Source organism: Myodes glareolus, chromosome 7 (genome assembly GCF_982192425.1).
Source record: "Myodes glareolus chromosome 7, mMyoGla1.1, whole genome shotgun sequence".
Lineage (NCBI taxonomy): Eukaryota > Metazoa > Chordata > Mammalia > Rodentia > Cricetidae > Myodes > Myodes glareolus.
Genome location: NC_142032.1, coordinates 28,197,620 through 28,260,267, shown reverse-complemented (window position 1 = coordinate 28,260,267; position 62,648 = coordinate 28,197,620). Strand labels below are relative to the sequence as shown.

Below are 62,648 nucleotides of genomic sequence, written 5' to 3'. Positions count from 1 at the left end.
CAGATAGGATTGCATTTAATAATGCTAGAGGTGATTTATTCTATCCTGAGATTTGAAAGTCAGGAAGTTCAAGTGTGAAGTTATGGTCATACCATCTTAATTATTCTGTATTTCCATCCAGTTTGTGTGGCTTTGTTAGCTATCATTCTTACAAAGAGGAATCATTACAAACAGTTAATTTCCTTCTCTAGGTCTTACTCAATGCAATGAAGAGGTTCCTAGTTCACTATATTAGGATGTTAGTCAAGAAAGCCTAGGATTTTTTTTTAAAGATTTACTTTACATGTGTGGATGTTGTGTCTGCATGTACATCTTTCTGCACGGTAGAAGAGGTCATCTGACTCCATGAGACTACAGTTGTAGGTGCATTCACCTTGTGGGTGCTGGGAATTGAACTCAGGACCTCTGAAAGAGCAGCCAGTGCTCTTAACCATTGAACCATCTTTGCTGTCCAAGAAAGTTGAAGATTTAAGAAAAGAATATGGCAAAGGTATGCTATGAATCAGCAGGAAGCCAAGTATTTGATTGAACAGCAAAACAACCAGGTTTTGCACTTCCATGGTCATGAGGCCACCAACACAATAGGGCTGACAGGAATTGGGTTGTACAAGTTCACAGCTAAAACCTGACTAGTCACTGAATTACCCTGGGCAAGGCCCGCCCTCCCAGGGAAAAAAAGAAACTTAGAGGACTGATACTACGGAAAGCTTCCACACACAGTCAAGCCAGCATCAGTGTCTCATGCCATGAATAAGAGTAACACCTTAAACTACCATTCCTCAACATATAATCCAACTACTCAGATCCATTGGTTGACTTGTCAACTTGAGGACTACGGTCCCAGGGTCTTTACTCGGTGTGGAAGCTGCTATAAAAATATCCATTGCTCCCGCTATCCCCAGTTTACTACAACCAGAAAGTCGGGCTGCCTCGTTGTTCTTTTTGCCTGGATGAAAAATTCTCAAGGTGCAGGATTGTGCACGTTAGAGGGAGCTCTCTCTCTCTCTCTCTCTCTCTCTCTCTCTCTCTCTGTGTGTGTGTGTGTGTGTGTGTGTGTGTGTGTGTAGCTGGGTTTCAGGGGACATCAGACTTAACGTTTCTTTCCCACCACCTGGGTCCTGTGGCTTCACTCAGATTGTCAGGCTTGTGACTTTAGCTGCTGAGCCTCCTTGCCACTCCCCTATCACCAATTTTAAATATGGAACAATTTTAGCTTTGCTTCCAAGTATTACTCTTTGCACTGTGAATGTTAAGCAAAACTTTGTCAACTTACAGTAAGTTACAGAATCAAGGCGGATTTCTAAACACGGGAAGGTCCTCTATTAGCGAGGAAATTTAAGCCAAGAGTGGCGCTCAGGTCCCAGAAGTATAGGAAGAAGAATCAGGTTTAAAATGGTGGAAATTAATTTCGTGATTCCGAGTTCCTCTACCCACCAGCTCTCTCCAACTTTCTGACTACATAGGTCAGAAAGAGTCTCAAGTGATACCAGGATATTGACATGTTAAATGCCAGATGGCCTTGTAACACAGATGAAATTCTGAATTTAAGTTTTAAGTATTAAAAGCATCAGTGGGCCATATGGAAACATTAAAGATACCCCATTTCAGTAATTTTATTGACAGTTGTTGCTTTAATATACTAAGAACTTCAGAAGTCCTTGTGGCCCAAATTCTCTCAACTTAAAAAAAAAATCTTGTTCATGTGTTCAGTTATTTTTGCTTGTCTAAATGCCAAAGTAATAAAAGAGGGAGAGAGAGAGAGAGAGGGAGAGAGGGAGAGAGGGAGAGAGAGAGAGAGAGAGAGAGAGAGAGAGAGAGAGAAAGGAAGAGAGAAATTGAGATTTACTTCATCTTGAGATGTAATCAGAGGCAACAACAGATTCTCATGGGAATGAAAACCCTGACACAATGATTCTTTTCACTTCTTGCTCGGGTTTTGAATGTGTCTCCCAAGATCATGCATTGGAAAAAAAATTAAACTACAAATTTAAATGCTAGTAGCAGTGTTGGTAACTATAGGTAACCTAGAAAGGGCTAGGTCCTGAGAAAGCCATTTGTTAAATGATAACTAAACGGCAGAACGTAAGAAAAATTCTCTTGCAAGTCAGTTTTATTAGTAGGATTCTATTTACTGAGTGAGAAAATCTGAGAGTCAAATTCTGCTTAGCTGGTGAAGTGACTGAACTGGAGCATGCATGAGTCCCTGGCATCCACTTCACAATAAGTTGCTCAAGTGGGGAGTTTCCCAAGAAAGGAAACACTTCCCTGAGCAGGGACACTCAGTCTAACAAACCAGACCTTCTAGATTCTTTTTTCCTGCTGGCAGTGTATCAGCCAGGAGTTTAACTCTCTCTATAAATGCCGAAAGCTCTTGTTTCCAGAAAATCATCCGTGCACCTAACGCTGTTTAACTCAAGCACCCTAGACTCTAAATGGGGCCTTGGCTCTCTTCTCCTCTCTCTCCTGACTTCAACTTCATGATTCTTCTCTCACTGTGGTCTTCCTGTCTTCCTATATACATCCTCTCCCTCTAGCTGCTCCGCAGGAAAGGGCCTGGCAAGCAGAGGTTCTGATCCAATTCCGCTAGAATTAGATAGGCCTTCAGAGAGAAACCCCTTCGCCCCCCCCACCCCGCACCCCACTGATCCAGCATTTTCTTTCCCATCACCTCTCTGCCAGGACCGAAGGTCAGGTTTGAGAGTCTTAGTTTGTCTTTTGGGGGGCAGGTCTCAGGACAAGGCTATCCTGCCGGATCCCAACCCTTCCAGAGCTATAAGGTTCTAACTGGTAATGACTTGGAAAACAATTTTAGTGGCATGCAGGCAAATATTTTACTTGATACTTATTTTTATAGATATTTTCTATTTCTGGCAAGGAATGTTGATTTTCCATTTTTGACTATCATGTAATGTCTTGTTTTAAAAATAAAATGATTGAAGAAACAAAGTTGATTTTTTTTGTAAGTTGATTTTTAAAAATACATTTTGCTTATACATATATGTATGTATGTATGTATGTATGTGTATATGTATATAAAATACATACTGTATGCAGTCATGTGGTGCGTATACATGCAGGAGGGAGAGCTGGAGAGATGGCTGAGTGGTTAAGAACACCCACTGCCTACTCTTTTTAATCCTGAGTTCAGTTCCTGGCAATCACATGCTGACTCGTGTATGCACGCAGGCAAAATACTCTTTCACATAAAATAAACAAATCTAAAAAGAAAGAAGAAAGAAATGACTAATATACACTGTGATAATAATCAGTTAAGTGATGTTGGATTTTTGATTTTGTTATCATTTGGGCAGATTGTTAAGTTTAAATTCTTGGTTAAAGGGAGTCCTTCACCGCTAATGCAATAAGCCAATCAAACTGAATCAACAAATTCAGGTTTATTCTGAGTACAGAATTCCTGGGTGGCCCCAAGGGAAGTTGAGAAGACCACCTGGGGAAACCACGAGGTGGGGGCTTTTAATACCCTGCGGGGGGGTGGGGAGTGGGCGGTGGAGTCGCTAATTGTGAGCTTCCTCAGGGGCGGAGTCCCGACTGATGCAACTCCAGGGGAGGGGGCTAGGGATGGAACCTCCACCCGATCATTCCAGACACTTTGGACATTTAGATGTCAGGGGCTGGGGTGATGCTTCCACCCAAACACAGATGTCTGTTTTAGCGAGATGTCCTGTTGATTATAGAAAAATGACACACTTATCAGGTGGGCACATACTTACCCAGAAGTAGGATGTGATATGCTGAGTAATTTACAGCCCCTCACCCTATCTTTCCCAGTCTAGAGGCGGCGCAAGATCATCATGTCTAATACTGTCTTAAGTGGAGCCTACTTGAGAGTAAACCCCATCAACACCAGGTCAGCACTTCCGACACTTCCGAAGATGCGTTCCCTCTGTGTGTCAGTTCTGAGAACCTGGTGATCCTTGGAGTCCTGGACCAGCTCTGTTTGGTGCAGCCCTACATGCAGAAATGGCAGCTGAAGGACGCTCACTTGGGTGTTGATGTCTGGGTCTGTTGGTCAGCTATTTTCTCCACCTACCTGCTGCCAGTCCTCCCACCCCAATCCCCGCTCCTGTATGTGCATCTCAGAGTTTGGTTGGAAGTGTCATCTCAGGCCCTAACATCCTTAACCAAAAAAGTCTGGAATGTTTGGTTAGGGCTTCACCCCAGCTCCTGGCATCCATTTTGGAATGTTGGGTGGAAAGCTCCATTTCAAGTCCCCTCCCCTGGGAGTTGCCTCAATTCAAACTTCACCTCCAAGAAAGCCGGCCAAATGGTGACCCCTCCCCAGAGAGGGTCAAGATCACTTCCACAGGCTATTTAAACTTCCCCTCCCCAAAGAACAAACATGTGTTCTTCCGGTTCTGGTTCCCTGCTCCCCTCTCCTTGGTTTCCCTATCTACCTGGGGGTGGGGGTGGGGGTGGGGGGCTGAAGGGCCACCCGGGAGCGCTGGCACCCATTAAACCTGGCCTTTTTCTAATTTGGGTTGATTTGGTCTGATTTGGATTATTGCATTGACGGAGAGGCTTATCAGGCCAAAAAAAACCTACCAGTTTCTGGATATTCTTCAATACAGCGTCATCTCCTCGTGACTGGTCAAGAGGGACTTTGGTGGTGTACCAGTTTTCACGGTGGGAGACTTTGGAAGATTAAATAGTTTCTTCCACATCTCAGGGGCCAGGCATTCAACCTCATCAGTTAGGAACTGGGGCTCTTTTCTTGGTGCTGTTCCTTCAGGAATGTGAACATGCTTGTACAGGAGGTAGTTCAGTAAACAATAGAAACCAGATAATTGATCTTCCTTCTCATCTTGTCCGTGACTCCAGTCTGTGTGTGTGTGTGTGTGTGTGTGTGTGTGTGCGCGCGCGTGTGTGTGTGTGACAATACCTGTGTGACCAGCACTGCATGTTTACTTGTGAACTTAAAGTTCTTCCTTTTCCCTGTCTAGGAACCGAAATACGTTTTTATTAGTTGATAGAAAATTTGATCAGTTATTTGGTAAGTGTAAGCTCTGATGCCCTCTAGTGACAGGAAGTAGAGGAAGCGTCTCCCTGGATGTCAAGCAGTCTCTAAGGGAGTGTGGAGGTAATTTTTCGCATTAAAGTTTGAAAACAGAATAGCTAATGTTGAGCAATTATTATTGGTAAGAAAGAATTTCTTATATTGACTTTAAGCTTTAATGGTAGCTGAAGAACCTGAGAGTTGCAAGAATTTGGCTTACACTTAAATTGAGAATTGACAGGGTAGGCAGTTGTGGGGAAACCAAGTTCCAATCCTAAGGATAAGTCCTCCAGGAGTCAGGGAACCCCAGACCCCATTTTTCCACAGGGCTTCCTTTCAGTGTGAGCTTTTAGTTCTGCCAAACTATGAACTTTTTTTCCCCACAACTAACCATACCAATAGCACAACTCACAGATATATTCATTTTCATTTCAAAGCCAGTGAGAAAGAGGTTGTGGCTCAGTTTTTCCAGCCAATGACCCCAAGGTTTACTCCAACTGAATATGATATAATTTTTTTTTTTGGCCAAGTGGAGTTCCTAAAACACATATGTACCCTGATTCCAGAGCTGGTGACAGCCATTCTTTGATGGTTGATATTTTTTTTCCTGCTGACTAGACTGTGGTACCCATATATTTAGTCAAATACTATTTATGTTTTGGGACACTCTATTTTGGATAAAATTCAATTCAAAATCCATAAGTTTTTTTTATAAAATTATAGCCCTTCATAATATAACTAGGCCTTAGCCAAGAAGCTCAAGATTTTGTGAAAAAGATTGATCATGTTTGAAAAAGTGGGAAGCCCACCAACCGGCTGCCTTTGGATTTGAACTACAACTCTTTCATGGCTCTCAATCTGGCTGACATACACTATAGACTCTAGACATACCAGATCCTGTAATCATGTGAACCAATTCCTGAAGATCTATCATATGTTTATCACCTGTCTATTCACCTGTCCATGCATCCATCCATCCATGCATTGATCCATCCATCCATCCTTGCATCCATCCATGCATCCATGCATCTATCCATCCATCCATCCATCCATCCTCTATTCTGTTAATACTGTTTCTTCTCTCTCCCTGAAAAGCACTGACTGAAACAACCACTCATATCAGATAGTCATGGAGAGAGGAGATGGGCGGCTTTTCCAGAACCACCTTGGAAATCCTGTTACTAGGAATGAGGAGAAGAGATATAGGGTGAAAAAAAGAAAGAAAATAGGCAAGGATGTTCACTATGGTTGGAAACTATTAAATCAGCTTATTGCTATTTAGTCAAAGCAGTTTGGCTAACAATAAGATTTTAAAACTCTCCCCATTGAGGAGAGAACAAAAATATTTCCAACAGTAAAGGCTGATGGGTTTTTAATCTATTAAGTTTTTTATGAAGGCAGACGTATATGTGAGTGATATGTAAAATATTTAGAAGCAGTTATCTTTACAGTAAAAATGTACTTTAGCTTGCATGGTATGGCTTGAGTAAGATAGTATGACTGTACAAAATGCTCCCCACATCCACTGGAGTGCCTGAAACCATATTACAGAATGCATTTGTTAGAGGTGTGAACAAAGTTCAGTAGGTAAGATTACTTGCTATGCAAGCATGAATCCCTGAGTTTAGATAGCCAGCATCCAACAGAAAAGTCAGGTATGGCCATCTTCTTTTAACTCCAGGTGAAGTGGGGACAGAAACAAGATTTTTTGGGCTTTCTGAGCCTCCAGCCAGGCTAGGTAACAGAACATCAAGCTCCTGGTTCAAAGAGACAACCTGTCTCGGGGAATAAGGCAGAGAGTAAAAGAGAACACTGTGGCACGCATGGGCACACATGGGCACCCATTTCATTCACACAAATCATTTATTTATTCCCTTTTTTTCACTTGAAGGCATGGTGACTCTTCAAAATGTACTGGCAGAAAAGAAATAGCCTTTATAAAGACTGTCTTAGCTTGCTTTCGGTTGCTGAAATAAAATGTTGATCAACAGCAATTTAGGGAGAAGGTTTACTTCATCTTACATATTGCAACTCCCAGATCACAATCTATCACTGAGGAAAGTCGATGTGAGAACCTGGAGCAGAGGCCAGGAAAGAGCACTACTTACTTGCCTTCTTAGTTTGCCTTCTTATATAACTCAGAGCCTTCTGCCTAGGGGTGGCACTACCCACAGTGGGCGGGGCCCTCCATGTCAATCAGCAATGAGGAAAATGCTTCCACAGACGTGCCCACAGGATATCTAATGGAAACAGTTCCTCAATGGAGAGTCTCTCTTCCCAGGTTGCTCTATTTGTGTCAAGTTGATAAAAATTAACGAGTGCAAATATCCAAAGTACTCCACTCAGAACATCAACGTTCAAGAGTTACTCATTCAATATATACTCCTCAAAAGTTCTGTAAGAAAAACTTGGGGCACAGCGGGAATGATCACTCCTTAGACAATAACAATACCTATTAACATATTAAAGACTATGAGAAGTCACAGATTAAGAAATTCTAAACACTTTTTTACCTTACTATTATTGTGTGTGTATGCTTGATGTGCTTACCATGGTTCACACATGTGGAGGTCAGATGACACCCTTTGAGAGTTAGTTTTCACCTTCAGGTGTGGGTTCTGAGGATAGACTTCAGGTTGTCTGCCCTTCCTGGCCAGCACCTTTAAAGTAAGTTTATAATCGCTCACCCTGCCGAGTTGTAAAGTATTAAGAAAGACTGAATCGAAAGTGAAAGTTGCTGACTGATACTCAAGGGCTGTTGGCTTCATCAAGTGCCATTTTACCAAGCGTGCTGTGCTCCCCACAACCCGTCCCTTTCCCTTCTTTCCTCTTTTCTTTCTGTTTTTGCCGGGAATGCTTTATTTCAAATGCTCTCTCCTTCCTTCCATTTTCAGAATAGTGGTAGGCCGGCACAGCCTAAGGCACCTTCAGGACACTGGTAACCTCCAGGAAGATGATGCAAGATGGGGGTGGGAGAGGGAGGGAGGGAGGAGGGGTAGGGTGTGGGTATCAATGCTGAGACACCTGCTAAACAGAGTAAAGGAACACAAACAGGAAGGAGGGTGACAGCCCAGAGTCAGAGCACTAAAGACAAATTAAGAAGAAAATGCAGCAGGATGTTTTCCCCCACCTCCTCTCAATGTAGGCATGTGCGCATGCATGTGTGTGTGTTTGTGCATGCGTATGTACATGCATGTGTGTCTGCGTGTGCATGCAAACGTGTGTGCATGTGCGTGCGTGTGTGTGTGTGTGTATTTGCATGTGCGTGTTTGCGTGTGAGTGTTCTAAATTAAATGAATCCTCCAGAGAAGAGAAGAGGTGGAAATATGAGGTGAGCACTCAGGGAGTTTTCAAACATTCTGACCAGTAGAAGTGGAGTCCAGGAACCACTTCCTGACCGGGACCTTTGCGTGCTGCCCTTGAACAAACTCACTTTATAGAACTGTGGGTCGAGACCCCGTGGGGTCACATAGCAGATATCCTGCAGATCAGGTATTGACATTACAATATGTAACAGTAGCAAAATTACAGTTATGAAGTAGCAGGGAAATAATTTGATGATTGGGAGGTCACCACAAGGCGAGGAACAGTATTAAAGGGTGGAGCAGCATTAGGAAGGTTGAGAACTACTGTCCTAGAACACTCACACAACACTAAAGTGCTATCTATGTTTCCAAAATAATAGGGACGTTGAGCTGTGTTAATTAACTAGAGCAATAAAGAATGACAAGAATTGATTTTTTTTTCCAAAGAAAATTGGTCAGGAAATAATCAATGACAAAATGAGGAAGTAGTAGCAATGTGTACTACAGCTAGCTGTGTGAGGTTTTTCCCTCTTAATCCTGATTACCGCCCATCCCCCCCAGTCCTTGTCTCCTCCTCCCTCAGTTGCTCCCCAACTGCCCTTCCATTCAGGCACTCCTTTTTTATCATTAGAAAACAAACAGACTTCTAAAGGATAATAAGAAAATGAAATACAAGATAAAAAAAACCCTAACACTCTGAAATTGAACAAAACAATCAAACAGAAGGATTAAAAGGCCAAAGAGAAGCCCTAAGAAGAGGCCCAAGTCATTTGCACACTCAGGAAACCCATACAAACACTAAACTGGAAACCATAATATATATGCAGAGGACCTGGTGCAGACCGGAGCAGGCCCTGAGCATGCGGCCTCCGTCTCTGAGCTCATATGAGCTTTGCTCATGTTGGCTTAGAGAATCTTCTTTTCTTTGTGTCCTCCATCTCTTGTGGCTCTTCTTCCTCCCCTTCCACTGGGTTCCCTGAGCTCTGGGGGGAGGGACTTGATGGAGACATCTCATGTAAAGCAGTGTTCCTGGGTCTCTGTATTTGCTCCCATCTGCTACAGGAGGAAGCTTCTCTGACGATGACTGAGTAAGGCCCTGATCTATGAGTGTAGCCGAATAGCCTTAGGAGTCATTTTATTGAAATGTTTCTCTTTTTAGAGCAGTGTATTTGGTTTTACCCTAGGGCCTTGGGCTGTCTAGTCTCTGACTCTTGGTCACCCAAGCAGTGTCAGATATGTGTTTCATCTTGTGGAAAGGCCGAGAGTCAAACCAGGTAGTGGTTAGTTAATCTCACAAACTTTGTGCCACTAGTACACCCTGCAGGCAGAACGCCATTTTTTATGTCTATGTATCTATCTATCTATATATATATGCATATATATATATATGAATGCTTCTTCTGTAACCAGTTTTCATATTACTTCCCAAATAGCAGTTAATTTTAGCTGTCTCCCTCTCGATTTCCTCAATTCTCCTTCTTTTCCCTCCCAACTTGATCCCTCTCCCCCCAGTCATAACTATCGGTTCTATTTCTCCTTCCTGACAAGATCTATCCTCCCCCGGCCCCCAGTCCCTTACGCTATACCTAACTTCTGTGGCTCTACTGATTCTCGCTTGGTTATCATTGTCTTCACAACAGCTGTGTGATTGGTCATCAATCATTTCGGTTTATTCTCCACTTGGGAAACGCAACCAAGATGGGCTTTCCCTCATGATCCCACAGCCCAGTATCTCTACCTTCTATATGGTGATTGTCACTCCATGCACTATTCATGGACTCCGTGGAAGGACCCTGCCTCATCAGGATTCCAGTGTCTGTACCTCTGCTATGGTTATTACCATTCTGTCCACTATTCAACTGGTCCAGGAGCCTCAACAGTCCAGTCACTGACAAAGTACTGAAGGCTGAGTGAGCGGCAGGTTGGTCTTTGTCTCCAGGTCCAATTCCCTCAGGAGTTCTTTCCAGGGTTCAAGGGCAACAGGAGCAAAGGCTCTCACTTGAACTGGGGCCGTGCCTGTGGAAGCACCCAGGATGGGGAATGCCCGGTTGTGCAATCAACCCCTTCTCTGACTACTCCCCCCTCCCGCCCCGCCCCAGTGAGTTGGTGAATCAGTGGATTTTCCCCGACCCCAGAAGACTTCCTTCCAAACGCTGGGGCTTTACATAGGTTGTGTCTGGTCCCTCAGAAAACGGACATACAGGTGTTGAAAGGGGTTTCTGCCAGAGCTCAGGGAAGCCGTTTGAGAACTACGTTCTGGCACGCCAGGGGCGGGGCCCAGGCAAAGTACAGTCCCAGAGACCGTCTAGAGCAGAGAGGGTGGGGACTGCCCGCGTAAGTGACTCACCCTGCTGAGAGGTGGAGACTTAGGCTGGCTTTCCCTCCCTCACGGCACCGAAATGCTATGGATCTGGGCTGTCCTCTTTCTGGTAAGCTTCGGGACACTTGGGATATGGGACGCTGCCCATTGTGTACCACCGCGCCGTAATCCAGATGCGGCTAGCATTGCATGATGGCCACCTCATTCCGTCCAGATGTTCAGAAAGGCGGGGGAGCTGCTTGCTTTCTTGGCTCAGTGCTCTGGGCTGAATCCTGGGCTCAGACCCTGCAGCTCGAGCGTTTTTTTCTGGGAAGAGTATGAGTGCCGAACGGCCAGAGCTTGGCGCTGGCCGAGTCTTCAAAGTCTTTGGCATGGCTGGAGAGGGACTCGGGTCGAGAGATATGCCCAGGCAGAGATCCATTTTGTGGCAGGAGAGGAGTTCCCTCCGAGGCTGTGTGGCACGAGTGGGCTTGGCACTTCTGACAACTGGTTCAAGCGGGAAAGTGAGCCGACTCTGGGCTGTGGTTACAACCCAGGAGTCAGAAGGCACCATTTCTGAAAGTAACTTTAAGAAAGTTACTTTGGATTAATAAACTTAATACGTCTCTGAAGATTTGTTTACGCTCTTGTGATAACACGGAAAAAACAAGCAAACCGATTTTCTTCCCTTCCGGGAATTCATGTGTGAAACTGTGGGTGACTGGACTACTGGCTATTTTTATGTTGTTGGTTTGCCCTGTTTCTTCTCTTACTTGCGTTTTGCTAGCTCTCCACGACAAGTTTGTCCCGGTAACCCTTGGGCTCTGGGTCTCAGCCCGGTGTCTGCCGCAGCCTCAGGAGTAAGAACCCTCCAGTCCTTTGCTTCTCCAGGAGAGTTCCTACTCAGACGAGCTAGCTTGATAATGGCAATCAAAGGGATTCTACCTGGGATGGGGGGGAGGGGCTCATCCTGTTCTGAGTTTAGACAAATTGTCTTATTGGGCCCCTAAAATCTCCGGAGTACAATGATCTGAAATCGGTTTTCACGGCAGTGGAGGAAGGAGGAAGACAACCTCTGCTCAGCCTCTGCTCGCTTTTACAAGTGGAAATGAAGTTCAGAGAGCTTAAACACCGCAGAGATAGTACAGCTAGTAGGTGGCAGCGCTGACCTGGAACTCAGCTTGAACGCCAAGGCACAAGCAGTTTGTGTATAAACTGAAGACATGCGTACTTCATGACATGGTTAGGGGAAGGTTTTTGTTGTCGTTGTTGTTATTGTTGTTGTTGTTGTTGTGTGTGTGTGTGTGTGTGTGTTTTACTATAGATATGAGAAAGAGAAAAACCAGAGGTCTGAACAGAACATCGAGAGAACAGAGAGAACAGCAGGATCATCAGGGGAGGGAAGCCTGTGAGCCTGAGGGAGTTTAGGCTAGGGGAGAAGGTGAGAGGGGCTAGGATGCTAGCATGGACTTTGGAATGTGTAACAGGCAGATACCTTGTCCTTGGCAGGGCATGCCTAAAATTGAAATCCGCCAAGGCCTTTTTCTAGCCGCTTTTCCACAACCTGATTTACTGACTCCTCTCTCTGCCCTAGACCTTGTTGATTGACCCCTGGAAGGGACATACGAAAGCAGATGTCTGCATGAAGGTTTCCCATCCCTAGTTTTTCTGGATTCTAAGTCCACGCTTGGAATCTGATGGGATTGTATATCCTGGGTTAGCAAACTTATCTTTGAGGGGTTCAAGTTCCGAGTGACAGTCCTCCTGTCCTCAGCCTAGGTGGCCTTTCTCAGGACCCCACCAGGTACTCTGACAGCAGGCAGGGTGCTGATGAGGACTGGACAGAGTTCCCTTCCAGACAGATCCCAGGGTCTGGGCAGGGGTCTTCTGTATCTAAACCAAGACTCCTGCCTGGAACTGGTGGGCAGGGCCAGAGGTGGGTGACGGCAGGACTCCCTTCACAGGTCAATGCCGGTCTACGGCTTGGCGGACTTCCTGTGCTGTAAGCGTGCTATAAATTTTTAAATTATCAACGCTTTTCGTTACAAATTTTAAGTTAACTTTTTGTTACATAGTTTACAAGTTTTGTTTTGTTTTATTTTTTTTTCCACACCCAGTCACCCAGTGAATTTACAAATCCTGAGATACAGGGAGTTGTTTCGAGAAGCGAAGTATGAGTAAAGGAACAATGAGCCGCACTGGGAACAGCTTATGTTTCGACTGTTTTAAAGCACAGTGTCTTTTCCTGTGTTATTCTGTTTGGCTGTCCTTCTTCAGGTCACAAAGGCCAGTGACCCTACCTGACCCAAGACAGATTTTGTAGGAAACTTTTAAACAATCATTCTTAGACCTGGAGAGAAAGGCCATAACCAAACTCCAGAACTGGAATTTTTTAAAAATAAATCAGAAAAGCATCTGATAATATTCAAATATCCACACACACAAGGCATTTGATTCTCTGTAAAACTAAATTTTGCCATCAGAGGGAAAGACTAGAGCAGACAGAGCAAAGAAGGCTCAGAGAGACGAGCGGGGAGCAGAGAAGGCTTAGAACTAAGAGACTTATTTTGAGAGTGGAGAGCAGAGAAACTTTATGGATAAGAGATTTGGAGATCATTTGTTTGTGCGGTGGCAGAAGTTGTTACCATGTGTGAAAATTTGGAAATCTAGTGTACCACGTTTGGCCATTGAGATGTACTGAGGCCAAGCCATTTGCAGTAAGACAGTGAGGCTTAATGGCATCTCTGAGTCCGTGGAAGAAAAAAGATGAGAGAAGAGGTGAAGGAGAAGGAGGAACATTCTGAATGGGAAGAACCCATAGAGAGAAAGAGAGAGAGAGAGAGAGAGAGAGAGGAGAGAGAGAGAGAGAGAGATTCTTTAGAAACACAGTGAAGAGCAGGTAGGAAAGACTTAAGAAACTCCACCAGAGGGAAGATTCCGTTATCTTAGAGGCCCCGGAGAGCATAGAAAAATGCCTGATGTACCTTGCAGGTCTCCTACAGCAGACACCAGTGAGCCAATGAGAAGTACAGAGACAGAGTAGGAAGCTTCATGGGGAGATGAGACGAGACAAATAGTTAGCTGTGGCTAGAGACTGAGTTAGTTTCAGGATGAAGTTGAGAGACAGAGTTAGCAAGGAGAGAGCAAGGATTAGAGTGAGGAGATGGACAAGAGAGACAGAGCAAGCTCCAGGAGGTAGCTGAGACCATCTCGGGAGGGAGAGAAAGAATGAGAGAGAGAAAGTGACAAAAATTTCAATCTAGGGCATCCCCAAGTGGACTGAGAGACTTGCCAGGGAGAAATGTCCAAAATCATAGAGGATCTATGCATCATGGACTGAGATCCCAATAGCGAGAGAGAAGCTGCCTGACACACTAGCATGACTTTTGTGACAGTGGTAGTCTCTAGGAGCTGACAGAGACAGAGCAGGTAGCTCTAAGGAGAGAACAGGAGGGGGTGAGAAGCAGCTGGAGAGGGATGGTGGGCATTAGGAGTCAGAAGAACCAAATTTTCCATACCTTAGCAGAGTCAAGTCAGCAGCTTGATTCGGAGAGGCCAGGCACCTTGGAAAGGGGTCTCTGTGTGCCACTCCCAGGTGGTACATACAATGTGCATGCATGATGATATGACCGATTCATAGTATGGCTAAGGGGAAGGTTTTTTAATTGTAGTTATGAGAGAAAGAACAGTCAGAGGCATCTGGAAGAGTCAAGAGCAGAGAGAAAGAAGTAGACTGGGCATGGCCAGCAGTCTGGATATGGCCAGGGGTATTTGGGAGAAAGGGGGAGAATAACAGGGGGGAGGGGCTAGAGAAAGGACAGCAAGAGAAGCGGGAGCAGAGGTGGGGCAGCACACAGCAGGCATAGCAGGGCTATAAGGGGAATGAGTGCTGTGGGAAGGGAAGCCCATGAGCTAGAGGGAGTTGAGGGTAGGGGAAGAGGTGAGAGGAGCCAGGATGCTAACGGTATTTGTGACCCCAGCATGTACTATGTCACACTGGTAGGCCTTCTGCCAGAGGTAAGGGAAATTGGCTCCTTTTGGCTGCCTTTTTATCTAACTCCCAGAAATCCTTCTATAGTCCAGATTGAACTCTATAGTCCAGATTGAACTCATTTATGGATATTTATACTGCCTTTTGGAGTTTGAGGAATTGAAGTTTCTTTTGGACTAGACAGTTTGCTGGTTGCATCTGATATCCAGAGTATACCAAGAGTAGAATGGCAAAAGCTCTTATAACTGGGATCTTATGAAGGAGTGAGACAAGATCCCTTTGATTCTTTAAGAAGTAGTGTATCATATTTGGCCTCCAAAAATGTCTTTAGGTTGTCTTAAGATTCTCCTCACTGCAAACTCCATGGTCATCCATTGCTGCAGTGCGGGTGACTTGGAAACAATCTCGGTTCTCAGCTGTTTGCCAAAAGCCTGGAGCTGTGCTCAACTTAGGTATAGCATTGTCTTTATCACAGGATGTTTGCCTCCAGAAGCCGAGAAACAGTCTTCCTAAAAGAATTCACACAATACAAGTATGCACATATTAGTATTTATACACATACTAGTACATAAAAATTAGAATTAAGAATAATTTGTATTTATGATTTCTGGCCTAGGAAATTAAAATTTACTAAATAATGTTATAAAGGCAGGGGAGTAAAATTGTAATAATAACCGTGTCACCTACATAATCATTACTGCATTTCATAGTGTCTTCCATCCACCACACGAGACTCCCAAGCTTCCTTACTTAGAGCCTGGCCTTGTCCAACCTCAAGCTCCCATTATTCTAGCCTTGTATCACCCCGTGTGTCCCCTAAAATATTCCTTCCCATGTAATAGGGCTTCCTCGGTTGTAGCATAAGTGAAATAGAGGCAGACTGAATTGGAACAGAAAAAGAAGTTTGGTTAAATACAGGGAATTTTCAAGCAGTAGATTTGGGGATGGGTTTTCCTTTTCTCCCTTCCCCAAGTCCTTCTGTCTTCAGTACCATTTACAGACACCGCAACTAGCCCCTTCTTTGCCTCTCTTTCTTCTCTCTACTTCTTAGAGACCCTTTTCCTGTCTTATTTTCTGGAAATTTTCTTTGTACAAAAAGTAAGTCTGAAGTCCCCAAACCTTCACACATTTTTAGAGGCAATAGAAAAGCAGTCTATTTTTACTTTACACCATGTGTGTTATGAGCCCTGTGTGCATGCATGTGTGTGTGCCGTGTGCGTGTGTGTTTGTGTTATGAAGTGGTACAAGGTCCTTAAAGGTTTCATCCTGCCCTATTTAGGAATGTGATCAATTATTTACTAGACAGCCACTTTCCTCATATTTCTGAGAGCTGTTGTCAAAACTGCTGGTTGAAGAAAATGAGAGGCGATTTAAAAGAGGGTGGCACCTTTACAAGCCATCCTACAGAAGAATCATAAACCGTGTGTTTTAGTTTTGTTTTGAAGGGGTGGACAGAGACAGCTGCTTCATTTATAACTTAATTATTTCCTTTAAAACAACTCTACAAACATAAAATATTTTTTCCATTTTTTGGAAGGCCTTTATTTATCCCACAAGGGACTTGAAAATTTTATGAATGCAACAACGAGACTAAATACAAATCAAAGCCTTAACAAGGGTGGAAAATGTTAAGCTTTGTGGGTTCTGGCACATTGGATTCAAGCTCTTGTGCTTGCAAGCCAAGCATTTTCCCAACTAAGTTGCCCTCTCAGCTCAAGGCACAAGTTTTAAATCATGGTCAGACTGTAAAACAAGAATCAACTTGGAAGCCATCAGCATCTCTCACCAGCTGCAGTTAACAGTCAGAAAGTCTTCTACTGTCCTTGTCCACAACAGATAGAACTATATCCTGCAGAGCAGATGGAGACTTAAATGTAGAAAAATAATTTTTATTCTGACCCTGAGATTACAGGAGAGTCAAAGGTGAAAAAGAGCTGATGAGTCAGGGTTTGATTCTGTCTCTTTGACAGTGAATGGTCCTAGGGTCGGAGTGTCAGTGTATCAAGACGACCGTTCCGATGGCTTGGGCATGCTCAGTGGAGTCCGACCACCACAATCCAATTGCCATTTGGAGAGAATCATAGTTTTTCTGAGATAATTAGAAACTTGAATAAGGAAATCCCCCCAGAAAAGCCCCTTTTAGCTTGTATGCTTTGGGTGAATTATCTTGGTTCCAAAAGTCCCTTACCAAGCACATGTTTTACTTTACGGACCAGAGACAACTTACTGAGAAGTAACAAAAGGCATGTGGTTTAAGAAGGCAATAAAGTACTGCAATAAAAAGTAACTTGGAACCAAGTTTAGGATAATGAATCCGTCTCTTCTTCTTTTTGAGTAGATAAATTCTTAAAAATTGCCCAAACAGAATGAAATTTAACGTAAATATTGAAAAACAAAGTTGTTCGTCTTTTTTTTTTTTTAATCAGCCTTATGGGAACAGCTTCTGAGTCATATCCACGTAGGTACATAATTGCATGTTTAATCACTGTAATATATGGTCGGCTCCTTGACACTTTCTATGTGTATTAACCTGTATGTGTTTCTGTGTAATTATCATAATTGCATACTTTTGATATTTTACAGAGAGGTAATTTATTAAGGGAGCTTGGATTGCCATAATTTTGCTTACTAATTTTATAATTGATAAATAAGTGTCTCTTGGGTCTAAGAAGTAGCTCAAGGATAGTGTTTCCTGGCACGTGCCAGGCTCTGAGGTTGATCCCATCACCCTAAATAAAATAAACAAATAAATACAATCCATAAAGAAGAAAATAGTGGACAGAAGTGCCTTACAGTTCAAGTTGGGACCCTGCTCCCCCACCCCTACATTCATCTAAGTATCATAGCCTCTAGTTTTGTATTATTTTTTCTTTGGGGGCACACATAGGTGTGTTTGTATAATTCACCAAAGCAGAAAGAAAACTCAGTTTTCCACCATTCTTTTACCCCACAAAATCCTTGCTCTTAAACAGAAGAAAGGGGCTTGGAAGCTGCCCTCTATGCAAGCAGAAAGTTGCTGCTATAAGATGAGCAGCCTTTCTTTTTTTAAAAAGGAGATGAGCAGGCCATACTCTCTACTACTCCTGTTCCTGCCACACAGTCTACTCACCCTGTGGTCATGGCAATAGTCACAGCTGGCTCAAGCAACTGTCCAAGGCCCGCTCAGTGGAGATGCATTGCTGGGGTCTCTGTGACCACAATGGCCAGCATAGTAACAATCCACGGGAGGCAAGAAGGCAGTCCATGTTGGTTCACATTTTGAGACTCTAACTCTGAGTATTTTATTTTAAGCACATTTAAAGATAGCAAAAATTCGATGAAAACTTTTCATGTGATAATCAATTCAATCCTGTGTGCATGGTAACACTCAAGATATGACTACATTGAAACTCCTTTGTAAAGCGCATGTGACAAACTCCAGAAAGATGGGCTCCATGGATCGACTACATGTGACACCTTTCAGAAAAATAGCTGTTTATAGATTGACTAGCTCACAATAAGGGTCTGGTGTGGGCTTTAGCACAGAGAACAAAGTATGTGAGGCAATGGAGCTGTGTGTGTGTGTGTGTGTGTGTGTGTGTGTGTGTAATGGTATTTGTGACAGTCAATGACAACTTGTCAGCTCTCTACTTTCTACTTTCTGTCAAAACAATACAATAAAGAAATAGTCTACACATTGTTCTAGACTTGGGTTTGTTTTGCACACGCAGTGTTGCTGTATAAATACATATACATAAATTTATACATTTATTTCTATTGCTAGTTAAAACCATTAATATTAGATATTTTTGATGTCTGTTTCGAAAAAAGATCTGGGCTAGTATAGCAGTTCTTAATTCCCTTGAAGCGTAGTCCCAACTGGCTACTGGACCCAGGTACAGCACTCCAGCCCAACAACTCCAGCCCCATTCAAAGGTCTTTGATTCTCTGGATTGCTGCTAAGCCCTAAACATTTTTATCAAAATGCACCATGTATGATTCTAGTATTTGTTAGAAGCTTCATATATTACTTGATGAATTTATGTATATCAGGGTTTCTGAGGATTTCTGAGAACCATTTTCTTTTCTCTTCTTTCTTCTTTCCTTCCTTCCTCCCTCTCATCCTCCTTTTCTCTCTCTCTCCTCTCTCTCTCTCTCTCTCTCTCTCTCTCTCTCTCTGTCTCTCTCTCTCTGTCTCTCTTTCTTCCCTTGATCATTCCTGATCATCCAAGATAAGAACTCTTTCAGCTGTATGTGCCGGTGATGTTTTCAGCTCGGGAGTGTGAGAGAAGGGAGAGGCTGTGGTTCTGCATTTGTGTTAGTGCCCTAGGGCTGGTAGAACTTGAAGAGTTATACCAGCTTGAACAGTTTCTCACAGTTCTCCTCTCAGGACATCCAAGCTCACAGTGATGGGGTCAACTACTTCTGAGGGCTATGGAGGGTCTGTTCAGGCCTCTGTTTTTCACTTACAAATGGCCCGTGTCTCTTTGTGTCCTCATGTCATCTTCCTCTATCTATGAGCACCCACATTTCCTCATAAGAGGACACCAGCTGTCTTAGTCACTGTTCTATTGCTGTAAAGAGACACCATGACAAAGGCAACTTTTATTAAAGAAAGCATTTAATTTGGTGTAGTCGGACTTTCTTTGTCCAGCTCCCGAATAATGACATGAAGACTTCTTAAGTATGATATGAAAGTGTGGCCTTAGCTTAGGCTTGCTCTCGACTAGCTCTTAAAACTTAAACTATCTAATTTATATTAATCTATGTTCTGCCCTGTGACTCGTAACCTTCCCTCAGTACTTTACATCCGATTTCCTCCTTCACATCTAGCTGGCGAATCTCCCACTCCAGATTCTTCCCAGAGTTCCTATCTCTGCACAGAAGTCCAACCTATCTTCTCCTGCCTAGCTACTGGTCATTCAGCTCTTTATTAAACCAATCAGAAAGCACCTTAGGTAGGCAAGGAAGGACAAAGATCTTCATGCAGTGTGATCAGACATGCTGCAACAATTGGGGCTGGCTTAAAGTTTCAGAGGTTTAGTCCGTTGTCAACATGGTAGGGAGCATGGTGGTACACAGGCAGACATGGTTCTGGAGAAGTAGCTGAGAGTTTTACATCTTCATCCACAGGCAGCAAGAAGAGAGACCCTGGGCTTGGTGTGGACTTTTGAAACCTTCAAGCCCACCCCAGTGATACAATTCCTCCAACAAGGCCACACCTCCAAATCCTTCTCAAATAGTGCCACTCACATGTGACTAAACATACAAGTATAGGTGCCTATGGGGGTCTTTCTTATTCAAGCCAACACACCAGGCAAACTGGATTAGGACTCACTCTACTGAACTCAGTCAAATCATTTCTGAAATGACTCTACCTCAAAATGTGACCATGTTTTTAAGAGCTGTGGGGGTTAGAACATTACCGCAAGACTTTGGGGTGGGTGGACAATGCAGCTACATCAATTTTGGATCAACAAGCAGCATGAGGTTGCACCAGTCACTGTAACATTTTACCAGAGAGGTAAATCACCCTTAAGGTCCTTTCTGCTCTAAAATGATAAATCCAGGGAGAGAGATGTTAAATAAAATTGCAAAACCGATGAGTTACCAAACTGTGGTTCAGTATCGGAGAGCTTAGGAATTTTCTGCATGCTTTGCTAATATAGACAACTTTAACATGTTTTCTCATTTTCTGTTTCTGCCATTCACTCAAATTAACCTCAACTCCCACTTCCCAAAATCCTCTTGTCTAAATTCTGAAAAACAAATTTCATAGTATATAAAGGGACACTGTTTACCCTAGAGACCATGTTTTCCCCCATCTATTTGAGCTTTCGAGTTAAAATGCACACTTTCAAACTGAGTTGTCTATCTTTCAGATAATTTCATCAACATGCATTTAAATGACTTCAGAAGCATTCTTTTATGCTATTACATTCACATATTAGGGCCACAAAAATATTTACATAATAAGGCAAATTTACCAAAGTATAATACAAAGATAAAGCAGTATTACAGACACTTTAAAAGCAAACTTCTAAATCATGTATGTAAAAAAATATAAATCTTTTCTGGTACCTTCCTAGCATAGCATAGCATAGTCTCTATGGATAACTAGGAGAGTCACTTTTACCACATTGTTAGGTTTCTTTCTTTCTTTCTTTCTTTCTTTCTTTCTTTCTTTCTTTCTTTCTTTCTTTCTTCTTCTCTTTCTTTCTTTCCAAAAAGTAAAAATAAAATACCCAATTCACAGAAGACAGTCAGTCCATATCTCTCCAGGTATCAAAGCAATTTTTAGAAAATATATTTACTTATTCCCAGTTCTAGAGAAGCCCAAGTATTAACTTCTAAATCATGCTTCCTGACTGTCTCATAGCTGCTCCAGTGACTCAGGGTGCATTTTTCACAGGGAGCTGTCAGGGCATGGGTAAGAAGGCATTCTTTTATAGTAAGTCTTCTTTAAGAAAGATACCAGAAACTCTTTGGAAATACAGCAATACAGCTTACCCCGAACCACCGTTGCAAGTTGGTGGTGACTTATGTGACAGAGCTTCCAATCGGGTCAACAATCCTTTTCAGTATAACTCGAAAGAACCTCCTTCCTTTTTGTCCAGTCTGTTTCAATAAGACAGACTTTCCCTCATGGTGAAGCAAAGCTGATAGTTCAAGGGATGACATAGCAAGTCTCAGAGGACCAGGGAGAGGGAAATAGTCCTGAACACACTAAGCTGAGGAGTTAGGATCAACTGAACAAAGGTTGTATTTAGGATGCTTCATTCAATAAACAGATAGGACTGCCATCAACACCAGAAGACAAAATATTGACTTTTTATTGCTAATCAAATGCTGCTCACTCAAACACTCAAAATATGTCTTTGATATATTAGGTGGTTCCTGTTATAGATTCACCACCATTATCATCCAGGTTTCTAGTCTTAGCAGAGAACACGAACCAGAAATCATTGCTGAGCTGTAGATATAGTCTTGCTACCACCAAAGCTTTTCATTCATGTTATTTACACAATAAACGCATACTCTCAGCAACCAGCATTATTCAGATTTTGATGTGTGTTAAAAGACCATTTCTTGTCAATGTTTTTGCTTGTTTGTTTGTTTCCCACTTTCCTTCCCCCTTTTTGGTCAGTGTCTCTGCATGTAAGGGCCAGGCTAGCATCAAACTTGTGATCCCTCTGCCTCCACTTCCCTAGGAGCTGAGATTGTCTGAGCTATGATTGGCTCAGACATCCTTTTATTCCTCTTCTGCCTACTTTTCCATCTTCAGTTTCTAGCCTCTCGTCTTGACAAGGGAGCATTTTCTTGTAGTAACTGTGCACTATGGTCTCATTGTAAAAGGCACCCTGTGGCTTTGGCTAGAAATCAATAAACCACTTTTCATTTCATTGATTACCTTCAGTGGAGCAAAGGCTTTACTGTGTCATTACAAACTGTATTAAGTCTGATGCCGGCATCAGGATCAGTACCGAACACTGGCTGAGCCAGGCATCTGGTAACTCATTCTTGCCATTAGAGGGCTGACAGTTTCAACACCTAACACCTTCCCCCCATGCCGCTTCTACTTTAAAAACATCTTTTCCTGTTTGCTTTGAACCTGAGAGGGTGTGGGGAGGGAGTGTGGGATGTTTTCTTCTCTTTCTGTCTTTTAAAAATCTACTTCAGCCTCAAGATCAGTTGCCATTTTATCCTCGGACACCAGCTTTACCAGGAGGTCCAGTTCTTTAAGGGGACAGTTTATTTCAGTCGCTCAGGAGTCACTCTGCTTGTCTTTGCCCTGTTGCTTCTTGAGTGCCGCCACTCCTTTCCTGGGACGGTGTGGAGAGCCTGTCCTAGCCGGTGACATGGGGCAGGCGCTGGGTCTTGTGAGTGTACTCACCCCTGTAGCATGTCTTCTGTTTGAGAGCTTGAGAGCAACGGGAAGACAGTTTCTTATGACGCCGAGGGACAAGGAAATGCCCAGTGGTCTCTGCTTCTCACCATCTGGTAACAGGGACAGATGCTCACAATCCTTTCTTCTGGGGACAAATGTGAAGACTCAGGTGTCCGCGTTCCAGATCCACACCTGTGCCAGACACTGCTTCATAGCCATGGCTGTTCATCCAAATGCTGCCCCACTTGGACGGAGGACAGGCAAACTGAGGTGGACTGACTAGCCTCACCCTCCCTGCTAACCCTGGCTTTAGTGGTCGGTCTACACTGCTCCCTGCCTCTGCCACCAGGCTGGATGCTTGAGGGTGAATTTAAGGTCTGAGAGAAACCCTTTCAAAATCCTTCTCTTTCTCCCAGTGTGTGTTTTGGAGGATGCGCATAAAACTAACTTGCTGAATTTTGTTCAGAATTGTCTGAAAATAATTGTTCCTGTGCCTAAATGAAGCAAAAGTAACTAAGGAAATCCTCACAAAAAAGCATGAGGGCCCAGCCCAGATTTGGAGCCGAAGTGCCTGGCTGGAGTCCTTTGTTCACCACTGCTAAATTTGGGCTTCTGGGAAAGTCGTTTCTCAAGCGCTGTGCTCTGCTTCATCTCCAGCTAAGTCAGGATGAGTCTTAGAATGCTTTACTGTAAACTCAAGAGGTAATAGATGTTAATGAGTTTTGTAAAAAAGGACCAGGGGGTGTCATGCGGGAGTGTAAATAAGGGGGGTGTGCTCTCACATTACATGGTCACAAGGAATTCAGAAAAGAAGAGGGACTGTCTCTAAAAACCAGAGAGAGAGAGAGAGAGAGAGAGAGAGAAACAAATTTCTGGTTTTCAGGGAACATTAAAATTTATAGGTAATGAAACATTCAACTCGATAGTATTTTTAAAAGATTGATTTTATTTTTAGTTGTGCGAAGGCGAGTGGACGTGTGGACATGAGTGCAGAGGAGCCCATGGAGGCCAGAGGAGGGCAACACATCTCCCGGTACTGAAGTAACAGGGGCCTGTGAGCTGCTACACTTAGATAGTGGGACCCAAGTTCTGGTCCATGGCGAGAACAGTGCTTGTATCTTACTGATGACCTGTCTTTAGCCTGAAGGAGGCTCACTGTTAAAATCTGGCTTGAAGCTGAGCAGATGCCATGATGCCTTTCTAGTTGACATTCCAGGCTTGTTTGTGAATGCAGCATGATACACATGATCCCTATGTGGCTGTGAGTACCAAAGGGATTCTTCCCTAGGCCAGGAGCCCTAGAGAGCCAGTCCCGAATGTGACTGTCCCTTATACATCATTAGGTCTGTAACTTCTCAGTGTCCTACTTTTTATATTTTATTAAAAATTTTTTCTTTTTCATTTGATATATTTTGATCGTATTTCCCTCTTCCAGGTCCTCCCCATCTCCCTACACACCCAACTCTATGATCTCTCTCTCTTAAAAACAAACAAAACCAAAACCGAAACCAAATAAGAAGAACCTCCCACAAAAACACAAAAATGAAAATTAAAATAAATAAGCAAAAAGAAGAAGGAGAAGAAGAAGAAGAAGAAGAAGAAGAAGAAGAAGAAGAAGAAGAAGAAGAAGAAGAAGAAGAAGAAGAAGAAGAAGAAATAAATGCCCAAATTGAACAAGAAGCCACAAAAAGCATGGAGTTCATTTTGTGCTGGTTAACTAGCCCTGGGGTTAGGACCTGCCCTCGAATGTGGTTGAGAAACTCAGCAACACTCTGTCTTAGAAAACTGATTTCCCCTTTGCCAGTGGTATCCATTGCAAACAGTTTCCTGGTTAAGCGCGGGAGTCAGTGTCCACTTCCTCCTCTCAGTGATGGGACCCCATCTGTCTTGAACCTGTGCAGGTCTTTGTGTGTTCTCTGTGAGTTCATACATTCATCACTCCTGTTGTGTTCTCTGTGAGTTCATACATTCATCACTCCTGTTGTGTTTGGAAGACACTGATTCCTTGAAGTGACCCACCTCCTCTGGCTCTTACAATCTTTCTGCCTCCTCTTCCACATAGGTCTCTGGGCCTCGAGGGACAGGGTTTGATAAAGATATCCCATTTAGGACTAAGTGCTCTAATGCTAAGTCTCTCATGCTCTGAACATTGTCCAGTCGTGGGTCTCTGTATTAATTCCCATACCCTGCAAGAAGAAGCTTCTCTGATGAGGGTTGAGTGAGGCACTGACCAATCAGTATAGCAATATATCATTAAGAGTCGTCTGATTATTATTTACTTTTAGCAGAATAAAATTAGTTGGTTTTCTCCTACTCGAGATTACTTTTTCTTAATGAATATGCCCCAAGTCCTCAAATTCCCAATGCCTCTTAGCTCCCTTTACTTATTTGTATAGTAGGATTTCTCCCTGACGAACATATAGCACTTCCTTCTTTCTTCAGTGTTTCTTCTCTGGAGATAGTTCATATTTATGTCAGCTTACACTGAGAGCATTGGTCAGTCATTCTGCATGTGTCCTAAGATGAACATTCAAATTGATATACACTGAATAAAGCAACTAACCCTCCAGATTGTAAGTAGACCTTGTCCAGTTTGTTGAGTGCTTTAATAAATGAACACCAGCCTGCTCAGCTCCTCAGTAAGACAGATTTCTGCCCCCAGACTGTTTTGGGACTTGAGATGCAGATTTTCTGGTTGGTGACTTATGCATCTGATCTGAGGGCTGACACAGCCAGTTCTTTAAACCTAACAGCTCCACCCATCTGCATGTGCTCACACACACTTCCCTGGTGACAAATGCATTCACTTCTATATAAACAAGTCTGAGAGAGAGAATTTATCTTTCTTTCCACTGGCTAGTTCTCAGGCATCTACCAGACAATGCGTGACACACGGTAGGTACATAACAGTGCCTTTGTTTACTTAATACTTCTTTCAATAGACTGTAATACCAGGACTTCTCTTGCTCTAAAATATCTTACTTAGGAAGGAAGGTATTTAGCAAGCTTGTATTTCCCTCTTTCCCCTCCTGTCATTTGCCATAATTTACCTACTTTTCCCATCTTTAACATTTTTTATGTTTTTATCTGTTTCTCAAAAACAAAAACAAAAACAAAAAAACCAGAACATTTAGATTTGTGTGGAATTCCTGCCCTATCATACCTAAACTATTTCAGTTAGATCATTGTGTTATGAATATTTCTTAAACGATCCTCTTCACCGATGCAAATAACTACAATCAGACCAATTCAGACCAAATAAAAGATGCCCATGTTTAATGCAATGCTTCTGGGTGGCACTGGGAAATCATGGCAAAGGGAAGAGAGAGAGAGAGAGAAGGGGAGACCACACAAAACCCAGAGAACGCATGTACATTCTTTGGGGTGGGGGGGCAATTTAAGTAGCCTGTGGGAGTGGTCTTGACCTTCCCTGGGAAGGGATTACCATTTGGGCTTTCTCTGAGGTGGAGTTTGGACTAAGGCAACTCCCAGGGGAGGGAGCTTGAAAAGGAGTTCCTGCCCAGTATTCCAAGGATGGGTGCCAGGTGCTGGGATGAGGCTCCCAACTATAACATTCTAGACTCTTTGTATAAAGGGGTATTAGGAAGCTGCGGTGATGGTTTTGACCAAACACATTGCATTCCGCAAAGATGAGTTTTTAAATGCCAAAGTTTTTAAATGCAAGGTGTGGAGTGTGGCTTGCCTCACCTCTGGAAACAGTCAGGAGAGGCACTTCAGACCATCTTTTTGGCACCTGACATAGTCAGTTGGTGTCGGAAATCAGGAACATTTCCTGAAGAAATCAACTCTGTGAGGTTGCTGCCGGGACAGCTCTAGAGATTGTAGTCTCTTTACTCATCTTGATTACGAATTTTACATTTCTTAGATTCTGAATGTAGTTTGGAAAATGATTCCCTGCCCTTGGTCCTAGGAAAGTACTCAGACATGCTAGGCCTGTTTGCTACCAGTTTGTACCTGGTCTCCATTCCCAGTCCTCCTTTAGAAACAAGAGCCACCCTTTTATTTTGCGATGGTCTCATAAAGTTGCCAAGCTAGCACTGAATTCACTTTGTAGCCCAGTAGACCTTGAATGTGAGGCCACAGAATCCCTAGTAACTTGGGTGAAGTAGGGGCGAGAGGTACATTTCCTTTAGAAATCTCCAAATGGCATAATATACGTATCCTTTTCTGGGAAAGGTATTAGTGGCAGCAATCCATAAATGTTTGGATTTCTGTCCTTCTGTTCCGGCTACTTAACCATTCATGCTAGGAATTGAGGACCTGCACATATAGTTTCTCTCAGATGTCGGTTAAAATTTTCATACCAAGGACAAGCTCTGGTTCCACAGGGCGCATGCACATATACACACTTGGGCATGAAGCTTGAGTGCTTTAGATTTCTCTGTTTGGGCTAGCCCCAACCCTACAAATGCCCTCTCTCTGAGTTTCAATCTGTGTCATTTTCTTGTTTTTACTAAAAAGCCAGAATTGACAGAAAAGAAAAGCAAGTTTGACTCAACACCAACGTTACTCTTTACAGCAGCCCACATGGCCGAGGGCAGAAAGGAATCACCCCTCCTCTGGTAGTCGTTTTGACTCAGTTTTGATTATTGTTGCCAGTAGGATTTATTGATTGCTTCTAGCCCCTGAGGTATTTTCCTGATTAGAGAATTCTCCACCCTCCCGTATCAAATCCCTCCACATGTATGTCGTGAGTATGTGTGGGGAGGTTGAAGGTCAACATTTGGTATCTCCTGCAATTACTCTTCACCTTATTTTCTTAAGAAAAGCTTTTTTCACTGAATCTGGGCATTTACTGATTCACCTAGGGGAGCTGAACTGCAAGTCCCAGTAATCACCTTGTCTCTATTTCCCCAATGCGTGGTTTTTGGAGGGTCCAAGTTGAGTCTTCATGGCTGCATCACAAGCACCTACCAACTGAGCCATCATCTGCCAGTCCTATTTTGAGAATTTTCATGTGTTGCTAATTCCTGAAATGCCAAACTGAATAATTTATCACTCATTGACCAGCATGAGTTTGACACAGTCAGAGAGTGAGGAGTCATAAAAATTTCAATGACTTTTGTGCAAAACCTCTCTTATTTGAACAATTAATCCTTTGATATATTTCCAAATAAATTACTATTCCCTAGTGTCCCCAGTTCTGCCACCATAGCAGATGGATACAGTCTGAAAGAGAACTTGGCATGGACTGGACCAGTACACAGTCTTTGGTTACTGAGAAAGCAAGAGACAGATATAGCCTTTCTGAAAAGAAAAGTTGATGCCATTAAATATAGTTTATGTAAGCTTTCATATTAAAAATGTCTTAGGAAAAGAGACAGATTTGAGTGTTTTTTTTGTTTGTTTGTTTTGTTTTGTTGTTGTTTTGTTTTTTGAGACAGGGTTTCTCTGTAGCTTTAGGGCCTGTCCTGGAACTAACTCTTATAGTTCAGGCTGGCCTTGAACTCAGAGATCTGCCTATCTCTGCCTCCTGAGTGCTGGGATTAAAGGCGAGTGCCACCACTGCCTGGCTTGAGTGTGTTTTAAATGCAGTAGATTGCGGGTGGAGCTTAGTGGCTGGTAACACGCTTGACATCCATAAGGTCCTCAGTTCAATCCTCAGCACCACAAAAGTTAAAAAAAAATAAGTCACGCAAAAATGAACTGTGAAACATCCCTGCATATTATTTTGCTTTAAAGCACAAATTCATATGCAAATCTGCCTCTGGGAACTTACCTATTTTCCATTAATAATCGATTGTATTTATATTTATGTTATCAGAACTTGACTTAACAAATGTCTGTTGGGTTGCGTTGGCAATACTTTGGGGGCGATGCCAGCATATTTAGGCTCAAGGCTTCTCCTCTTTGCAGCAGGTCCTATTGTCCTTTACAGATAGTTGCTCAAGTTTGCAAGTCAGTCGTGTTCTACGTTAAGTTTACTCACCTCTGAGTACAAGGGAAAGAACACAGTACAAGGAGTTGGAAAATTTTAGACGCATTCTAACTGTATCTTTCACTGGTGAGAAACTCCTGACAAGTCAAATGTGTTCTGATATTTTGATGTCACTATTAGAAGTTTGCATGGCAGAAATGCATCTTTAGACACATCCTTCCAAGAAGAAAATCTGGGCCACTTCACTGCTTCCTTCCTGCTTCTTCAGTCAGAGGTCCCACGGTAGTCTTGACCTGAAGGGGTCATAGCCTTTACTGATGAGAAAGGACAGGATGAGAGGAACTTGGGGGCTTCTATGGCAGTGACTAAAGATCATTAAATTCTCTTGGCTCAGAAACACCAAAACAGCTAACTACACAAACAGCTCCCACTCCATCATGTACCAGGAAACCCTAGAAAATGATCTTGAGACAACCAAATTCAAAAGCAGTATCTCAAAAAATTTGAAGGTTGATATATAATGCTCTCTATACATCATCCATAGAAGGAGTGACGTACATTTATGTTTAGAGGGTGTCTTAGCCTTCTCTTGCTGTGAAGAGACACCATGACCATGGCAACTCTTACAAAGGAAAGCATTTAATTAGGGCTGGCTTACAGTTTCAGAGGTTTAGTTTCCTGTCATCATGGTGGGAAGCATGGCGGCACTCAGGCAGACCTGGTAATGGAGACGAAACTGAAACTCTATTTCGGGAAATGCAGGCAGCAGGAAAAGAAAGCTACGGGTCCTCTCTTGGGTTTCTGAAGCCTGAAAGCCTACCTGCAGTGATACACTTACTCCAAACCGGGCCACACTTCCTAATTCTTTCAAATGCTATCCCTCCCTGATGACTAAGTCTCCAAATATATGAATCTACAAGGTCATTCTTATTTAAACTACCTCAGAGGGGTAAAATATACTTAGAAATCCTGAGAAAGGAATCATGCAGGTGTCACCTCTAAGTTGCTTCAATACATATTTTTGCCTCCCCCGCAAGAAACTCCAATTCTATACCTAGCAATTAATTAATTAATTAAAAAAATGGACATAACTTTATTTGGAACCATTTATTTGGAGTTTATATCTTCAGGAGAAAACAATTAAAATAGATTTAAAGATTCATTCTCCATAATGAAAACATATATATGTATATATTTCTTGAACAAGGTGAAGAGACCCATATGGATTTAATGGGAAGTTTATTGTATCCTTGGTCAACAGTAAAACATTGATCTGACATTGATCAAAACTTTGATTCTGTGTTGGGTAGCAAGAAGGAAGCATAGACATGCTCTGATTAAGTATCAAGTCTGATAGAAGTGACCACTTTCATCTTCACGATTAACATTCAAAGACAGAAAATACTAATCTCATTAACATATAAGGAAATTAAGGCACAGAAAAGTTAGTCACTATTGGTGGTGAAAACTAGGTTTCAAACTATGTTTGTTTTGAACTTTTCCCTTTATTTTGTTGTTAGAACTTCATGTCAATAGTAACAATAGCAATACTGTCACTTTCAGGGAACATTTAAGTACCCAGTGTTGTGCTGAGAGCTTTAAACACATAGTTCCATTTAATTCTCACATCAGATCTGTGTGGTAGGGATTATTTCCACTGTTGAGATGAAGAACCTGAGACTGAGAGACCGTAAGGGATTCCCCTTTCTCCTCCCCCATCACCAGGCATGGAACAGTGGAGCCGGGCTTCCCTGTGTCTGTAGTGTGGGCTAGAAAAACCTGTGGTTGGACCTGCAGAACCACAGGGTGCCCCTCCCCTGACGATCATCAGCATGACTTTGCTAAGCCTGTACATAGATCCAGTCACTTCGGGTGGGTGACACATATTTCTCACATCTCTTGGTTCTGATATCACTAAGATCCTTAGTATGTTTTTTTTTCCACAGGTGCTTGCTGAATCACAAGAGACTGGTAGCATCTCTGAGGGGCCGAAGTTGAGGAGGAATGTCCGTGAAACTGAGCCTAACTGCCCAGAAGGATTATATCATGGGGGCCAATTTTGCTGTCAACCATGCCAGCCTGGTAGGTCACACGAAACATCCAGAGAAGTGGGGTAAGGGGTTGAGATGTCCTACAGGTAAGAATGCATTGGGCAGTTAGTTATACAGCTATTGGCCATCCTATGGTGTATAGAATTACAAAGAAGAGGTGAGGGGAAGACTATAAAATTATCCTCCAAACACAAATCTTGGGTTTTTTTTTCTATCTTTATCTCACATGTCTGGGGTACTTGTGAAAAAAAAATGTAATACACAAATTGCATATATGTCTAAAATGTAAAGATTCATCTATTTAGTTGTTTCTCAGGAGCTAAGCAGGAGTCATTTGTGATGGTTAAAAGCCTGTCATCTCAGAGCTGACTAACTCTGGGGCTCCCTCAGCCAGGAATTTCCACCCTCAGCTGTATGTCTCAGCCCCTCTCTTCAGTCTCTCACTAAAGCTCTCTGTCCTGGCACTGAAGCCTGCAAAATACATTTGCATTTTGCGGCTGAAAAGCCAGAAATGCTAGAAAAGCAACGAACAGCAACAAAAAGTTTTTAAAACTTCAGTGTTTTGAAATGCAGAGCACTTTTTAACTAAAACTCTTTCAAGTACCGGCACATGAGGTACATAAGGAAAATGTAATTCTGTAAGTTCAGTTTTCACGTTGGGGTTGACCACAGTTACTTACAAATCAAGGCTAAGGCCCGATGGCATTTAGGATTGTTCTACAGGTTACAGGCAGTAGTCATAGACTTCCAGAAGGCTTTTGTAGGTTTCATCACTGCTTCTCAGGCCCAGGTCATGTACGGACCGACTCCAGCAGTCTCCATGGGGCACCTTCCTTTCTAGGTTTTCCTAAGAATAGCAAGAAAGTTTCCCCTATGATACAACCCACTTATACCGAAGTTTCTGCACAGCTCCCGTTTTCCAAATAGCAATTGGGAATCATCTACTTTTTTTTTTTTAAGTCGCTAAAGACAATCACTTTAGCCTCTGAATTTGAAACCCATATCTATAGTTTGAAATTTTGGATGATATGTTTAAAATTTCAAGTGCAAGCTAAAACAGAGGTGATGTGTTTTGCATGCTAAGCTCTCAAAGATCTCAGCTGTGTGCTTTTACTGTACTTTTTGTCTTGTTTGTATTTTAAAAGGGAAATCTCATGCCTGCAGCAAACTTTTAAGAAGGAAAATTGTGAGATGTGTTGAGAACCCCACATGATGTTTTTACTCACTGACGCAGCAATGGGCTATTTATAGGAACAAAATGCATTGGAAACTGAAAGTTTTGTGTGTATGGCATTTTATTTTGATGGCCAACTCTGTAGGATTGTACATGTAAATTCTGGAGTGATCAAAGGCTGGAATAGTCTGTATCAATCAGAGCCTAAGTGTGTCAACATCTCTGATATACTTCTAATCTAATTCTCAGTTGTATGGATTATTAAAATTTAAATTTATTTATTTTTAAAGACAACCTTTTCTCATTTTTACATACCAATCCCAGTTCCCACTCCCTCCCCTCTTCACACTCTCCCCACTTTCCTCCCACCCCACCCCTATCCACTCCTCAGAGAAGATAAGGCTTCTGATGGGGAGCCAACAAAGTCTAGTACAACACTTTGAGGCAGGGCCAAGGTCCTCCCCACTATATCTAGGCTGAGCAGGGTAGTCCTCCAAAGAGAATGGGCTCCAAAAAGTCAGTTCAAGCACCAGGGAAAAATCCTGGTGCCATTGCAAGTGGCCGCACAGTCATACAACTGTCACCCATATTCAGAGGGCCTAGTCTGGTCCTATGCTGGTCCCTCACCCCCACAGCCGTCAGTCTGAAGTCAGTGAGCTCTCACTAGTTCAGGTACGCTGCTTCTGTGGGTACCACCATCATGGTCTTAATCCCTTTGTTCATATTATTGCTCATCTCTCTCTTCAACCGGACCTTGGGAACTCAGCCCAGTGCTTCGTACCGGATCTCTGCATTTGCTTCTATCAGTTCCTGGGCGCAGGTTCTATGACAATTAAGATAGTCATCAATATGATCACAGGAGAAGGCCAGTTCAGGCACTGTCTCCACTATTTCTTGGGGTCTTAGCTGGGGTTGTCCTTGTGGATTCCTGGAAATTTCCCTAGTACCAGGTTTCTTGCTAACTTCATAATTGCTCCCTCAATTAAGATATCTCTTTCCTTGTTCTCCTTCTCTGTCCTTCCCCCATCTAGACCATCCTGTTCCTTCATGTTCTTCTCCTCCCTTCCCTTCTCTTCTCCTCCTCCCCTTCTTCCCTTCTTTCTTCCCCTATCCCCAAGATCTCAATTTTCTCAGAAGATCTTGTCTATTTCCCCGTTGCAGGGGGATCCATGTGTGTCTTTCTTAGGGTTCTCTTTGTTACCTAACTTCTCTGGGGTCATGAACTATTGGTTGGCTATCCTTTGCTTTATGTCTGATATCCACTTATCATGTTTATTTTTCAGGGTCTGGGTTACCTCACTCAGGATTGTTTTATCTTTCTCTATCTATTCGCCTGCAAATTTCAAGATGTCATTGTTTTTTATTGCTGAGTAGTACTCCATTGTGTAAATGTACCACATTTTCTTTATTCATTCTTCAGTTGAGGGGCATCTGGGTTGTTTCCAGGTTCTGGCTATTATGAATAATAATGTTATGAACACAGTTGAGAAAATGTCCTTGGGGTATAAGTATGCATTCTTTGGATATATTCCCAAGAGTGGTATTGCTGGGTCTTGAGGTAGGTTGATTTTCAATTTTCTGAGAAACTGCCATACTGATTTCCAAAGTGGCTTTACAAGTTTGTACCCCCACCAGCAATGGAGGAGTGTTCTCTTTATAAACTCTGCATCCTCTTCAGCATACACTATCATTAGTGTTTTTGATCTTAGTCATTCTTAGAGGTGTAAGATGGTATCTCAGAGTCATTTTGATTTGCGTTTTCCTATTGGTTAAGGATGTTAAATAGTTCCTTAAGTGTCTTTTTGCCATTTGAGATTATTCTGTTGAGAATTTTCTGTTTAGATCTGTACACCATTTTTTAGTTGAATTATTCGGTATTTTGATGTCTAGTTTCTTGAGTTGTTTATACATTTTGGAGATTAGTACTCTGTCTAATGTGGAGTTGGTGAAGATCTTTTCCCATTCAGTAAGCTGCCATTTTGTCTTATTTACTATGTCCTTTGTCTTACAGAAGCTTCACAGTTTCAGGAGGTCCCATTTACTTATTATTGTTCTCAGTGTCTGTGCTACTGGTGATATACTTAGGAAGTGGTCTCCTGTACCCATGTGTTCAAGGCTACTTCTTACTTTCTCTTCAATGAGGTTCAGTATGGTTGAATTTATATTATGTCTTTGATCCATTTAGACTTTGATCCATTTAGTTTTGTGCATGGGGATAGATATGGATTTATTTTCATTCTACTACATGTCGACATCCAGTTATGCCAGCACCATTTGTTGAAGATGCTTTCTTTTTTCCTTTGTATAATTTTAGCTTTTTTTTGGTCAAAAATCAGGTATTAATTGGTGTGTGGATTAATATCAGGGTCTTCAATTCAATTTCATTGGTCCACCTTTCTGTTTTTATGACAATACCAAGCTATTTTCAATTTCTATTTCATTGTAGATTTATAATAGAGCTTGAGGTCAGGAATGGTCATGTCTTTAGAAGATCCTTTATTGTACAGGATTGTTTTGGCTATTCTGGGTTTTTTGTTTTTCATAAGAAGTTGAGAATTGTTCTGTCAAGGTCTGTGAAGAATGATTTTGGGATTTTGATAGGGATTGCATCAAATCTGTAGGTTGTTTATGGTAAGATTGCCATTTTTACTATGTTGATCCTACTTATCCAAGGACATAGGAGATCTTTCCATTTTCTGATATCTTCTTCAGTTACTTTCCTCAATAACTTAAAGTTCTTGTTTCAGAGGTCTTTCACGTTTTTGGTTAATGCTACCCCAAGATATTTTATGTCATTTGTGGTTATTGTAGATGGCAATGTTTCTCTGATTTCTTTTTCAGTCCCTTTATCAGTTGTATATAGTAGGGCTACCAGTTTTTCTTTTTTTGAGTTAATCATGAATCCTGCCACATTACTGAAGCTTTTTATCAGCTGTCTGAGTTCCCTCATAGATTTTGGGTCCATATATACTATTATATCATCTGCAAATAGTGAGAGTTTGACTTCTTTTTTTTCTGATTTGTATCCCCTTCATCTCTTGTTGTCTTATTGCTCTAGCTAGAACTTTGAACCCAATATTGAATAGATATGGAGACAGTGAACAGCCTTGTTTTATTCCAATTTTAGTGGAATCACTTTGAGTTTCTTTCCATTTGATTTGATGTTGGCTGTTCGCTTGCTGTATATTGCTTCTATTATGTTTAGATAATATCCCTGATCTCTCCAAAACCCTTTCATGAAGTGGTGTTGGATTTTTGTTGAATGCTTTTTCAGCATCTTATAAGATGACTATATGTTTTTTTTTCTTACATTGATAGATTTTCATATGGTGAACCATCTCTACATCTCTTGAATGAAGCCAACTTGATCATGGTGGATGATTTCTTTTTATGTGTTTTTGGATTCAGTTTGCTACACTTCCCTGTATATTTCACAAAACTTTTTGCTTTATTCATTACCCACTGGCACTTGCTACCACTTAGCATCTCTGTCTGAGAAGGTGAAGGTCCAGGAAGCTAATCTTTTGTCTTGCTTTCTGCAGGACTTCCTTCAGCTCCTAGAGATCCTTTAGCACACAATAATTATTTAATATAACAAACAGTTGTTATTTCCAGAAGGCAGTGTTCTGTAATGCTTGGTCATAGAAAGGCATGTGTACGGTTCTAATAGTAATGACAGAAAAATCTTCATGATTTACATAACAAAAACTTAGGCTTTAGACACTAAATGCTCTATCAAAGATTTGATGGAGATTTCTAGAAATTTCCAATGTTCCTTTGCTTAAACTGTATTCTTTATGACTAGGATTTATGAATTTGGGAAGATAAAATGTGAATAAGAACTAAATGAGTTTGTTTCATATTCTCAGAAGCCAAGGACAGCCACCTAGATAGATAGAAACTATCTAGTTTCTTCTCTCCAGGAAAGAGCATTTGGTCTTTGATTGTTTTTCTCCCAGTGTTTCTGTTGCTAACTCTTCTACTTTTTATGGGAAAACATTTTTGCCTTTCATGTTTGGAAAGCTCTCAATATGATTGTTTTCCCAGTAGTGATTTGTCTTTTCCAGGGTGTTTGCATATAATTAGCCTAATGTATCATTCTCTGATTTTAAGATTTGTTATTGTCATCTTTGCATACTTCTCATGTTCTTACATGGAGACTGCCTCAGCTCCAAAAACTTTATATCTTTTTTTTTCTTCATGATAGGTGAACGAAAATATTTGGACTGTACAACCAGTGGTGGTAAACCAATTTGCTCTGCCTGTGAAGAAGGGAAGGAATATATGGACAAGAAACATTATTCTGATAAATGCAGAAGATGTACATTCTGTGATGGAGAGCATGGTATGTATCTAAGAGAGCAACTGAAAATGTGTGGATCATGCAGAACCACATATGACACAGTTTGAGATCGAGACCTACTCTAGTACCATACTAGCATACAGGAGGGTGCAGAATGAGGTTAGCTGGGTTATGTGGAGTCAGATCCTAAGGTAGTAATCTCTTTTAAGGGTCTTCTCAGCAATTCTCTCAAATGGAGACAAAAGACAAAATAACCCAATGAGTGGAGTTGTACCAGTTGCAATCAAAGTCACCTATAGAAGCTATTTTTCCCCACATCTATTTAAACTTGTCTTGTGATTCTTGTTCATTGTAAGAGATTGCACTTTCATTTCCAGGCCACCCAGACCCGAATAACCACACAGAAGCTGTATGAATCACAACTGTTTGGCCAATAACTCAGGTGCATTCCTAGCTAGCTTTTCCACCTTAAATTAATACATTTCTATTAATCTCTGTATTGCCACAAGGCTGTGGCTTACCAGTAATGATCTGACATCTTTCTCTTTCATCAGCTGCATAATATCTCCTTGACTTCACCTACTCTCTATATCTCTGTTTGGATTTCCCACCTGGTTTTACTCTGCCAAGTCATTGGCCAAACAACTTTCATCAACCAATAGAAACAACACATATATAGAAGGACATCCCATATCAGTCCATGGCTGTACAGAGAAACCCAAGATATGGGGAGAATATTCCCTCATCTTTGGGGCTCTAGTCTACATCATTCTATCTGGGGACCTGAATTTTTGTAGCTATTTCAATCCATTCTCAAGACCAAGATGAAAACAAAATAAAGAAGCAGTAGCAACAGCCATACTTTGGTTTGATATAAAAAAAACTTCTTTGTATCAAGTTTTAAAGCTCTCTCTCTCTCTCTCTCTCTCTCTCTCTCTCTCATAAAGCATTTACATCAGACTATAAAAAATGATGCCAAACCCTGGTTGTACACTAGAGCTGCTCAAGAAGCTATTGCAATACTAATGCATAGATGTTAACTCTCAATTAAATCAGAATCTCCAAGTCGAGTCTGAACATGTGTCTGTTTAAGCCTAGCATCATGTAGCATTCCAACATGCTAGACATGACAGTGATGATGATGATGATGATGATGATGATGATGATGATGGTTTCTAGGCTATGTACTTAAGGTTCATGGTTTTCAATGAAAGAAAGGGAGGGTCCATCTAAGCAATGGTAGAGTGTCTGGTGTAAGTGGAGACTGTGCTTTTATTTCCCAGCTTCCCAATACCAAGTAAACACACAGAAACTTACATTAATTACAAACAGTTTGGTCAATGGCTCAGGCTTCCTACTAGCTAGCTCTTACAACTTAAATTAACCCCTTTCTATTTATCTATGTATTGCCATGTGGCAGTGGCATTATCTCATTTTCTACATGTCTTGTTTGCTTGGTGGCTGGGCTGGTATCTCCCAGATTCTGTCTTCTTTTTCTCTCTATCTCTGCTTGGATTTCCTCTGCCTGTCTCTATGCAGCCTGAGTATTGGCCAAATCAGTTTCTTTATTAACCAATGGTAATAAAACATATTCACAGCATACAGAGGAGAATCTCACCTCAGTCTGGCTTTCTGGTTTATCTGTCCACTAACAACTCCACTTGATTGCTGGGCCTTTCAATCTGGTACTGTCATTATTTATTAGTAAACATTGCCATAAAGGTGTGATTGTGTAACAGTTGATAATAAACAGTAGATATAAAAAAATCCATGAAAATCCTGGCCATCATTTTCATAGCTTATTTTGAACTAGCTGCTACAATGAATGCTTTATAAACTGGCTTTCTAGGTTTAGAAGTAGAAACAAACTGCACCCGGACCCAGAATACCAAATGCAAGTGCAAATCCAACTTCTATTGCAATGCTCCTGTCTGCGAACACTGTGATCCCTGCGTCTCGTAAGTTTTAGTATTCAGTGCCTAAAACACTAGCTACAACTTGAGAGACCCTACCCTTCTAGAGAAGAGCCACGCTGAGTGGGAGTTAGGAACTCAAGTTACAGTCTTGACTCTTCCATTTGCTCAGTTACCACCAATTAGCCCCAGACATCACTGAGTACTTTCCAGTCTCTGAACATTACCCAAACCACTCTGTTCAAGTGACACTGCTGACTGCTTAGGTTGGTGATGGTGCTGGGAGGCATGCAATGGTGGGGAGACCAGAAGATGCTGTCAGATGCCCCAGAGATGGAGTTAGAGGTGCTTGGTGTGGGTTCTGGGAACCGCTCTCTGATCCACTCTATAGGCAACAAGCACTCTTAACCACTGAGCCATTTCTCTAGCTCCTATATCTTAAAGTAGATTTAACATCGTTCAACCAAACACTCATCACAGTTCTTAGCTTGTGCCATCTTTTGATGGTGATCTAGAAACGTCTGAGAGGAAACAAGTGCGGGAGAAGAGCAGGCAAATAAAAAGAACCCTAATGTGTAATGTACACTGCAAGATAGGAAGGAATCCATGCAGACCTTCTAAGCTTCTTCTGCCTTTTCCCCCTAGGTGTGAACACGGAATCCTTGAGAGGTGCACATCAACCAGCAACACCAAATGCAAGCAAGAAAGTAATCATTTGCTTATTTTTTTTTAACATCCCTATCATCACGTCAGAATAAAAGCTTATTGGTTTGTTATTGATTGAGAGAAAAAAGCTTCACTTCATCTTAAAAGCTGTTTAATTTCATATAAAATGTCCAATATTCCCAACCACAGGTACCAGATATCATTTCCTATGGCCGTGCATCGTCGTCCTCGTTTTGGGAATATTGTTTGGTAAGTCCTCTTTTTGTTTAAACGGTAAGTTGAAATGACATAGGAAGTAGCCGCTGTGCCCACTGAGAAAGCACAGAAAGCTGGGGAGAGTGTGACAACAACTGACCTTCTCTGGGGCTGCCCTCCCTCAATAAACCATTTACTTTAATGTTTATTTGATTTTTATGTTTATTTATGTTTTGCTTTCTCTTTCTTATTTTGTGTCTTTAACTTCAACATGCTTTGTCCAAAAATTACTTCAGAATGTCAAAAGTTAAGGGAAAGCTGGGTCTCATCATTGTTATTCTAGAAAATCACCTTGAAGCCTAGCGAGGAGAAGATACATCAACTTTCAGGGACTCAGAATCTTCTAATTTTTCCTTCTTTGGGGGAACATGAAGCTGTCTCCTCAACCCCTTTTAGTGTGAGGATTTCCTATCAGAATAGCATCTGATCCTCACAGTGGTCTCTTTGATCTTTCAGGGCTTTTATATTGGAGGTATTGGAGAAAACCTCATGGTGACCCTGAGTCTGGGACTGCAAATTCTGTGAGTATGCAAAGTTGCATTGGCTTTCTTAAAAAACAAAAAAGCAAACAAACAAATATTGGTACTTTCTTTAAAACAAATATGTGTTTGTCCATGCACAGGTTAGAGCAACAGTAATAAAAACCTAACACAACAGCAGTGAACTTATTAGTAAGTTTTTGTGGGGTGCTACATAAAAGCGTCTAACTCTATAGTCGTTTGAGTCAAGATGGGGCCTGTTCTGACCTGTCCACTTCTTTCTCAAAGAGACCATGTGCTCTATCTGTTAGGCAGAACAAGAAAGCATGATTGTAAAGAAACATAAAACTTGGTGTTAAAGACTCTTTTACCAGAGTTTTCCAAGGGAAGAAGTTGTCTGGGACCCCTAGTAACCCAAAGGGACACTCCAAACCAAAAGCAGATTTTTTTCACCCTGAATTTACACGTTGCCTTCAGCATTTACAGTGGATGTTTGTTGGGGTTGATGGCAGTCTAACTGGCTGCTGCCAGGGAACGGTGTTAGACTGAGTCATTTCAGCACTCATGCACACAAACTTTATCTGGACGGGGACATGATTAAGGAGCCCACTTTAAGATTAAAGTTAGCTTGTAAAAAAAAAAAAATACTGATTACTCGGGAAGGCCAAGGCGTAGCTGGATTGGTTGGATTGCTTTCTTAAAGGTGGTTAAGTAGAAGCAGTAAGGAAACAGGCTGAATAAGTAGTTTTAAACAGTCTCAAAGCATATTACGAAGCTGGCTGAAAAAAGTTGAATTTCTGAAGGCAAGCTCACAAGAGGTATTTCCAGAATCAAATAAACCCTTCCAAGGCTTTACACAAATGCTATAAGGAGCAATGAAAGAGCTTGGAAGTCTGCCAGTGAGAGCTGGAAAAGGGATGTACAAAGCACCATGTTTCACCTTGCTATTTTCCCTCCAGAAATGCTATTAATCAAAGTGTGGGACTCAGATTCCAAACTCCAGCCAAGGTTCTGCTCTTAAAGTTCACTTAATGGCCACAGTATGGCTCTCTTTAGCTAGCCATGGCACTAATGCTAGATAGAATCTACCACAGGAGGATGGAATCTTTTAGGATCAAAATTGAATGATTGAAAGAACTCATCTTAACCAAAAAGTCTAATTTTCTAAATTCATGTACATACACATGTGTATATTATATATACATATACTATATATGTATATGTACATATATATATATACACACTAGACAATTGTATTCTATTTCCTTCTGAATTTAGAAAGAATCGGATAACATTTAAGTATGTATTTGTCTCTCTCTCTCTCTCGGTTTTATTCCTCCCAGGAAGACATGCCAATGAATCTCCCAGGTGAGTCCTTCTATTATTTTATTTCACAGAAGTGGCTTTGTCAGAATAAGCCTAAACTGGAACGGACCCTAAGATTTTAGAGGGAAATAGTCTTTAAATTTCAGAGACATTGTAGGCTTTCCTGATATTTGAACTGTCAGTTCTATAAAGAGTTTAAATTTATAACAGCCTTAATTAAAAATAAACCAGGTAGTGATAAGACAGCACATTACGAGAGGTTTAAGAACAATTTCTTCCCAATCAGCTATATCACAAAACTCCCTGTAAACTGATGTCCAGGTCAAATGGAGCCATAGAAAGTTAGCATGTTTTCCCCTCTAGAACAACATGTCCAGTTTTATTTGGTCCTGTCCTTTGACCTCTGACTCAGGGATAGGAAGAACTGACCTTTTAGGTTTGTGGGTCTGTTTATCACATCTCTAGGGGGCATTTGACATGATCCTTTTTTTTTAAAAAAACAACTTCTGCTTTCATGACTGAGATAAGAAGACGTAAAGATATCATGTATGCCCAGCTCAGAGAGTAAACTATAGAAGCCACAGCGAGCTTGCGAGGATGACTCTAGCTTGTTCTCTAGGCATCTATAGGACTCACCTGTACTCCACATTTTGAGAGGAGACATGAACATGGTTTCAGTAATGGAAATCTCTCATAGAAAGACATTTTCAGAGAGTATTTTCTGTTTTCCAGACGTTGACTTGCATAAATACATCCTGCATATTGCTGAAGAAATGTCTTTAGACCAAGTGATGACATTTGTCCGGAAGAATGGGATGTCGGAGGTGATGATAGACGAGATCAAGAATGACAATCTCCAACACACAGCTGAGCAGAAAATCCAGCTGCTTCGGCGGTGGTATCAAACTCACGGGAGGAGGGATGCGTTTCGCACTTTGATTAAAGGCCTCAGAAAAATGAAATGCTATGCTCTTGCAGACAGAATTCAGGCCATAATCCAGACGGACCTTGAAAATGCAACTGCAGACACCAGAATTGAAAATGAATGAAAGACAAAGACTCAAGTGAAAGCTACCTCAGTTCCAACTAGAGAGAGAGAGAGAGAGAGAGAGAGAGAGAGAGAGAGAGAGAGAGAGAGAGAGAATCTTTTAAACCAGCACTATGGCTGGTGCCTGAGTCAGAAGCATTGCTATGAATTCAAGACCAGACTGGGCAAAATAGTAAGCTCCGGACTAGCCTGGGTCATAGAGTAAGACCTTGTCTCAAAAATAACAAAAGGAAAAAAAGAAAGAAGAACATTTTTAATAATGGAAATCTATAAATGTTTGGCTTTTTGTTGAGAATATTTTCTGTTTCCTTACATTTGTAGAGACAATATATTTATAAAATGTGAAGATTTCATGATTCTCTTTTGAGTAATGTTGAAAGGCATGTAGTGGATGGGCAGGGACAAGAGCAGCTGCAGTAGTGATTTATGTACCCACATAGAAGTCTACACAGAAGCATATAAATTCAATATCATGCTCTAGCCTTGAGTGTAGATAGTGTGTGCTGGCCTGTAGTGGATCATCCTGCTCCACGGCCATAGAAGGCAGGAGATTGGCTATAAAGTCACACACACTGTAAAGGTTGCTTTGTCCCAATCCAAGTCCAAGATAATCTTAGAGGTTTTACCATATGCAGAGACTTGGCTAGCCATCCTTAGAACATACACATGCAAAGTTTGCATGTGTATTTAAATGTAGAATTTAATAAGGTTCTGTTTCAAAGATTTCTTTTTGTGCAGACCATTGGGGTTTATGAAGTAATATTTCTGATGTAAATTTGTGTGGGAAATGTAGAATAAATCTGAATTATTGAATATATTCTATTTATATATCACTTTATATTTTCAAAATAATTTGCTTGTTTCTCAGTGCTTTTTTTTAAAAAAAAAAAATAGGAGTGTATTACTCCAGCCTCACTACCTCTCAGTTTTTCCTTGTTCAACTGGATACAAACTTATCACTCCTAAACCTGGAAACTTTTCTAAAGAAATAATGGTCCCCCCCCAAAAAAACACAACTGCCTTGGAAATTTTAACCTGATAGGAGAGCTACATTACTTTTCTAGGGGTGGGTTAAGGCATGTTATGGACTCATGCCTACACCACCAGTGGTGGGGACAAAAATGAAAGCCCACTTGATTGCCTTTTGGCAATTCCTGGTGTGTTCTCTTTGCCTACCAATGACAGTTGATGCTCAGCAAAGCTAAAATGCCCAGAAGGTTCTAGGAATTGCTTCTGTTATTCTCTTCAGGTTCTGAGACAAACCATTTCCTCCATCTACGGCTATGCTGTTATTTTTGCATAACATTTATGCATTTAAACCTCTACAAAAGTTGTATTAAATGTGAATTGGCATCTGCAGTGTTTGTGTTTGTGTTCATGTACTGTGACCTGAGGAGACTCAAATGGAAACACACTCTTGCAGTTACCTAGTGATCTTCCACTAATGGGTGATTCTTTTCCTCTACATATGGAAATGTATAACAAAGGAGATAATTTTTTTAATTAAAGTACCATTTTGACATTTCTAATTCTCTGTTATCTTGCTTGTTGTTTTATTTTTCCTTTGCTCTAGTAACCACTTAAATATTTAAATATTACCTGTTCAATGAAGCGTTAAACTTTTCGCTGACTTCTGAAGAGGAAATTCCTCTTGTAAAGCCTCTTAATAGTTAAAAGATTTATTCCATGGCTGCTACTGCCAAGAATACGCCTAAATAGAACACAACCATTTGCCGAACAGGATTATACCGGGGAACTGAAATACTGGTAACAAAATACAAACGTTAAGGGGTGAGTTTCTCTCTCTCTCTCTCTCTCTCTCTCTCTCTCTCTCTCTCTCTCTGTGTGTGTGTGTGTGTGTGTGTGTGTGTGTGTGTTTAGTAAGTGAGTTGAAAAGAGGAGATTCAAATACTATACCCTAGCCACTTGATGACCACTAGGTTTCCTCTCTCTCTCTCTCTCTCTCTCTCTCTCTCTCTCTCTTCCTCCTTCCACCTCCTTTCCTCCCTCCTTTCCTCACCCTCCCTCCCTCTCTCTGTTTCTCCCCAAGAAGCCCTTAAAATGTATTATCCCCTTATTTTTCCATTTTTGAGAATATCATCTGAACACAGAAATTCATAAAGCAATAGCTTCCACATTAAAATCAAATTTAGCAGAAGCTATTTAGCAGAGTCACATAAAGTAAGATGACTACTTTACTTTGGTTTGTTTGTTATCAAACAACCAAAGGAGGCTTTGAGGTTCTGCCATATGTGGAGGCGCCCCTTTCTCCCCGTCTTAGGTCAGTGGATGAAAAAGTGATCCTCTTTTCTTATCATTGACTTCTCTTTCATGTCTTTAATCTTTTTTAATTACAATAATAGGTCTATTTAACCCAATATTTCCAAGAATTGACTGTTTAGTATGCAGTCAGCATTAAAACTTTTATTTAGAACTGGAAGAACAGCTTTGCACAACGAGGGCATGAATTCAACTATTCATGTGTTAATTCAGCAACACAATTAAACAAAGCAACCCTCCCTTTAAAAAGAAAAAAACATTACTAACAAAGCACTATTGATGAGACAGCTTACATTCCCCCAGAAAGTCTTAGAACTACAGTGTGGGCTTTATTTGCACCTGTAATCACTTCTCCCACATTCCATAGATCTGGAGGGCACACGAGGACAGTGGCTACAGCAGAAGATAATTCCCACCTTTCTCTTTCTTATTAAAGAGTCCAAGAATAAAAAAGTGCATATTCCAGGAATAAGAATGTAGAAATAAAGAAATATAAAATTATAAGCCTCGGAGAATGAGAAGAGACTGTCAACAGCTTTCTCAACAGCTTAAGGATTAAACTATGCACAGTGGGTCACTCCACTTTACAGCCTGTAGCTCTTTCTGCAAGGCTGAAGCGGCCCTCTGCAAACTTAGGTTCACTGTGCAAACTGAGGATCTGCTTTTAGGTACCCCATCTTTCCCCCACATCCTCCCCCCGCCACTCATGACCAGAAATTGATGTGAGCCGAGTTAACTTTTAAATGGTGGGATGTACGTGACTTTTGACTTTTTGGTTTTATATTGTCCCATACCCTCTCCTGCTATGCAAAACTGGCAGTGTCGGGGGAGGTGCAGAGCCTTGGTAAACGCTATCAAGGAGTGCCAGGGAAAACAATGGACTGAATATAAACACTAGTTTAATTGAAACTCTGTTACTGGAAATTGCAAAGAAGGGCGATTTGTGTCTGAATTTTACCTTGAGATTGTAAAAATTCTTTTGTTATTGCCTAATGCTTGCTATAATAGGAGGAGGTCAAAAACAGGCCTTTGCCACAGCCTTGCAATCCATCTCTGGTGTGCTCTCAGCTAGCTGATAAGCTTTTTGTGCCCCATGAAGATCTCTTTTTTTTTTTAATTTTTTTTTTTCCTGGAATAAAGTTTGCTTCTGGTTTATTAGACTTTGGTGATCTGTCCCCATCTTTGCACAACCTTCGTGGATCCAACAGTTATAGAGCCCTAGAATAATGGCAACTCTACAAGCTGAAGTCTGGATTTCCTGAGTGTGTCCTGCTTGACAGCTTTCCTGTCGGGGGTTGAAAGCACAGCATCTCCCATCTGTGAGTTAGTTTGGGGGAAATGTTTTGCTTCCAACCATTGTAGGTATTCTTTCACCTAACGTCCTTCGCCTGGCTCTTGGAGCCTGACTGTCTCAGACTCGGGGGGACATTTGAGTAGACTGCAACCCATTCTGAGCAGTCTTCTTCCCTCAAGGACTCCATTCCCTACAGTCCAATGATGACAACCTCCTGAATGTCCATGTCTCCTCGCTAGCTTGGTAGATGACAACTTTTCTCGAGGAATCTGACCGCTGTGGTCTCAAAGCGCCTTAAGGAAGAAAGATGGAGTGGCGTCGGGATCAGCCTCCATTTCTCCCTGAGAGATGACAGCGCGGGCTGCCCTATCCAGTTTCCTAGTTGGAACCAGGAGAAAGGCAAGCCCAGCACAGTTGCTGAGTCAACGATGAAACACCCACTCTACAAGGTAAAATTAGCTGTGAGAACCTCCTGTGCCTACTTTGATGAGTTTGAACTTGAACCAAGAACTTTGAGTCCCTTTGAAAAGGCTTTGTACATAAGGATGTGACACTTTCCCCTTGGGCGTCACCCAGAGGCTCCAGGAACTGCTGTTCCCACACCAGCAATCACGGCTGTGTTCTGGACTTCATGTGGCTTCTTGGTCCAAAGTCACTTTGTTTGAATGATCCACATCTTGTTGGCGGTAGACATCCTGAGCAGGATGGTTCTTTACCGGTCTCAAAAAGAGACTATCAGCAAAAGGTCAGAGACCCTGTGGGTGTTGCATACTTAAACATCCTTAGCAACTTCAGAGTCCTCTGGTGTCTGGTTTGGTCAGGCACCATGTAGCACTGAACTGCCGATTTCTGTACAGTGATCTGGATAAGGCATACAAGGCAGCATTGTTTTCAGTTGTTTTCAGTGCTCTCCCCTGAATGTAAATTTACCTGGATCAGAATTTTATGTCAGGGGCTGGGATGCAGCTCAGAAGTAGACTACTTTCTGAGCATTCCTAAGACCCTAGGATCCATCCCTACTTTCAAGATAAAAAAAAAAATAAGAAAAGGAAAGAGAAAGTCTACACAATGCAAGATATTTGTAGTTTCTTTGGAGTACTTTAAAAACCGGTTCATAAACACTGTTTCTTGTTTGTTGGTGACATGCCCACTGCTAAACTAATCATTCCTTTCTAGGCAATCCTTTTACTTCTCACGCTGATAGATTTTGAAGCTTCCTCTGCTACACTTCCTTGGTGTTCTGCAATTTCACTTACAAGAGTTTCAGTGTGGATTTATTTATCTCTTCCTTCTCATTTTCCTCCTCTCCTTTCTTCTCCTCCCTGTCATCCTTCTCTCCCGGCTTCTCCTTTCCCCACACCTCATCCTCTTGCTTTTTTGAGGTCTTTATCTGTGGTCTAGGCTGGCCTGATATTTGTGGCAATCCCCATTCCTCGGCCTCCTCATTGTTTGGATTAAAGTGGATTTACCTTTAATTCATTTGCTAAGCGGTGCATCTTTTAAAAGATTATGTCTTTTTTTGAGATTATAATATATCATTTCTCCTTCCCTTCCTTCTCTTGAAACCCTCCAATTTCCTCTCTATTTCAGGCTCATGGCTTCTTCCTCTATTAATTGTTGTTAAATGCACACGTGTACATACATATATATTTCTATATACATAAATACAACCTGCTCAGCATGTCTAACATTACTTGTATGTGTATTTTCAAGGCTGACTGTCTGGCATTGGATAACCTGCTCTGTGTCCTTCTCTGGGGAAGATCACTTCTGCTCTCGGGATTCTGCAGTTGTCTGTAGTACTTTGTGTAGAGTTGGGGCCTTCTAAGCTTCCCCCAGCCACATTAGCATGTCACCTGATGTCTTTGTTCAGATCCTCATCGTGTCGGTGAGGTTTTGTAGAAGACACCATCTCACAGCAAACACTTGGGAGCTCTCTTTTGTCTTTTATGAGAAAGGCAGAATTATGTTCTCTTTCTTCCTGTTTTTTTCTGTTTCGAAAACTCAACTGAGCATGCTTCTGTATGGTTCCCTACATTCTTTCTGAAGCACAGCACTACCCCGTGAAGTTTCCTGGGTTTCTCTCTACTCTCTCATGTCTTTTGAAAATATATATACAGATGGCATTTAGGGAGATGTTTCATTATTTTCCAGAAATAAGCGATTTCCTTTTTATTGTTTTTAATGTTTGTGATTATTTTTAAATGCTCACCTCTACAATTTTATCTCTGCTTGTCTTTTCGTGTTAACATGATGTGGGGGATTTTCTCTGTTATTTTTTCTTGTTGTAAACAAATGTCCAATGAGAAACAACCAGAGAGAGGAAGCTTGGCTTGCGGTTTAAGTGAACAGTCCATCTTGACAAGGAGGGCCTGGCTGAGGGACTGTGAGAAAGCTGGCCACACTGTGACCGCACTCAGAGAGTAGCGACGGAAGAGTGTTGGTGCTCTCTAGCCTTCTCTATTTCCATTTTAATCATCCCAGGACCCTGGCCCATGGGATGGGGCCCCCGATGGTCAGAGTGGTCTTCCCTCTTCGCTTAAACCTGTCATGAAACACCTCACAGACCTACCCAGAGGTGTGCCTCTTAAGTGCTTTTAAATCCAGCCAAGGTTGCAATCAAGATTGATTACCACAATTCTGTCCCACTGTTGCTTCTTTAGGATTCTACAGTTCTCTGGAAGTCCTTTCCAAAAGCAGTTTTTTTTTTTTAATTAAATTTGATTTGTTGTGGTTTCATTCTGCCAACTGTAAGTTCACTTTCCTCATGTGACGTCTGCATGTGTGTAAACACATGAGCACTGTTTACATGTTTGTGTACAGGCTCACGTGCCAATATGCATGGACAGGGAGGCCAGAGGAGAACAAGAGGTGCTCTGATCTCTCACTCTCCATGGCATTCTGGTGAAACATGGACTCTCACGGAACCTGGACCTAGGCTAGTAGCCAGCCATCTCTGCCCAGCTCACAGCACCCATGTTACAGATACATGCGGGCCACACCTGGCGGCTTTTTACATGAGTTCTGGGGACTTGAACTAAAATTACCCATGTCTCCGATACCTTGAGTTTTGTTGTAAGATGTCTTCAGTTACTGGGTAGAAACATCTACCGGAGCCACAAATCCCAGAATCACACAAGTGGACAAAACGGCTCTACAATCCAAAAAATGAGAAAGGAAAAGAATAAGAGAAAGGCCCCTAAGCAACGAGCAACTTTAAGAAAAGAGGATCTAGGCTATTTATATCTTTCACCAGAATCTCTTGACTGTTGGTTAGTATCACCTGACTTTCTGTAATCTGGGTTAAAAATGTCTCAGCTATAAAATCAAAGGCCCAAGATTTTGTCAATAAAAAGCCAACAGTGAAGGTTGAAACTGACTCCAAACCCATCACCAAAAAAAATACATCAAGACAGAGGAAAGCGGGGCTGTGTTTCCACATGGCCACCAGATGGCACTGTGACTCCAGCGCTGACTCAGATGCTGGCTGACCTCTTATGCAAATTTTCTCGTCGTTTGACTCTCCCACTCAACCCGCCAACAGAACAGAACAGAATAGAGTAAAACAAGAGTTGTATCTAGAATAAGGCAACTTCCCGGTCAGGGGCTACCCCCCTTTTCACGACCTAGCTGTTTAACTTTAGATTGAACATTTCAGAAGTTTGGTTTCCATGCCTGTAAATTAAAGTCATGCTCTCTTAGTCCTTCATATGACTGTGAGGCACAAGAAGGAGATACATATGTGAGTATATGCTACATTGTAATGTACAATGATATTGGTTCTTAAGCTCAATGTTCATAAAAATCAGCTGAGGACATTTGGAAAGCATGGATGATGTAGCTCAGGAGCAGAGCACTTAACTCACGCATGTGAGTCCCTGGGTTTGATGCCCAGGAACCTAAAATTTATATTTCTATATCCAGGCATGTTCTAGTAGGCTTGACACTGCAGATTGTCAGATGCTGCATATTATTCTGCAGTTATGACAATGTACAAGGCCTTGGGCCACAACTTGAGAGGCTTCACGATGCCAACAGCCATGGAAAGAAGTTATTTTCAACTTAGAGACTGATTTCACTATTTAACTGAAAGTTGAGCAAGTGCCTCACCATTTTTAGACTGACTAAAGGTATACATCTATATTGTCACCACCTTCTTAAGTTAATAGAAAGCACTTGGGAAGAAAATGTTCCCTGGATGGCAAGCAAGTAACAGTCAGGTGTAGAATCCATGAAGGCCACCTGACTCACAGGTATATTCACGATACAGAATGCTGATAGAATCGGTGGAATTCTTTGCTTTGCCTTTGGACCCTGATACACTCACATTTGTCTATAAACCTGTAACTTGGTGTCTTCTAGTAAAGGCTGGAGTGGTCTCCTCTGCTGACACAGTGAGAAAACATAGCAATGATGTTCCATGACCCTCTTGGAATTCTTTGTCACCATGACTACAGACTGCCGGGGCTTGCTGGCTGGTGTCAATGGAACTTTCCGAATCCCTCCTCCTGCTCCTCCATCTCAGAGGGCTCTCAGTCTGGTTCCCAGAAAAATATAGCGGGAAAGATTTAAATTCCAGCTCTAGGCCCGAGGCCAGTGTGAAATAGCTTGGATGCATTATCCTTAGAACCTAGAGATGAGAATACAAGTCTTATCTTAGGTAGGTTTTAGAAGTTGCCGCAAAACTGGCTTCATTTGGAAATGTATACAACACTGATCAAGAAAAGAAGGAATTTATTTTGAGGTATAGGACTCTGGGATTTTCTAAAGCCATTTATGGAACAGCTCTTAGTTTTTAGAGCCAGGCCCTGTTCTAGGCTAAAATAACGATAAAATGTGTAGTCATATTGTTAAAAAAAAATTCAGGGGAGAGGCAGGACAAGGTTGCCGGATGGACCTTCGGGGAATGAATGTTCTTTTGGGAAAAGTGAGGTTATGGGGAAAGGTTTCTGATGAGATATGGGATCTTACTGTGGCTTGGGGCGAGGGTCTGCAGGACCACTGGCTCAATCAGCAGGGCTCTGAATTGGCAGCTGAGAGAGCCCCTGCAGCACTTTCTCCACTGGATTCTGCCATTCAGAGTGCACACGGCACACTCTGCCTGTGGTTTCCCCAGTCCTCTCTCACGGCCCTAGCCCCTGTCTGACCTACGCATCACACCTTACTCATCCTCTCACTGAGAAGGGCCTTTCTTAAGAACTTGGAATTCGGAAAGTCCCTTCTGCCCATCCTTTTGTTCTTAATCTAGATGAAAATCACATAACATAAAAACTTAAAGTATACAATTCAGTAGTATTTAGTATTTCAAAACATTGTGCAACTTCTACTTCCATCTGATTCCAAAAACTTTTATTGCTTCAAAGGAAAACTGGTGTCCGTCCACTAAGCAACTTTCCCTTGCTCGCCGCTGACTCCAGCCCCGCATCAGGAGTCAGGATTCAGATTTCTACGTCTGTAGGTTCAACTATTCTGAGCATTTCACAGGAATTGCCTTGGTCTGAGAAGCCTTATATATGGCTTCTCAGAAAGTAAATATCAAGAAAGTATTTCAAAACAGTAAAAACTGGTCAAATGAAGAAGCAGATGTTGGTTGCTCCACAGTCAGACATGAAATGTGATGGCAACCAGTTATATCATGGGATAACCAAGTTCAAAACTCCCAGTGTCCCTCAAGTTTACAAGGTGGGACGATGGAAATGCAACGCTTATACAGCTTCTCAAATGTCAAATGCATGTGTGTGTGTGTGTGTACGTGTGTGTGTGTGTGTGTATGTGTGTGTGTGTATGTGTGTGTGTATGTGTGTGTATGTGTGTGTATGTGTGTGTGAGTATGTGTGTGTGTATGTGTGTGTGTATGTGTGTGTGTGTATGTGTGTGTGTATGTGTGTGTATGTGTGTGTGAGTATGTGTGTGTGTGTGTATGTGTGTGTGTATGTGTGTGTGTGTGTGTTGGGGTGGGGGTGTAATATGAACCCTTCTGTGTCCTAGGGTTTCTACCCATGATTGGACAATGATCCAGAAAAATGGATGACATTGGTAATGGCATTGACGGGTCATCTCATAGGCATTGTAATTTACTTTCTGCCCTGTCACAATCAACACAGGTTAGAGCCGGGAGATTTTTTTCTGTGCTTATGTTCTGCGGATAGAACAAATGAAAAGCATCGATGTGGTCTTACTCTTCAAATTATGGTATGCCATAATTTTAATGCAAAAATTAAAAAAAAACTTTCCATTACTAAGTAACCATTCTGGTACTTCACCATGGTTCGGTTAGTATTGAGTCTGCAGAGACAGCCATCTGGACACATCACAGAATGTGATTTGTGGCCTTTTGTGACTATTTTGTTTCACTTACATCTTTTCAAGATTCGCCTCCTTATAGCTTGTTAGTACTTTGTTTCTTTTCACAGGCAGATTCTGTTCCTTTAGGTGGCCAAGGCTGGGTTGAGGAAGGGCAGTCTATGTGATCAAAGGTAAAGACTTGGACAGAGAAGATGGTAAAAGCATTTTAAACAGGCATGTTGTTAGCTGCACAAACCATTGAACTATATACTTTAGTTAGGTGTAATGAAAAAATTTCCCAGCTTCCTGTTTTCATTTCTTCTCTCACCCGAGAATGGCCACTGACTCAGGCTTTGTTTGGCTGTTGTGTTCCCCACCTTAACTGCAAATTTGGAACAAAATCTCTGCAGCTTCTTGAGTCATTAATGAGGCTTTTTTCCATCCCACCCTCTATTCCTTGTCACCAAATTGAAATAAAGAAACAGAAAACACAACTGGATAGAGTCATTTTTGGTTTTAATGTGTTTCAAATGGGTCTTCCAGTTTCCCCACCCAACCTTGTATCACTCCTCCTTAATATGACATCCTTACATCCTAAGTCACCAGCACAATAAAGGACTCTGCTGGCGGACTGCAACATTTCCTATGTATGCCCATGTTGACTGGTCAGGACAAAGTCAAAGGCCACCTATGAATTGAGCATTGCTACCAGAATATCCAAAGCACATAAATGCTGTCCGTCTCTCAGATCTGGTAGGAGAGCCTGTAATTTTCATAAAAATGCTTAATTTGATTTTCCATTTAGTTTCACAATTGTTTCCATTTTCATTTAATTATAAAATAATGTATAAAGCAATGCTTTACTTATTTATTTAACTTCCTTAAATATTCAACCAAAAATAAATGTTTCAGGAAAACATCTATTTTTATCTTTTTGGTTTTCTTAAGCTTTGTGGCTATGATTTTGATTTCAGTTCTGTTAGGGTGAAAACCATGAAAGAGATGCTCTTACCCTTCCTGGATCTTCCCTCCCTACATTTTTCTCATCTTCCTTGTACAACTCAATGTGATATGTCTGGGGAAAGCTGTCAATGCCAAGAAGTTGCCAAAAATTACATCCGGAGAGAAAGGGAAATATATGTATGTGTTTGTATATGTCACACACACACACACATACAGATACATACACACCACAGAGAGAGAGAAAGAGAGAGAGGAAGAGAGAGAGAGAGAGAGAGAGAGAGAGAGAGAGAGAGAGAGAATGAGTGCACAGATTCCTAGAAGGAGAAAAGGGAACATGAAGATGCATAAAATAATCAAGTATTTTCTTAAATGTGTGGATTCACAAAAAGTATTGTTTATAACCCAAAATGGTTATTAACCAGGAATAATTCAATAGCTTGTGATGATAGACCATAGAGGTTGAAAACTAGATTAGCAGATGGGTGGTGCGGGAGAATTATCTGTATTCTGTCAATCATATTTTAATAAAACGCTGATTGGCCAGGCAGGCAGTATAGGCGGGAAAGCCAGACAGGAAGTAGGGGTGGAGCAAAGAGACTGGGAGTATTCTGGAAGCAGAAGCTCTCTCTCAGCCATTCCTGTGCAGAACACCGAAGAGGCAACATGTAAGCTGTCACACTGAGAAAGGTACTGAGCCCATGTGGCTAACATAGATAAGAATAATGGGGTAACATAAGTTATAAGAGTTAACAAGAAGCCTGACCTAATGGGCCAATCAGTTTATAACCTTATGGAGTCTTGTGCGTGATTTTTCCTTGGGACTTGCTGGCTTGTTGGGGTACTGGGTGGGACAGAAACCCCAACAAGCCAGCCCTCATACTACAGATGGGTATTAAATTCCTTCTAAATATTCTCTCTAGATTTAAATGCAGATAAATCTCTTCAGAAGCGACAAAAGATTTGGGAAGCAGGTATCAAGAGGTTTGTAAACTGAAATTTTCATTAATAAAATTTCTTTCTCAAGTGAGGTCTTTTCTTTGAGGATTTTCATTCATTCATTCATTTAGCCAATCAACAGACGCCTTTTCATTCCTAAGAAGTTTATGTCTATTCAACCCAGATAGCGAAGGTGGCAGAACAAAGAAAAGTTTTATCCAGCCTACCTTGGGAAATCAATGAGAGTCATGGCCCATTTGAAGGCAGCCACAATGCCAAGAAATCCCCTGTGCAACTTCCTGGAAGCTCTGCCCAGAAATGCCTCCTCCCAGTGACTGCTTACTGCTTGAGCTCTCCAGGGGGAAGGGGCAACTTGGGTCCCTTCCCACCCTCTGCCTGAGCTCAGTCTTATGAGGATCTAGGATATGTGGCCCACAGCTTCTCTGATCCAAACAATAATCATATTAACACAAGGGAAACAGCCACACAATGTCGTCAGTCTCTCAATAAATACTTACTATCATGTACACTTTGAGCGAACCCCTTAACAACAGGAATAACACTGATCATTTTTAAAAGTATGTACCTAGTCTGAATGTCAGTTGTCCATTGTTGTATACTTATAATAACAAATGTTATATTATACAGTGAGGATCACGAAGCTCAGAGCTACTTAAGTAGATTCCATGGGTTGTATTCTAGTATAGACAGAGACTGTGCATTGGTTTCCTGGCTGCCCAGACCCGACTCATCACATAGAAACTATATTAATTACAACACTGTTTGGCCGATGGCTCAGGCATATTTCCAGCTAGCTCTTACATTTTAAATTAACCCATGTCTATTAATCTATGTATCACCATGAGGCTGTGGCTTATTGGTAAGGTTCCGGCATCTTTCACCTTTGGCAGATACAAGGCATATCCTTGACTCTGCCTTCTCTCTCTCTCTCTCTCTCTCTCTCTCTCTCTCTCTCTCTCTCTCTCTCTCTGTTCAGATTTCCCACATGGCTTTATTCTGCCCTGCCATAGGCCAAATAAGCTTCTTTATTAACCAATGGTAATAAAACATGTTCACAGCATACAGAGGGGAATCCCACATCATTCTAGATATTGGTCAGTGCTGCAAACTTGTATGGAAGCTCCTGTGTGTAGGGTGGTGTGGGGGTGTGCACATGTGCACGCACACATGTGTGTCTGTGTGTAAATATTCCTAAGTGCAATAACGTAACCATTGACATGTTTCAGCTACCTAGATTAATGAAAAACGTCAGATCCTTTTTACATGGGAACCTCCACAGACTTCCTGAATGTCTGCCCAGCAAGGCAAATGTCTTTCCATAGACTGAGAAATCCAGCAGAGAGGGGGAAAAGCAACAGGGTCACATTGTACAGCCATTTCACAACCTCACTATGTAGAAGTATAGCATCTCTTTGCCAAGCACAACTGAGCATAGGATGACTTTGGCACAATGTGTGACGGGGTTCATGAGGGGATGAATATTATCAGAGAGTAATCATTGATGAGCCACAGTAGAACCTGAACTCAGTGATACAGTCCCAAACAATATTGCTAAATAGAAGAGCAGGTGAGTGAATGGAAAATCTATACAGTCTGCTACAGCACAGAAATTCCATGCTGGTTTTCAATTATATTAGTAGGTATCTTAATAGGACTATATCCTGAAGAGTTCTACTGTGAGGACAGGGTGCAGAACTCATTATCAGAGACATAAGTACAATAAAACTAAAGTGCAGTTCAGAACATTCGTCAACTGATAGTGAACAAATTAAAATACTAATTTCCCACAACCACCAGAAGTCAAAGCTATCACTTAAATCCTTTATATTTCTGACAGTTAGGACACATGCATTTTGAAATTTTTTTTAATTTCTAAAAAGGATAAGAACCAAGAATAATTGCATTGCATTCACTTATATCATGTAGACTCCTACATTAATTCATGAGAAAACATGCAGATATGTAAGAGCTATTAGTTACATTTCCTGAAATCTTAAATACTATTATAGGAAGCACGTTCATAAGATAGCCTATAAAAATGAAAACAAATAATAGAGTTTCATGAACAGTTTTCAAGATCAGCATAGACTAACAGAAACACTGCGTTCTAGAACTGGTAGTGTTTAAGTCCGGTTTGTCTTCAACAACTCTCATGCTGAGGTTTGGTCCCCAGTGCCATAGTGTTGGCACTTGGTACCTTTAGGAGATGACTAGGCCATTGACAGGAATGAATACTTTGCTCATAGTGGGTTCCTGAGGGTTGAATTGGTTGATTAGTGAGTAGGTCATTGTAAAACACATCTGGTTTCTCTGGCACTCTTCCCCTTGCTTTTACTCTGCACCCCCTGGTAGTCTGCCATGTTGAATGGCAGCATCGACCCTCACCAGAAACTAGAACCACACTCTTTAGACTTTCCAGTAGCCGGATGCAAAGCAATTGCATGCTTTCTTGTGTAAAGCCCAGTCTTAGGCATCCTGTGATAACAATAAAAGATAGACTAACATGGGGCCAAGGAAATTTCAATTTAAATTCTAGCTTCAACATTTACTAGCCATGTAGGCTTGATAAATGTACATGACATCTCTGAAGCTTAGCCTCTCCAAAGGTAAAATAGCATATAGAGTTATTTTAAACCAGGCCCCCAATGTGGTACCTATGGCAATGACAGTCAAGAAGGATTCTCTATAGCACACAAACCTTATGCATCAGACTCCCTCGTCTCTACCTACTTCCACAACTGTCCATCCGTCTCCACTGTACCAAAAGCTCTGCCTTACTCTAATTGTTTGTTACTGAGTGTCCAAGGGACTTGTCCTTGGTGTGCTGTGTCTTCCACCTGACCATCTGCAGTTAGAGTTGGTAATTCTCGTCACCATTTCTCAACTTCAACAGAGTACCTCTCGGCAAGGTTTGTAATCAAGTATCTTTAAATGCCACTGAAGGGATTAGATTGAAACATCGAGAAGTAGGCCGGCATGATCTTGCGTGGGAAATAGCTGCAGGGAGGAATTTCAGCAGGTATATCCTCTCTGCTCCTTCCTTGAAGGATAGTCTCTCCTTGCCACCTACATGTAGATGATCCAAGAATAAACACCCGATGAGCCGACTCTGCCTTTCCTTGGCTTCTCATGGAGCGGCAGGCAGCTACATGTCAATCACAGCATTAACCTTGCTCTTTGACAGGAGGTCTCAGACATGTGGGCAGAGCTCAGGTTGACATCATTTCTTCATTCAGTCTGGTGTTTTGCTTCATGCAGATTTTGGGGAAGGAATGAGAACTCAAGGCTCATGACAGGAGCGCTGACGACAAAGTAATAAAAAGCTTATGTTTGTGTGTGTGCCAGTGTTCGTGGGGGCCTCATTAGCAGGACTGGTCTTTCTGAAAAGCCGGAAATAACACACAGCAAGAAGCACCATAGCTCTTTTGTCTTCTTTTTGTTAACCTCCATTTTTTATCTGGGTCTTATTTCTTGCCAGGACGGTCAACGTAACATTCCTAAGTGTTTCCCAATTCTTTGCTCCACTATTTACCTTTGGATGAGAACCTCAGAACTGCTGTTCTGACAGCATCCAGTTTCACCCTACTAGAACCATTTTCTAAATCATCACCAGATCTGTCTTTCGAAAATATAGCGATGACTTTTTTTTTCCTCTCTTCTCATAACTATTTAATAATCCCTTATGCCTTTTAGGGAAAAGCTGAACTCATTCTGGGACCCCCTCCATCCTTTCCTTAGGAAAAGGATGTTCTACTGAGAACAGCTAGAAATAGCCTGACAAACAGTGGGGAGGAACACAGCAAAGGCAAGGACACAGGGGGGGGGGGAGCGGTCTTCCCTCTAGGAGAAATACTGCACAGTTCATAAAGCAGGCAGGCACTGGTATCTTAGGAAGATTTGTGTTTTCCCTGAAACTACAAAGTGTGTCCAAGTCATTTACTCCTTTGTTCACTCTGGTTGATCACATGATTCCAAGGACTCCTTACTCTCCCCGGCGCAAGGGAATTATGCACACATAATAACATGCATGGCTTGTCATGTAGATTTCTCTATCCCATGCAATGCATAGCACGCTCCTAGCCTCACTAAATTATGTCAACTTTGACCCTGTGGATGCTTTATCCACTGAAACGTGCACAGGTTATGTGTGCCTGTTGTAGCCGAAGCCTTAGGAGCTCTGTTCTATGGTGTAGTGTACACGCTCTCCCTCTCTCCCCCTGTTCCCCTGCCTCCTTCACTCTTTTTTCTTCTTCTTTTCTTACTTTGAGATTATTGAGTCACATATAGTGGCTGCTGTAGCTGATCGCCAATGGATTGATTAGCAGTACATGTGGGAAATTAGCATTTGCCGTACTAGGTCTCTTGAGATATTAGTATTGGTTACTATAGCAGCCTTTTATCCTCATCTAAGCTCAACTGTACATGCCCTTCCACTGTGTTTCATGTGTTGACTACTCTTACAACCCACCGCCAAACAGTGGTTTGCACTAGCCATGGTTCTTTACACATACAATCCTGGTATCCCTCTGCTCCCTGCTGCGTGCTAATGCAATGCAACAGTTAAGAACTGGCACCAGAAGATGTCGCTTACGCTTGCACATCTCGGTTGCTGTCACCCGGAATCTCGACTGAACTGTGGCCAGAGATGTCCACATGGCTGCCCACTTTCTTCACAGCGTGGCCAAGGGTCTCCACAAAGAAACCCTTCCCAGAAAATCAAGCAGAAGCCACATGGCTGTATATGACCTTCAGACCCATTTCTGCATTGCATCTCACTCCACAAAAAGAACAGCAACATTACGGCCAAATGAACATCTAGATTCTAGCTCTCTACAAAGAAACAGAACCAACAGTGTGTGTGTGTATGTGTGTGTGTGTGTGTGTGTGTGTGTGTGTGCAAGTGCACATTCATAAAGACAGGATGGGGGAGATTTCAAAGTAATTGGCTCAAGCTCTTTTGAGCAAGCATGCTGGACATCTGCAGAGCAGACTCCTGGAATCTAATGGCAGTCTCGTCTGAAAGTGTCTGGAGAAGTAGAATTACTTTCAGATTTAGGTTACATGTCATGAGTCTCTGAGGAGAAAGTCTTAACCTCACAAGGAGGCTAATCAGTGTGTGTGTGTGTGTGTGTGTGTGTGTGTGTGTGTGTGTGAGAGAGAGAGAGAGAGAGAGAGAGAGAGAGAGAGAGAGAGAGAGAGAGAGAGTGCTCATGTGTCTGACTCAACTTCAAAATTTCACAACGGATATTATGCAAAACAATGCACATGGCAGGGGTGGGGAAGATGGAGCAGGGAAGTTTGTAATACACACTCAACTTAAAAATATTTTAATCACAATGAAAACATATAAACCAACCTAGTGAGAAAGAAAATTTAGTTTTCCTACAATGCAAGAATAAAGGAGAAATGAGTAGAGTTAAATGGGAAAAATGACTGATACTTATTGTAAAATGCCCTTAGAAGTATGGATAATAGACTTGGAACTAAATAGATTTGTTTAAACTAGTCAGTTAATGAAACAACGCAGCGATGACCAAGTGCCCTCTAACCACATCACGCAGCACATATGAAAGAAGGTTTAGAAAGACACAAGGCAAGGGTTCGACACTGAATCCCATGTTCTGAGCACTGCCTTGGACTCTCCCATTATCTTCACAAATACTGAAGGGCTGGCAAGAAGGCACTTAGTGTATTGGCTACAGCTCAAGAAGGCTCAATTTGGAATCATATAATCTCCACTCTCTCATGCTGGTTCCAGACTTTTGACAGATAAAGAACTGAATGAAAATTAGCAGTTGTCAGCAGAATCTCCATCTTGCTTAAGACGACAACTGCAGTAGACAGAACTTGTGTACCCTTGAAGTCCAACTTCTACCACCACCACCCCCAGCCTTCCCAGTTAAATGCTGCAAACAGGTTAGGCCTGCAGGGATAGCGAAGCTGTGAAGACAGATCTCCTCTTGAGTGTGAATAGTTTCTTAGTAAAAGAGATGCCAGCAAGTTCTTTCAGCTCCTTCTCCCATGTGACATCATCAGGACAATATTACCGATGGACCAGGAAACAGACCCACATCATCCATTGAACCTGCTTTGCCCTTGATATTTGATTTGACTAAACTGTATGTAGGATTTGCCTTCCATTTTATACCAAAAAACCCCCCACAAAAACCAAAAACCAATCACCAAGAACAAGAAAAAATGTTGTGTACCAGTCAACCCAAGCTATTTTTTTTTTCTCATTCTTCTTTGCTATGTGGACTTTGGTCATGCTGATGATGATGTTGTGCTGACCTGCTCCAGGGAGTCTGATAAATGCAGGGAAAGTTTACTCCTACATTGAAAATTTTAAGTAGAATACTATACATATGTTCTATAGTTACATCGTCCTTAAAATATAATAACATGGTATACAATAATAAATATTCTTATGCCTATTAGCCAAGCAGAATATGCATATTGATATTTGGCATATTTATCTAACTTTTAAGATAAAACATTTAAATGCACGAGAAAAAAATTGTAAAAATAATAACACAGAAAACCCCACCTTAAGGGTTTATCAGTCTGTCTTGAATCAGGACGTTATGATTTACAATCTCAGGAAAAGCAGAATGGCAATTATAGCACAAATCTCTCAGAAATAGGAACCTAATGGAAGCCTGTCCACTTAAGAAGAAAAGGAAGCATCACATGGATTTCCTGTAATGTCAGAAAATAATTTACACAAGAACGAATATAGGATGATGAAGAGACAATCTTATCCATGCCTTTTTGGGAAAAATACACAATTATGACATGCTCAGATGTGTGCACACACAGAACACACTTAAGAAAACAATTGCCCCAGTGAGTTATTTTCCCCCGACAACTTCTAAAGTCACCAGGAGGCCACTCTCATGATCATTTGTTATCACAGTCCTCCATCTGGACAGCAGAATAACCTCTCACATAACTCATAACCCTCCCAGGTCTTATCCCTAATCACTGTACAATTCAGATCTTCTCTCTCCAACTGGGTTTCTTTAGATCTTCATGAGTATTAATCTGATTTATAATTATAGGATCTGGTAACTTAAATAGTTATACACTATATATATATATACACAGTACATTATACAATACACAATATATAATACACAATATGCAATATATACAATAAATAAAGTAATAAAATAGTTATACACTATATGTATATTTACAATAGCAAATTGTCAATAAAAAAGATCAGTATTAGTGTGAGCAGTCCGTATTTTTAACTTTCTGCCTGAACTGTATTTGTGAAACTACCTTTGAAGTCAATCAGTATTTAGTCTCTACTCAAGTGCATACTTTCATGTGCAGCCTCTGAAACAAGCAAGCCACAGGCATTGACATGTCTAATCCTTGAGTTTTATAGAGAAATGTAGCATGCACTGTTTGGTAGTAGCTCATGTTTGTCTTATGCAATGTGCCATAAATTACATTTTCACAATGGCATGTTTTGAAACCATATTTTATAAAATTTTAAAGTAGTGATTTCAGAGCATTTGTATCCTGAAGTCAGAGGCATGCTGTGGAATCCTTGGAAAGTCAAATCTGGTAAGTACTTCCTCTATGTTTGTGAGATAAAATAATTTTAAAAAGTAAATGAATAAATACATAAGTAAATAATATAAATATTTTCAATTTCTTAATAATAACAGAAATCTTTTCAGTTTCTTAATCTTTTAAGTAGGGGTAATTATAAAAACTGCAAAATGAATGAAAAATTTTTATACAATGCATATATAATATAGTCTTTCATAAATATTTATTTTTATAACATACCATAGGAATTTGCTTGCTTTTTGGTTTCCTATGGATTCAGTGCACTTTCTTTGTTGAAATTCTTAAGGCATTTCTGTTTCTCTTTGTAATAAGATAAGCCTAGTTTCTCTTCCTTGTTCACACTATGACCCATGCACATTTCTTGGTGTGCCTGCCACTTTGTTGAATATGTCCTTCTGTACATCCAGGCATACTGTATGCATCTTTCAGAGAACGTACCTCCCTATTTGGGCCTTCTGAGAATGGTTACCACCATGCAGCCGTGTAAGAATAGGCTGCTATTCTTGGTCACTTGTGTGAGCCAATCCCAGGACAAATTTCTGCTACCAACCCACCCCTAAAAGACAAAAATTCCTCAAAAATACCCATGTTCCTTACAAAGGCGCATTAATTCCTTCGATACTAAAAGGCTTTTTCCTTAAGCAGGAAGCTGTAGTGCTATGGGAGAATATACATTGTAAAGATTTGTTACTTGTATTTCCTTAATAAAATGCTTATTGACCAGTAGCCAGGCAGGAAGTGTAAGTGGGGCAACCAGACTAGGAGAATTCTGGGAAGAAGAAAGGCAGAGATGCAGTTGCCTCACTGACAAAAGGTACCAAACCAAGTGGCTAAACATAGACAATAATTATGGGTTAATTTAAGTTGTAAGAGCTAGTTAATAACAAGCCTGAGCTAATAGGCCAAACAGTTTATAATTGATACAACCTCTGTGTGTTTCTTTGGGACTGTACATCTGCAGGACAGGGTGGGACAGAAACTTCTGTCTATACTGTAATATTTAAATATCCAACAACTTTCAAGTACATAAAAACCATGAAAGGACCATGATGAAAAAAATCCAGATTTCTCTGGCTTTATTTAAAAGGAATTTAATCCACTTGATGCAATGCCCAGAAAAATTCTATTTAGAAGTTACATCTCAAATGACTTCTGGACCTAACTCAGGAAGGATTGCCAGGCCACTGTGAATTATCCTCTCTGCAACACCTTCCTTAGCTGTTTGTTTCTAAATTCAAAGGGACATTTTAGTGACTATTAGTGAGAAAAATAGCTGGGTCCCTTCTGCTCATACTTGCATCCTGATTAAGTCAGTGAGCGTTTGTTAACTGAAAAAAAGCATACAAGCAGGAAAGGAATTGATTGAGACAGAACTAAGCACCAATAAAGCACATTGAATTGATTTAATTGATTCTGACGCTCTTTCCTCTAAGTCCATGCGTTGACAGCAAACACTGGTGATATTTTGTGCTGTAACAAATAAAGCTTACCTGAAGATCAGAGTGCAGAACTAGTCATGCTAGTTAGCTATAGAGGCCAGGCAGTGGCGGCACACACCTTTAATTCCAGCACTTAGGAGACAGAGGTATATAAATCTCTGTGAGTTCAAGGGAACCCTAGTCTATATGAGATAAATCCAGTCTCAAAGAGAAAGAGAGTCGGGCGGTGTTGGCTCACAACTTTAATCCCAGT

General features: G+C 41.4%; 1 protein-coding gene and 1 long non-coding RNA gene across 3 annotated transcripts; both read left to right on the top strand.

Annotated features, from left to right (window-relative positions):
- Positions 1-10,479: 10,479 nt before the first annotated feature.
- Fas (Fas cell surface death receptor) lies at positions 10,480-42,407 on the top strand. 2 transcript variants are annotated; one of them, XM_048438867.3, is made up of 10 exons: positions 10,480-10,748; positions 23,432-23,509; positions 30,322-30,457; positions 35,808-35,945; positions 37,753-37,861; positions 38,462-38,523; positions 38,672-38,731; positions 39,194-39,258; positions 40,560-40,584; positions 41,275-42,407. In XM_048438867.3, exons 1-10 carry the CDS (start codon positions 10,719-10,721, stop codon positions 41,589-41,591), a joined length of 1,020 nt encoding a protein of 339 aa, XP_048294824.3. In that variant the 5' UTR covers positions 10,480-10,718; the 3' UTR covers positions 41,592-42,407. The 2 variants fall into 2 exon arrangements, with proteins under 2 accessions (XP_048294824.3, XP_048294825.3); XM_048438868.3 differs by lacking the exon at positions 23,432-23,509 and having other exon boundaries at positions 10,485-10,748.
- On the top strand, positions 23,517-25,045 carry LOC146893634 (uncharacterized). The gene is made up of 2 exons (XR_015003278.2): positions 23,517-23,819; positions 23,912-25,045. It is a non-coding gene; the product is annotated as an uncharacterized LOC146893634 (long non-coding RNA).
- Positions 42,408-62,648: the final 20,241 nt, after the last annotated feature.

Coding starts and splice junctions, on each gene's coding strand:
- Fas (XM_048438867.3), top strand. CDS start 10,719: ATGCTATGGATCTGGGCTGTCCTCTTTCTG. Junction 37,862..38,461: donor CACTGTGATCCCTGCGTCTC/GTAAGTTTTAGT, acceptor TTTTCCCCCTAG/GTGTGAACACGGAATCCTTG. Junction 38,732..39,193: donor CGTTTTGGGAATATTGTTTG/GTAAGTCCTCTT, acceptor TTGATCTTTCAG/GGCTTTTATATTGGAGGTAT.